Source organism: Salvelinus namaycush, chromosome 3, assembly GCF_016432855.1.
Source record: "Salvelinus namaycush isolate Seneca chromosome 3, SaNama_1.0, whole genome shotgun sequence".
NCBI classification, from domain to species: domain Eukaryota; kingdom Metazoa; phylum Chordata; class Actinopteri; order Salmoniformes; family Salmonidae; genus Salvelinus; species Salvelinus namaycush.
Window position 1 is genome coordinate 13,802,622 of NC_052309.1, and position 61,192 is coordinate 13,863,813.

The 61,192-nt window shown below is 42.2% G+C and overlaps 2 protein-coding genes across 3 annotated transcripts in view; one reads left to right on the forward strand and one right to left on the reverse strand.

Moving 5' to 3' along the window:
* Positions 1-376: 376 nt before the first annotated feature.
* Positions 377-41,511, reverse strand: LOC120044987 (beta-amyrin 28-monooxygenase-like). 2 transcript variants are annotated; one of them, XM_038989777.1, is made up of 11 exons: positions 40,990-41,511; positions 40,356-40,433; positions 39,950-40,034; positions 39,804-39,839; positions 38,141-38,280; positions 37,181-37,304; positions 36,902-37,046; positions 36,620-36,730; positions 23,829-23,956; positions 6,607-6,694; positions 377-857 (listed from the first exon to the last, which is right to left on the reverse strand). In XM_038989777.1, the coding sequence occupies exons 1-11, from the start codon at positions 41,177-41,179 to the stop codon at positions 693-695; spliced, it is 1,290 nt and encodes a 429-aa protein (XP_038845705.1). In that variant the 5' UTR covers positions 41,180-41,511; the 3' UTR covers positions 377-692. The 2 variants fall into 2 exon arrangements, with proteins under 2 accessions (XP_038845705.1, XP_038845706.1); XM_038989778.1 differs by having other exon boundaries at positions 715-876.
* Positions 41,512-53,026: 11,515 nt separating this feature from the next.
* The window catches only part of LOC120044809 (5-hydroxytryptamine receptor 4-like), a 16,046-nt gene continuing 7,880 nt past the window's right edge, over positions 53,027-61,192 (forward strand). The window contains exons 1-6 of the mRNA XM_038989480.1: positions 53,027-53,130; positions 55,385-55,531; positions 57,563-57,763; positions 59,090-59,243; positions 59,998-60,575; positions 60,661-60,679. Of these exons, the coding sequence (XP_038845408.1) occupies positions 53,027-53,130; positions 55,385-55,531; positions 57,563-57,763; positions 59,090-59,243; positions 59,998-60,575; positions 60,661-60,679 (1,203 nt within the window). The remainder of the gene's footprint in view (positions 53,131-55,384; positions 55,532-57,562; positions 57,764-59,089; positions 59,244-59,997; positions 60,576-60,660; positions 60,680-61,192) is intronic.

Here is a 61,192-nt window from a genome sequence, read left to right on the forward strand (position 1 = left end):
GACTTAAGGACAACAAAGTCAGGGTATTGGAGTGGCCATCACAAAGCCCTGACCTAAATCCTATATAAAATGTGTGGGCAGAACTGAAAAAGCGTGTGCGAGCAAGGAGGCCTACAAACCTGACTCAGTTACACCAGCTCTGTCAGGAGGAATGGGCCAAAATTCACCCAACTTATTATGGGAAGCTTGTGGAAGGCTACCCGAAATGATTCACCCAAGTTAAACAATTTAAAGGCAATGCTACCAAATACTAATTGAGTGTATGTAAACTTCTGACCCACTGCGAATGTGTGAAAAAAATAAAAGCTGAAATAAATCATTCTCTCTACTATTTTTCTGACATTTCACATTCTTAAAATAAAGTGGTGAAGGGAATTTTTACTAGGATTAAATGTCAGGAATTGTGAAAAACTGAGTTTAAATGTATTTGGCTAAGGTGTATGTAAACTTCCGACTTCAACTGTATGACACTGTCACTGTTTTCAGTCCTGTTCTGGACAATATACAGTATCAAGATGTGAACAGTGATCCATATCAACATTATCTTAAAAAATCAGTACAGGAAGATCGAGTGACGGGTAATAACTAAGACCTGCCCATACTGGTGTCCTTGAGAGACCATTAGGACCACTGCTACAGCGGGGCCTCTCCTCGTCCTATCCACCTGCCCCTCAGTGTCCATGCTTTGGTCTTTAGGGTGGACTATCAGGCAGGTCTGTGGCACTGCTCTCCAGCTCAGTGAAGCTCACCATCGGAGGGACAGTGGGCCGGGACACAGGCAACCATTTGTACTGGAGGTCCTGCGAGTAGGGGCTCAGGTCCCAATCATAGTGCTGGAGCAGGTACCCACACGCTGCCTGAAACACAAATGTCCTTCTGGTGGCAATAGAGATGTACCATAAGACACAACACAGTATGTCCCTTTAAAACACAACATATTAGGCTACATGTACAATAGAGATGTCTCTTTAAGACACAACACATTAGGCTACATGTACAATAGAGATGTCTCTAAGACACAACACATTAGGCTACATGTACAATAGAGATGTCTCTTTAAGACACAACACATTAGGCTACATGTACAATAGAGATGTCTCTTTAAGACACAACACATTAGGCTACATGTACAATAGAGATGTCTCTTTAAGACACAACACATTAGGCTACATGTACAATAGAGATGTCTCTAAGACACAACACATTAGGCTACATGTACAATAGAGATGTCTCTTTAAGACACAACACATTAGGCTACATGTACAATAGAGATGTCTCTTTAAGACACAACACATTAGGCTACATGTACAATAGAGATGTCTCTTTAAGACACAACACATTAGGCTACATGTACAATAGAGATGTCTCTTTAAGACACAACACATTAGGCTACATGTACAATAGAGATGTCTCTTTAAGACACAACACATTAGGCTACATGTACAATAGAGATGTCTCTTTAAGACACAACACATTAGGCTACATGTACAATAGAGATGTCTCTTTAAGACACAACACATTAGGCTACATGTACAATAGAGATGTCTCTTTAAGACACAACACATTAGGCTACATGTACAATAGAGATGTCTCTTTAAGACACAACACATTAGGCTACATGTACAATAGAGATGTCTCTTTAAGACACAACACATTAGGCTACATGTACAATAGAGATGTCTCTTTAAGACACAACACATTAGGCTACATGTACAATAGAGATGTCTCTAAGACACAACACATTAGGCTACATGTACAATAGAGATGTCTCTTTAAGACACAACACATTAGGCTACATGTACAATAGAGATGTCCCTTTAATACACAACACATTAGGCTACATGTACAATAGAGATGTCTCTTTAAGACACAACACATTAGGCTACATGTACAATAGAGATGTCTCTTTAAGACACAACACATTATGTCCCTTTAAGACAACACATTAGGCTACATGTACAATAGAGATGTCTCTTTAAGACACAACACATTAGGCTACATGTACAATAGAGATGTCTCTTTAAGACACAACACATTATGTCCCTTTAAGACAACACATTAGGCTACATGTACAATAGAGATGTCTCTTTAAGACACAACACATTAGGCTACATGTACAATAGAGATGTCTCTTTAAGACACAACACATTAGGCTACATGTACAATAGAGATGTCCCTTTAATACACAACACATTAGGCTACATGTACAATAGAGATGTCTCTTTAAGACACAACACATTAGGCTACATGTACAATAGAGATGTCCCTTTAAGACACAACACATTAGGCTACATGTACAATAGAGATGTCTCTTTAAGACACAACACATTAGGCTACATGTACAATAGAGATGTCCCTTTAAGACACAACACATTAGGCTACATGTACAATAGAGATGTCCCTTTAATACACAACACATTATGTCCCTTTAAGACAACACATTAGGCTACATGTACAATAGAGATGTCTCTTTAAGACACAACACATTAGGCTACATGTACAATAGAGATGTCTCTTTAAGACACAACACATTAGGCTACATGTACAATAGAGATGTCCCTTTAAGACACAACACATTAGGCTACATGTACAATAGAGATGTCTCTTTAAGACACAACACATTAGGCTACATGTACAATAGAGATGTCCCTTTAAGACACAACACATTAGGCTACATGTACAATAGAGATGTCCCTTTAATACACAACACATTATGTCCCTTTAAGACAACACATTAGGCTACATGTACAATAGAGATGTCTCTTTAAGACACAACACATTAGGCTACATGTACAATAGAGATGTCTCTTTAAGACACAACACATTAGGCTACATGTACAATAGAGATGTCTCTTTAAGACAACACATTAGGCTACATGAACAATCACTCTGGCCAATCTGGCTAATGAGCGCCAAATAACAGCACTGCTTGTGTCGTAGTGTCTTGTTCATCCACTGCAGAGTGGCCTTTTGGCAGGATCTCTGAAGTGACCAGTTTGATGCTAAGAGTACATGAGTGACAGATCGTCCTTGCCTCTCCTCTCTCTCCCGAGAGAGTGCCTTTGCCAGAGGCGGTAAGGGGAAATGGGTAGGGGGGAGGGGAGGGAAGGGAAGGGGGGAAGATGACTCACAGCTTCTGACCTACATCCCACTGCTCTCCAGAGTCTCCTCTCTGGTCTCTGGTCACACCCATCCCATGCACTAGCCTGGCCAAGACAGAGACAGCCAGCCACCTCTCTAGTGATTGTGCCTCAGTAATGACCACACTCCTCAGTTGGGATGGGCCAGGTAATAAATCACAAGGATAAGGACAGAGCATGTTCAGGACAGATTCCATCAGGCTATTATTCCAATGCATGTGATTTAAAAAGCTTAAAGAAATGTTGCTGCATGACACTAATTTAGTGTCACACTAACATGACACTAACCCCATGTATCTTCTTGTAATATATCCCTTCATGCTTAAAGGGAAATATATGATTGGCTTTACTTAGATATAATATATATCAACCCTTAGAGCATATCCATGACTCTCACATCTTGTCACCTCTCATACCACTCTTATACAGTAGTAGTGTTGTTGGTTTTGCTGTAGAGAGAACCCACTGGGCACAGACAGCAGTTCAAAACATGTCACCATCTCACTGGATTTAGATTAAAAGTTGGGTGAAAAAAATACAAAATTCACTTAGGTTGATGACCATTTGCAAATCCAATCAGTTTTCCACGTTGATTCAACGTCATCACATATCATTTTTTGTTGTTGAAATGACGTGGAAACGACGCTGATTCAACCCGCTTTGGCCCAGTGTGAAAACCCTGCTGATGTGTGTGTAGGTGTGGAGGCTGCCATGTGTAAAGGAGGATGACAAATGGACTGTCCCCTCAGGGGTGGCCTGGGTTTGGGGGACTGGCCACGCTGGATTTCACTAAGCCAAACAGTGATGCCTCATCTCTTCCATGACATGAAACCGCCCTGTCACCCCCCGCTCCTCAGAATGGGTATGTCTGGGTGCAATGTTACCGTCACTGCCCACTGCAGCTTGTTAGCAGCCTTGACATGACAAGACAGTATATCACTTCTTTATAATGCAATATCACCTAGGATTTGAACCTAAGCGTTGTGAATCTGTCTCAAGTACCACAATGGACACTTATAGGGCCTATACAGTATATACCATCAAAACCTGTTACTGGGTGTCTGTACACAACGGGGAGGAATTGCATTCTAGTCAACATATGAGAGTAATGTGTTATTACTTTTACAAAACATCAACATTGCTTTTATCGCTTGAGAATTTGACCTGAGCTAGGTAAAGTGGCTGTTTTGATACAACAGACTCAGTACAGCTCATCCTCTCAAACCACTCTGTCTGTTGCCATGGTAACTGTCTCAACGATATGCTTTCTGCTCTGGCTCTGTCATCAAATATCAGTTACTCAGAGAGACACAATATCTCATATATGAGTTTGAGACCAATACAGTATTTTCCCTATATACCTACCTCCACCATAATTAAGCAATGACACAATGGATTGCATTCCATTCCTACAAACAAAACACCTAAGCCAGCTAATCAGTTCTTATAGCAGCCATATGGCCGCCTTTGTCAGTCAGCACATCTGTATGCAGCGTAAGTATAGTTCAGCATCAACTCTCCCATGATAAGATGATCAGGGTTGAGTCATCCCTCACAACAGCCTTGTTCGTCCGCATGCACTAAATCATTGAACAGGAGAAGGGAGGGTGATTATTTTCTCCTAGGAAAAAAAAGATGTATGGAAGTTGATGACATCCGTAAGCACACACCAGCTCCTCCTGTTACAATGCTGTGTCTTTGGAGTCTGTAACTACTGCATAGTTCTGTACATCTGCAATTCCCAGGGTGAATGATGGGCTGGATGAAGTACTGTGGTGGTACCTACCGTCTATTTGACTGACAGTATCTGGTTTTATTGGATAAAAAGCAATAGAGAGTGAGTCATACTCCCTGCTGAGTGGATGGTAATCTCCCAGATCCTTGTCTATCAGTGGGCATTAGAGAGCTCAGTACAGACACTCAGTTCAGTACGTCAGAGGAAGCAGGCTGATCTGTGGCACTTCCAAATGGCACCTTATTCCCTATATAGTGCACTACTTTTGAGCAGAGCCCTATGGGCGTCACTACGGTGTCCCTATGGGCCCTGGTCAAAAGTAGAACGTTAAAAAGGGAATACGGTGCCATTTGGGACACAGCCAGGGTAGTAGGAACCCAGCCTCCCTCACCGCCCCGCAGAGGTCTGATATGATCTGTCGACCAGGCCAGGGTAGTAGGAACCCAGCCTCCCTCACCGCCCCGCAGAGGTCTGATATGATCTGTCAACCAGGCCAGGGTAGTAGGAACCCAGCCTCCCTCACGGCCCCGCAGAGGTCTGATATGATCTGTCGACCAGGCCAGGGTAGTAGGAACCCAGCCTCCCTCACAGCACCGCAGAGGTCTGATATGATCTGTCGACCAGGCCAGGGTAGTAGGAACCCAGCCTCCCTCATGCCCCACAGGGGTCTGATGTGATCTGTCGACCAGGCCAGGCCAGGCCAGGAGGACGTAGTGTGGTGTGTATGTGGGGGTTTAAGCAGCTGCTGTTGTTAAAACAATTGTTGCTGTGTTGGTTTTCAGAGTGTAATTACTGGACATCATGTGTCACCACCACCGGCCGACCCTGACTGCGAACAGCAAACATGGGACATCAATATCCCTGTCAACAGGGCCTGTCTCACATCTCTCTGTGCCATAGACAGATAAGCAGAGCGAGCTCTGGTGATCAGATGCAATGACTCCTGCCTCCTGCCCATCTAAGCCACCGCATATATACTACCAGTACACAACCATACCCACCACATTATCATAGACACCGGCAACAGGAAGTGGATCCCCTCCCACCTTACTGTCATTATGGCCGCAGCACACCTGTCCTCTTTCTCACCTGCCTCCCACTGAGTGTTCCGGGTCTGGACAGACAGTGCCTGTAACCCAAATGGCACCCTATTCTATTTGTAGTGCACTACTTTTGACCAGGGCCTCTGGTCAAAAGTAGAACACTATATAGGGAATAGGGTGCCATTTGGGAAGCACACAGACAGTCTCAGTCAGCGGTTGCTAGCCTGGTAATGACGCCACAGAGGGCCGTGCACAGCTGGCCTTTTCTTACAAGCAGCCAATAGAACATCCACAGCAACACTTACCACAGTAACAACATTACCCCTTTAGCCAAGAGGAATCCCTACTGAACATCCCTGTCCCTGTCTCCTGAGGGGTGCTTTACTTGCTGGAGAAACTGACTGTAGACTTCAGGCACTGCAGACAGACCATTCCTATCTAAATGGTCAGTAATGTAGGACTTTTTTTATAAAAAAATGTACATAGACCTTATAGTATTTAAATTTAAAGGACATTGGTAGTGTCATGTTAAATCCATTAAAAAAAAGATCAACGATAACTTTGGCGGGGAAAAATAAAATAAGAGTGATGAGAGGAGAGAAAAGTGATTAGAGTAGAAAGATTAGGGAGGAGAGGGAAGAGATGAGAGAGGAGAGGAAAGGAAAGGAAAGGAAAGGAGAGGAGTCACCTTGAGAAAGACGTTGTTCAGCTGGACTCCGATGCAGTTCCTGGGGCCGTTGCCTAGGCTGCAGAGAAGGTGCTCCTGTCCTGCGTTTCTAAGACAGACAACAAAGCACAGCATAACCAATCATTACATAACAGTCTTCTCTTCCCACTCGGTTTCATTTCTCTGTCCTCATATGACTAGAGCTGAGACCTCGGGGTGCTGTGGTTTGTAGCTGTCACGTCCTGCCACGGTGCAGAGATGTGGGGTGACGACCCTGGTGATTAAGTCAGCAGCATCAGGGAGCCAACAGAACAGACAATGCTATCACTACCTTTAGGACTATGCAAGTAGAGACTGCCTACCATGGAGTTCTATGTAAAGCAGTGCTATATATTCATATCATACACAACAATAATTTGTACCTATTCACAAATCCATATAATTGACATCATGTTATGTTGTCATAGTACAGTATATGTCCATATACAGGTGCAGGATATTAATTTGAGCCAGTTTGCTACAGCAAGAAAATAATCCTGCAGCAACAGGACATTTTAATTGTTATGTGGATTATAATTCATTTACAATTTTGTAGGGGTAGATACATTTTTTGCAAGGGAAAATTAAGTCTGAAATTACAAACTTCAGAAGCCTTTTTAAACCTCAAATACACTATACGTTTAAAATGTCCTGCATTGCAGGAAAGTTCTCCTCTAACAGGGTGATCAATTTAAGATCCTACATCTGTAGCAGTTGGACTGACAGCAGGAACTTACTTACTCGTCTCTGCACCACACACATTAACTAACATGTTTTTGATATAATTCTCTTTCTCCACTCGCATTACAGGAAGGAATTAAGTGGAGTGAGAGAGAGAAGAAACATATTGGCTTGCTCTGAGACAGGACTGTGGACTAATGCACTAAGTGGACAGAGATGAAGTGCAAGTTCTGAGTGGCTGGCTTCCAGAATCATGCAGAGCTGTGTTTCCGACCAGATCATCGGATCCTGCGGTCAGTTTCAACAATGTTATTCTAATGTGTGAAATGGTTTTCCATCCCCCTTGTTGTACTTCCTGGGAGTAATGCAACTGTGATAATGTAAAGCATTTTGAACAAACATACTTGCAACAGAGAGTAGGGAAATATATATAGTATGTTTATGTAAGTATTTTCTACACTCAACCTGACATAAAGGCACCCAATAAATAAGTGTTGCCTCCCCCTCTCTATCACTGTTTACCAGTGAGTATGCAGTCAGTCACTATGACGCAGGGAGGGGGTCCAACACTCTGCTATGAGTCACACCTGCAGATGACTGACATATCAATCACCTCAGGGGTCAAGCATATCACAGTATCCAGAAAGCAATATAGAAGAGGTTGAAAACAGCCCACACAAACAATAACAATGTATAAAACCGTCATTGTTCAATCAGAATGTCGGGCAGAATGACTACTGTTTAGAGTGTCTGACTCTTTAGAATTGTTCAAAATGTCTGCATGTTCAGTTACAGTAGAATGTCTGATTGTGTACATGCGTTTAGATCAGTATGTTTATCGTCGTTATTAAGGTCAGAGTAAAAAAGATGCTTCCGGAGGAGGACCTGCACACTGCATGTGGCGTACAGGCACATAATGTGATTCCTGCACCTGGTGATCAAGCCTCGTTACATAACGGTGACCAATGTTCAAAGCCACAGTAATATCAGACATGCACATTTCCTAAATTAAACAATGTCATGATTAATACATATCTGTAGCAGTGACCCGCTCTGTGACTCACTGTGTGCTCAGAGAGGAAGGGCAGCTTTTGAGTCCTCTGAGCTCAATGTTGAAATTGGTTTATTCATATGGTATATGGTGTCCCCATCTGAATAACTTGCTGATTACGATGACATGATGAATAAAAAAATAGATAAATGCACAATATTCTTTGTTAAACTATATATTGTCATTTCTAATCAAATCAAGTTGGTCACGTACATACACACACACACACATACATATATACATATATATATATATATATATATATATATATATATATATATATATATATATATATATATATATACATACATATACACAGTACCAGTCAAAAGTTTGGACATACCTACTCATTCAACGTTTTTTCTTTATTTGGACTATTTTTTACATTGTAGAATAATAGTGAAGACATCAAAACTATGAAATAATACATATGGAATCATGTAGTAACCAACAAAAGTGTTAAACAAATCAAAATATATTTTATATTTGAGATTCTTCAAAGTAGCCAACCTTTGCCTTGATGACAGCTTTGCACACTTTTGGCATTCTCTCAACCAGCTTCACCTGGTATATATAACAGTTTGTATAGACAGTATGGACAGTAAATTAATAGAAAAGGTGTATACAGCAGCAGTTATATAGGATTCTTGACTAGACTACTGTAAATACGAAGTGATAAAATATTATCTAACTAAATTCAAAAATCAAATCAAATCAAATCAAATCAAATTTGCCACATGTGCCGAATACAACAAGTGTAGACTTTACCATGAAATGCTTACTTACAAGCCCTTAACCAACAGCACAGTTCAAGACGAACTGCACTGTTGGGGTTCAGGGCAGGGTAATGGGCGGAGGCTGGCTAGTGGTGACTATTTAACAGTCTGATGGCCTTGTGATAGAATCTGTTTTTTAGTCTCTTGGTCCCAGCTTTGATGCACCTGTACTGTCTCCGCTTTCTTGATGGTAGCGGGGTGAACAGGCCGTGGCTCGAGTAGCTGAGGTCCTTGATGAGCTTCTTGGACTTCATGTGACAGCGGGTGCTGTAGATGTCCTGGAGGCTGTTGGGCTGACCGCACCACCTTCTGGAGAGCCCTGCGGTTGCAGGCGTTGCAATTGCCTTACCAGTTGGTGATACAGCCCGACAGGATGTGCTCAATGGTGCATCTGTAGAAGTTTGTGAGGGACTTAGGGACTAAACTGAATTTCTTCAGCCTCCTGAGGTTGAAGAGGCGCTGTTGCGCCACTTCACTGTTGTGTCGTCAGCAAATTTGATGATTGAGTTGAAGACGTACATGACCAAGCAGTCATCGGTGAACAGGGAGTACAGCAGTGGGCTGATTAAGCATCCTTGTGGGGCCCCCGTGTTGAGGATTAGCGTGGCGGGAGTGTTATTGCCTACCTTCACCACCTGGGGTTGGCCAGTCAGGAAGTCCAGGACCCAGTTGCACAGGGCGGGGTTCAGATCCAGGGCCCCGAGCTTAGTGATGAGCTTGGAGGGCAGTATTGTGTTGAACGTCATATCAAATGTTGTAAATATCATATTAAGAATACACAATGAATCACACCGCCCATGTATCTTATTTTTTGGGAAGTTTGATGCTTCTGATGTAACTCAATAGATTAAAGCAACATTGTAAAGAGCAATCATTTTCAAATACGAAATACATAATATTTTAAGATCATTTTTATTTCTATTTCCATGTGAAACGGTGGATGAGAGTACATAAGATTTCTCTCAAGCATGAAGGAAATTGCACTGACATTCGACATGAATCTGACATGAATGGGCTCATATTGAATGTCAAGGGTTTAGTGTTTTAGGGTTCCACACTTCTCTCTTCCTGCACAGCACACATTATCAATGACTAGCCAGGTGTGAATGAGCTGCAGCAGGACATCTCATTGTCATCCTTCTTCAGGCCAATGCATTGTCACACTTGGGCAAGTATCCCCACTCAGACTTGTCCAGTCTCTACATCCCTCTGTATGGAATCACAGCCAACATTTCCACAGCTGCAAGTTATATCTCTTTCCACAGGATTTAGTGGAAATGACCAGAAATTATAATTGATGACTCGAGTGAGATTTGAGCACACTGCCTGCCTGCTGAGATCAGGGTTGTGGTCCATGCATAACATCTCATAACAGGACTGGACAGTCATTAGTGCTGCTTAGACAGCTGATCCAGCCTTAGAGCTGACTGAAACCCAGCACACTGCTTTCTCCATCTGATGTCCACTGAGGAGACAGAGACAGTCAGAAGAGACAGGGACATTCAGAAGAGACAGGGACTAAGAGAGGAGAGAAGAAAAAGGGGAGAGACGAGAAAGCAGAATATAGAAAGAGGAGAAGAACCCAATGATGGGAAGAGAGCAATGGATACCATTAAAAAGAGGTGGGGCATTACTCTTCCTTCTGCATTAATTGAGCACGACGAGGCCAAGAAGAGGAGTGCGACAACAACCAGGACAAGAGGGAGGGAACCCCAGCCTGGATTAAAGGTGTAAAGGCAGGGCCGGCTCGAGGCATAAGCAACCTCAGCGGTTGCTTAGGGCCCCAGAAATCAGTCAAAAATCTAATCAAAATACATTTTATTGGTCACATGGTTAGCAGACGTTAATGCGAGTGTAGCGAAATGCTTGTGCTTCTAGTTCCGACAGTGCAGTAATATCTAACAAGTGATCTAACAAGTTCACACACGACTACCTTATACACATAAATGTAAAGGAATGAATAAGAATATGTACATAGAAATATATGGATGAGCCATGGCCGTGCAGCATAGGCAAGATGCAGTAGATGGTATAGAATACAGTATATACATATGAGTTGAGTAATGTAGGATATGTAGACATTATTAAAGTGGCGTTATTTAAAGTGATACCTTTATTAAATCCATTTATTAAATTGATTAAAGTGGCAAGAGATTTAAGTCTGTATGTTGGCAGCAGCCACTCGATGTTAGTGATGGCCTGATGGCTCTGATGGCCTTGAGATAGAAGCTGTTTTTCAGTCTCTCGGTCCCAGTTTGATGCACCTGTACTGACCTCGCCTTCTGGATGATAACGGGGTGAACAGGCAGTGGCTTGGGTGGTTGTTGTCCTTGATGATCTTTTTGGCCTTCCTGTGACATTGGGTGCTGTAGGTGTCCTGGAGGGCAGGTAGTTTGCCTCCGATGATGCTTTGTGCAGACCGCACTACCCTCTGGAGAGCCTTGCGGTTGTGGGAGAAGCAGTTGCCATACCAGGCGGTGATGGACCATTTCAGTTTGTCCGTGATGTGTACGCCGAGGAACTTAAAATTTTCCACCTTCTCCACTACTGTCCCGTCGATGTGGATGGGGGGATGCTCCCTCTGCTGTTTCCTGAAGTCCACGATCATCTCCTTTGTTTTGTTGACGTTGAGTAGGAGGTTATTTTCTTGACACCAGACTCCGAGGGCCCTCACCTCCTCCCTGTAGGCCGTCTCATCATAGTTGGTAATTAAGCCTACCACTGGAGTGTCGTCTGCAAACTTGATGATTGAGTTGGAGGCATGCATTGCCACGCAGTCATGGGTGAACAGGGAGTACAGGAGAGGGCTGAGAACGCACCCTTGTGGGGCCCCAGTGTTGAGGATCAGTGGGGTGGAGATTTTGTTTCCTACACCTGGGGGCGGCCCGTCAGAAAGTCCAGGACCCAGTTGCACAGAGCGTGGTCGAGACCCAGGGTCTCGAGCTTAATGACGAGTTTGTAGGGTACTATGGTGTTAAATGCTGAGCTGTAGTCAATGAACAGCGTTGGATAGACCTGAGCCCGGGCGTTTCCTCTGTTTAAGTTTCTGTCTATAGGCTGGGAGCAACAAAATGGAGTCATGGTCAGATTTGCCGAAGGGAGGGCGGGGGAGGGCTTTGTATGCATCGCGGAAGTTAGAGTAGCAATGGTCCAGAATGCTACCAGCTCGTGTCGCGCATTTGATATGCTGATAGAATTTAAGAAGCCTTGTTCTCAGATTAGCTTTGTTAAAACCCCCAGCTTCAATAAATGCAGCTCAGGATGTGTTGTTTCCAGTTTACATAGAGTCCAGTGAAGTTCTTTCAGGGCCGTCGAGGTATCTGCTTGGGGGGGGGGGGGGGGGGGGTATACACGGCTGTGACTCTTGGTAGCTTCTCTTGGTAGCTAATGCGGTAGGCATTTGATTGTAAGGAATTCTAGGTCAGGTGAACCAAAAGGACTTAAGTTCCTGTATGTTGTTATGATCACACCATGAGTCGTTAATCATAAGGCATACACCCCCGCCCTTCTTCTTACCAGAGAGTTGTTTGTTTGTCGGCGCGATGCGTGAAGAAACCAGGTGGCTGTACCGACTCTGACAACATATCCCGAGTGAGCCATGTTTCCATGAAACAGAGAATGTTAAAATCTCTGATGTCTCTCTGGAAGGCAACTCGTGCCCTAATTTCGTCCACCTTGTTGTCTAGAGATTGGACATCGTCGAGTAATATGCTTGGAAGCGGTGGATGGTGTGCTCGCCTTCTAAGTCTGACCAGTAGGCCGCTCCATCTGCCTCTCCTGCGGCGAACGCGTTGTTTTGGGTCGGCCTCTGGGATTAGATCCAATGTCCAGGGTGGAGGTCCGAACAAAGGATCCGCTTCGGGGAAGTTGTATTCCTGGTTGGAATGTTGGTCAGTTGACGTCGCTTTTATATCCAATAGTTCTTTCCGACTGTATGTAATAACACTTGAGATTTTCTGGGCTAACAATGTAAGAAATAATACATTAAAAAAATTAATTACTACTTAGTTTCCTAAGGACCTGAAGCGAGGCGACCATCTCTGTCGGCACCATCACATACATTTCGGGGTCTCAACTTATTGCTGAGAGTTACAATAGTTGAATACACAAGGTGCGAGCGCATCAGCAGTTTTCTCTTGTTTTGTCAGTCACTGACAGTCACTCAATTAACGTCAGCTAACAATTTTTAGATTGGTAACTTAGTCTAGCCAGTTATCTAAACTTGTAGTAATCATGGACAAATACTGACAGGGCACGCCTCTACCCAGACGCCAGGACCTTGGTAAGTTAGTCTAGCCAGTTATCATGGACGAATACCAACAGGGCACTCCTTTACCCAGGCGCCCTGACCTCCATGGGGCCCCCATTGATTATGTTAGTCACTCTCACTCATATATCATATTAACATGGCATAAGTCATTGCAAAATGTGTAGAATTGCAGGAAATTTGCTTTAAAACTGCAAATATTTCTCTACACCACATGGCAAAATAGGAAGAATTGCATGAAATGTTCTATCAAATGTTCTCTTCACCTATGGCAAAATGTGTAGAAGTGCAGAAAACTAACTTTAAAACGTACATTTTTCTCTCCGCAGTCAATAGGGGGGCCACTTAAACATTTTACCAGCTTGGTGGTGGTGGGGCAATCTTGCTTAGGGCCCACAAAAGGCTACAGACGTCCCTGTGTAAAGGGTTATTGTACTCTTTATGCTGATGAAAAACACTACAGTCTCAGAGGTTTTATGCAGATGAAGAGGGTCTAAGAAGGATGTTGGTCCTCAAAGAGCGAGCGGATTGATTTGAAGAGGCAGTTTATAAAGGAGAGGAGGAGAGGGTCTGACGGCCTCCCAAATGACGCACAAGTGCACTACTTTTGACCAGGCACGATATTCGGAATAGTGTGTCCTTTGGGACAGTCTCTGAAATATTCATCACGCAGAGCGAAACAGAAGCTTGGCTTGTGGCCAGCGTATTGACTGACTTGATCCTGTGTCTCTTCCCCAAATCTTAAGGGTATTACTTTCTAGGAAGGGAACCCAACTCAGGGGTCATTAGTCTGTGTGATGATGAGTCCCTGTGTCTCTGTGTCCTTCACCTCACCGCAGAAAGAGCAGCTGTAGAGAAGAGAGGAGCCTCATCCATCCCCCTTCTGTAGCTAAGGCAGGGGGGCAGAGGGATGCTCTGCTCTGACTCACTTCTGAATCATCCTCCTCCCCAGGGCTTCATACAAGAGAGAAGCATCCCTCTCTCTCAACTCACAAACACAAACTTGGACGCTAACACACACACAGAGACACACAGTTTTCACACAAACACACAAGTGCACACACACAGACACATACCAATGGACATTGCATGGATGCAAATGGATGTATCGATAAAGAGACATGCAATAAATATGAAGACTTCATTCATAAGGCTAATACAACATAAGAATGGAGGCACAGCCATATGCATAGGGGAATCCCCATTGGTACAGACACAGTCAGGTTACCAGTTGCCATGGCAACATGTATCTACTGCGTGTTGAGAGAGAGAGAGACACACTCACATTTGATATGGATATGGTACAAATCTGACATGATAAAGGAAAACAATTCACCGTTTTAAGATAATTTACAATAACCTATAGCCACTACAATACATTAATATTGATTGAAGGCAGATATCCCCTTCGGAGAGTGACGATTAAATATATTTAATTATATGAATAAATGACAGAAGCCTTATGTAGCCATTATCACATCCCATATCCATTAACCTCTGTTTCATCATAATTCGAGTGCACCTTGAGAAATGACATAATCACTATTATTGAGGGACTTAAGGGTGGAGTCTGGACCTAAAGCGCTACAATAACGATCAACAGGAGCATTAAAGCATTTAACCTACAAATCTAGCACAGTATGAATTTCAGTGGATTTTCCTTATTATGTGGAGTGAGCTGGTGTCACAGGAGGGCTCGTAAATCGAATTCATGACTTCATGACTCATTCAGAGAATAATAAAGCAGTGGGCTAAACCAGCAGGACCTGCCATCAGCCTCTCTCTTTACCTGGTTCTGATCAGGACCTCCTGCCTACTGAGAACTGCCAATGAGTAAGAGCCATACAAATAATTCATATCAGGGAGGAGTAGTGTTTTCTTCCTTTAAATGCATGGTAACAAGACTATTCATTTCCATTAATTATCTTGTGATGTGGGAGATTTTATAGACTATAGCTTAAATAACCTTTGGAATGGTGACAAGTTTATCCTTGTTTGTTTTTACTCCCTTACAATGGCGCCACAGTCAATGTGTATGTACTGAGCTATCAGTGAAACAGAAGCTGTCTTTGAGTATCTTAGTGAAATAAAAACCCAGACATACGTCTGAGACTAACCTAAACCACCTGATGTCTTGATGTGGCCTCCTTCAACAATGGCTGTAATGGATGTATCCAAATGTCTTCAGGCTGATATCTATTTTTTGGTCAGAGTTTCAGTTACACTGGGGCTGTCTGCTGAAGACAAACTAAGCTTACTGCCCTGCCCAACACACATACACACACACATGCACACAGCTGCACACAACATCTGTTGCACAGCTGCACTGAAACCACAGCAAAAGCAGCCAAAAGGACCATCCTGTCTCGTCCGAGGAGGGAATTATTATTATTATTATTATTTATTAAATGACAGAGTAGCAGACACAGCAGGTACCCTCCGTTACCAGAGATCAACATCCTGTCTAGATGGAGAGATGGAATCTATGGGGCTCTAATAATGCTGGATGTCTGGCAAAACAAGAATAGTCAAGTAAAAGTAAAACGAACACATAAATAGGTTGTTTATTAGCTTGCTTCTATTCTTGGAGAGGTGCTAGAGAGAGCAGTACTAAGCAGTTTCTGCATTGTTGATAACCCCCTCTCTCCCACACTGTCCTCCCTACAACTGTCACATCCCAGTCTGCCAGTCCTGATAATGGTGCCGTGCTACAGTGAAAAATGGGAACTAGATGGTCATTTTCCATTAATACAAATTATGTGACTTGCTTCAGCTCTTTGAAAGTATTTATGTGGCAGTGGATAGGATAGCCTGAACATGTGAAAGTTGGTTTGGTGTCTCTATCTTGAACGGTACAAGAGTTACTGTTGATGGGTTCAAAGTTGGTTTGGTGTCTCTATCTTGAACGGTACAAGAGTTACTGTTGATGGGTTCAAAGTTGGTTTGGTGTCTCTATCTTGAACGGTACAAGAGTTACTGTTGATGGGTTCAAAGTTGGTTTGGTGTCTCCAGCTTAAACAGTTCATTAGTTACTGTTGGTATTACTGGTATTTGGTATTACTTTGAATTATGGGTTAGATATTGTTGTAATAAACTACAGTTGTTGCATGTGAAAACTGAAAGAAGAAAGACATAGGACAAGAAAATGGGAATAAAATGTAGGATCATGTGGACGACACTCTTAGGAAAGCAAAGCAACTCTGAATCATTCATGCTGTGGGTTTCAGATAAATAGATGTGTGATTTACTTTTGTAAAACGTTCAGTGTAAATTAAGTTTAATTTGAATTGAATGATGATGTAATGATTGGAAAGTTTTAGGCTATTATTTGGGGAGAGAAATATAATGGTGCATCTAGTGATGACAGCGCTTTAAAATGATTTTTGTGGTAGTTGAAGAACTACTGATAGCTAGCTTTAGTCCTATCTAATAAATAAACTATTTAGGCTAACATCTAATGCACATTGACATGTAATGCACATTGCCATCTAATGCACATTCAAATGTCATAAATCAACACTGCAGAGCTCTCCCTGTCCTCTGCCGTGCCTTGATTGTATTACTGCTGATTATATCTGTAAATGTGCATGTACACCCTGGCCCATCTACTGTTGCTAGCCCAAATTCTGAATTGTGCTCTGATATCTGCTTCACTGATTTCTGCTCTCGTAAAAGCCCAGGTTTTCTGCACGTTAACACTAAAAGGTTATTACCTAAAAATGATAAATTGAAAGTGTGGGTTCACAGCTCCAATCCAGATGTGTTGGTCATTACTGAGATATGGTTAAGGAAGAGTGCTTTGAATACTGATGTTAACCTTTCTGGTTATAACCTTTTTCAGCAAAACAGATCTTTCAAAGGTGGGGGAGTGGTAATCTTTACCAAGGATCACCTTCAGTGCTCGGTTGTCTCCACCAAGTCTGTCCCCAAACAATTTGATTTGCTGTTTTTAAGCATTATACTTTCAAATAGCTCTTTGTTGACTGTTATCGTCCTCCATCAGCACCGACTTGTAACCTACCTGCCCTAAGCTCTCTCCTGGCCCCTTACACTAAGTCTGAATTTGTCCTGCTAGGTGACCTAAACTGGGACATGCTTAAACCACCTGACCAAGTCCTAAAGCAATGGGACTCCCTAAATCTTTCTCAGATTATTACCAATCTCACAAGGTATGACTCCAAACACCCGAAAAGGCTACTGTCCTCGATGTTATCCTCACAAATAATCCTGGTAGGTGTCAGTCTGGTGTTTTCTGTAATGACCTTAGTGATCACTGTTTTACAGCCTGTGTTCATAATGGCTGCTCAGTGAAACGACCTGTCCTGATTTGTCATAGATGCTTGCTAAAAAACTTCAATGAGCAAGCCTTCCTTCATGACCTGGCCTCTGTAATTGTTATAGAGTCAGCTTGATCCCCTCTGTTGAATACGCTTGGACCTTCTTTTTCTATATTTTCAATGGTATTGTTAACAAACACGCCCCCATAAAGAAAAAGAGAATTAAAAACAGGTTCAGCCCCAAGTCCGATCGTGATCTTGCAGAGTTAAGAACTGCATTTGGCGAAAGGCTCGGCACACACATACTCAGGCTGACTGGCTCTCGTTCAGGCAAATGATAAATAAGTGCACTCAGTCTATCCGGAAGGCCAAAGTTAGTTACTTTAAGGAGCAGTTGTCTCTTTGTGGGTCTAACCCCAAGAAGTTCTGGAAAACAGTTAAAGACCTGGAGAATAAACCCTCCTCCTCACAGCTGCTCATGTCCATTAATGTTGATGATGTGGTTGTTACTGACAAGAAGCACATGGCTGAGCTCTTTAAATCACCACTTCAATAAGTCAGGATTCCTATTTGACTCAGCCATGCTTCCTTGCCCGTCCAACATTTCCTCATCGGGGCGGCAGGGTAGCCTAGTGTTTAGAGCGTTGGACTAGTAACCGAAAGGTTGCAAGTTCAAATCCCCGAGCTGACAAGGTACAAATCTGTCGTTCTGCCCCTGAACAGGCAGTTAACCCACTGTTCCTAGGCCGTCATTGAAAATACACATTTTTTCTTAACTGACTTGCCTAGTTAAATAAAGGTAAAATTTTAAAATTTAAAAAATCTCCCACCCCTTCTAATGCGACTAGCCCTGATGCTCCTCCCTCTTTTTCCCCTGCCCCGCTACAATGTTTCTCCCTGCAGGCGGTCACTGAGTCCGAGGTGCTAAAGGAGCTCCTTAAACTTGACCCCAAAAAACATCTGGGTCAGATGGTTTAGACCCTTTCTTTAATGTTGCTGCCCCTATCATCGCCAAGCCTATCTCTGACCGTTTTAAGCTTGGAAGGCAGCCACCGTGAATCCTTTATTTAAAGGGGGAGATCAAGTTGATCCTAACTGTTATAGGCCTATTTCTATTTTGCCCTGTTTATCAAAAGTGTTGGAAAAACTTGTCAATAATCAACTGACTGGCTTTCTTCATGTCTATAGTATTCTCTCTGGTATGCAATCTGGTTAACGCTCGGGTTATGGATGTGTCACTGCAACCTTAAAGGTCCTCAATGATGTCACCATTGCCCTTGATTCTATGCAATGTTATGCTGCTATTTTTATTGACTTGGCCAAAGCTTTTGATACAGTATACCATTCCATACTTGTGGGACAGCTAAGGAGTATTGGTGTCATTGGCCTGGTTTGCTAACTACCTCTCTCAAAGAGTGCAGTGTATAAAGTCAGAACATCTGCTGTCTCAGCCATTGCCTCTCACCAAGGGAGTACCCCAAGGCTCGATCCTAGGCCCCACGCTCTTCTCAATTTACATCAACAACATAGCTCAGGCAGTAGGAAGCTCTCTCATCCATTTATATGCAGATGATACAGTCTTATACTCAGCTGGCCCCTCCCCAGATTTTGTGTTAAAATGCTCTACAACAAAGCTTTCTTAGTGGCGAACAAGCTTTCTCTGCCCTTAACCTCATTCTGAACACCTCCTAAACAAAGGTCATGTGGTTTGATAAGAATTATGACCCTCTCCCCACAGGTGTGATTACTACCTCTGAGGGTTTAGAGCTTGAGGTAGTCACCTCATACAAATACTTGGGAGTATGGCTATACGGTACACTGTCCTTCTCTCCGCACATATCAAAGCTGCAGGCTAAAGTTAAATCTACACTTGGCTTCCTCTATCGTAATCACTCCTCTTTCACCCCAGCTGCCAAACTAACCCTGATTCAGATGACCATTCTACCCAGGGTAGATTACGGAGACGTAATTTATAGATCGGCAGGTAAGGCTGCTCTCGAGCGGCTAGATGTTCTTTACCATTTTCCATCCGATTTGCCACCAATGCTCCTTATAGGACACATCTCTGCACTCTATACTCCTCTGTAAACTGGTCATTTCTGTATACCCGTCGCAAGACACACTGGTTGATGCTTATTTATAAAACCCTCTTAGGCCTCACTCCCCCCTATCTGAGATATCTACTGCAGCCCTCATCCTCCACATACAACATCCGTTCTGCCAGTCACATTCTGATAAAGGTCCCCAAAGCACACACATCCCTGGGTCGCTCCTCTTTTCAGTTTGCTGCAGCTAGCGACTTGAACGAGCTGCAACAAACACTCAAACTGGACAGTTTTATCTCAATCTCTTCATTCAAAGACTATATCATGGACAGTCTTACTGACAGGTGTGGCTGCTTTGTGTGATGTATTGTTGTCTCTACCTTCTTGCCCTTTGTGCTGTTGTCTGTGCCCAATAATGTTTGTGTCATGTTTTGTGCTGCTAACATGTGCTGCTGCCATGTTGTGTTGCTACCATGCTGTTGTCATGTTGTGTTGCTACCATGCTGTTGTCATGTTGTGTTGCTACCATGCTGTGTTGTCATGTGTTGCTGCCATGGTCTCTCTTCATATAGTGTTGTGTTGTCTCTCTTGTCGTTATGTGTGTTTTGTCCTATATTTTTATTTAATTTTTAATCCTAGTCCCCATCCCCGCAGGAGGCCTTTTGGTAGGCCGTCATTGTAAATAAGAATTTGTTCTTAACTGACTTGCCTAGTTAAACAAAGGTTGAATAACAAATAAATACAATAAAAAATGATAACTGAAAAGTACATTTCTGAATAAAATGTGGTGTGCTTGTTTTAAAATATGCATGGTTTTGAAACAAGTTATAGTTGTAGTAGTGTCTGCAGTACTAATGTTGGTGACTGGTTATAGTTGAAAAAGTAGGTAGTTGAAAAGATTAATTGAAGGATAGGATAGCCTGAACAAGTTGGTTTGGTGTCTCTAGATGTTCAAGAGTTACAATTATTGTTGGTGGGTATTATATGCTAATTTAGGCACATTTAAGTAGTTATAATTTATAGTGCAGACCAGAGCTAGACCAGAGCTAGTGCAGACCAGAGCTAGCTAGCTACGCCCAGGACCAGAGCTGGACCCGATCTAGTGCAGACCAGAGCAGTAGTTGTGGTCATTAGTTCTGATCAGTAGTTGTGTAGTGTTGGTCAGTAGTTGTGGTCAGTACATCTGTGGTTCAGTAGTTGTGTGGTTAGTAGTTGTGTGGTTGTGGTCAGTAGTGGTCAGTAGTTTTAGTAAGTAGTAGTTGTGGTCAGTAGTTGTGGTCAGTAGTGGTCAGTAGTTTTGGTAAGTAGTAGTTGTGGTCAGTAGTTGTGGACAGTAGTTGTGTGGTTGTGGTCAGTAGTTGATTGATTGATTGATTGATTGGTTATGCGGTTACTAAAACAGCTGTATCGTTAGATTGGTAATAGATATTTTTGTTTCCGACTTCAGATTTGAATAGCAAAGAAGGGCTACAAGATGTCATACCCTCTAACATTTTGTCTAAGTTGTTGGCAAAGTGGTCATAAGTTGCATTGTTGAATTTACAGTGAATGGAATGTACTACAGGCGAGGGAGATATGAGTCAATATAATAAAAAGAGCAACACTGAGCTTAAACTGCCTAGATGAGTGAGTCTCTAGACTAGTCTAACTCACATTTTCCATCCTGCTGCCATAGAGCATGATGCTCATGGATAATCACCAGAGCAGTGTGTCAAAACTCTCTCTTGCTGTTCACTTTCCTTACCGGCAGATGGGGCTTTATTTTCCCTGGGGGGGGTCGACCACTACCCATCCCCATCCCTCTCTCCTCTCACTGAGCACTGCTACCCCCCATCCCCTGCCATCCTCAGGCCTCTCTCCTCTCACTGAGCACTGCTACCCCCCATCCCCTGCCATCATCAGGCCTCTCTCCTCTCACTGAGCTCTGCTACCCCCCATGCCCTGCCATCCTCAGGCCTCTCTCCTCTCACTGAGCACTGCTACCCCCCATCCCCTGCCATCCTCAGGCCTCTCTCCTCTCACTGAGCACTGCTACCCCCCATCCCCTGCCATCCTCAGGCCTCTCTCCTCTCACTGAGCACTGCGACCCCACATCCCCTGCCATCCTCAGGCTTCTCTCCTCTCACTGAGCACTGCTACCCCACATCCCCTGCCATCCTCAGGCCTCTCTCCTCTCACTGAGCACTGCTACCCCCCATCCCCTGCCATCCTCAGGCCTCTCTCCTCTCACTGAGCTCTGCTACCCCCCCATCCCCTGCCATCCTCAGGCCTCTCTCCTCTCACTGAGCACTGCTACCCCCCATCCCCTGCCATCCTCAGGCCTCTCTCCTCTCACTGAGCACTGCTACCCCCCATCCCCTGCCATCCTCAGGCCTCTCTCCTCTCACTGAGCACTGCTACCCCCCATCCCATGCCATCCTCAGGCCTCTCTCACTGAGCACTGCTACCCCCAATCCCCTGCCATCCTCAGGCCTCTCTCCTCTCACTGAGCACTGCTACCTCCCATCCCCTGCCATCCTCAGGCCTCTCTCCTCTCACTGAGCACTGCTACCCCCCATCCCCTGCCATCCTCAGGCCTCTCTCCTCTCACTGAGCACTGCTACCCCCCATCCCCTGCCATCCTCAGGCCTCGCTCCTCTCACTGAGCTCTGCTACCCCCCCACCCCCCAGTAGTCTGAAGCCCCACCCTCAGCAGAGGCCGTCACAGCTGGTGAGACAGGAACAGGAAATGAACCACCACTCACTGTGAACTCATACACGGCGGACAAGCCAGGTCCCACCATGGAACATGCCCTGCAGCAGTGGGCAGCATATGTGTGCATCCAAATGACAATTAGGCCAGTTCGATTCACTGTCTCCACCTTTCTAACCGTCTTACTATTTTTCTCTCTCTCAGTGACCCCCCCTCATCATCAGAGCACCTACCCTGAACATTGTTTATTGATTCATCAGTCATGGTATGAATTTCACACATTGTTATAATGCGCTTATCAGACATTATCACAGTCTTACCACAGAATTTCACTAACACTATAACTGTATGACTCATTTTGTCTCTTGCCAGATCTTTGGGCGCTTAGCATTGACAGCCTTAGCAACAGTATCTCTGATACTCAGTTGTTCTCATGATCAGCCTCTCCCATAGAATAGAGATAAAGATACATTAATATCTATGGGATTTATCTATTTCTATGGTAAATCCTTCAGGACAATATGAGCTCACAATATAAAAGTTCCTCCTTTAGAACCACAGGCAACACCAGATGATAACTCCATTGAATAGATTAATCATCAGCATAATTAAAATGTTAATCTCGAGCTCATCATCCAATAATGGCAAAAATATAAAATCCTTATATTACATGGGCTATATTCTAAAGGTATTAGACAAAATAGAGTACATTTGTGGATATGTTATTGGAAATTTGAGAGTATGTGAGAGTTGTCCTGAGACCTTTATAATTGGCTGTTTTTCCAGCCTGGACTCCATGATGCACTCAGAGGACACACTCTCTAATGATTCAAGAGAACTCATGAACACTGGAGTAAAGAGTTCAACCTAATGTATACACACACAAACACACACAGAAAGCTTCAAAGCAAAAGAAAGCAAGTAAGTAAGAAAGAGAGGGAGGACGAGAGAATACATAACATGTTCTCAGCACAGAGGGTGTTATTTTTAAACCGGAGCCCAGGTGTCTGTGAAGTGAGCTGGAGAATGCAAGGGGTCACCCAGGTCACGGTAAAGGAAAGAGGGAGAATAATACTAAAATAAAACCCTGCAGAGAGAGAGAAAGCTGGTAGACAAAAAAAAGCTGAGAGAGAAAAAGAGAGAGAAGGAAAGAGAGAGAAAGAGACAATACTGAGAAAACTGCTTAACTCCAGCTGCAGCCTGGCTACCTGCATGGACAGAGGCACACACACAGAGACAGGACAAGGTCAGAACAAAACACTCCTTTTGTTTTGGTAAACTGTTTAACCCTGAGGCACAGCTGTGTGCTCAGACAGAAGATCTTAGTATAGGTGGAGGTTGGCCTGTTTGAGCAGAGAAGTGAACAATGCTACTGTAAAAGCAAAAAGAGAAGGGTTTCTGTGTAAAGTCCTCACCTTCCACTCCACCTCTCTGGCAGGAAGTCCTCTGGCTGGTGGAACACTTCCGGGTCGCGGTGGATGGCGTGGCTGATGTACATGGCAGCGTAACCCTTGGGAATGTGGAAGCCTCCCAGAGTAGTGTCCTTTGGAGTGAATAAAACAGTAGGAGACTGGTATTGAGTTGTGAGGGCAGTCATTTGACAATAACTCAACGTGGTATAAATACTATAGTACTTTAGTGTTTTTGCAGACTTGACTGTAGTATTCACTGTAGGGTTTTTGCAGACTTCTGCAAATTGAGATATGGGGGAGGGGAATGGTCAGGGTACAGTTGAAGTCGGAAGTTTACATACACCCTAGCCAAATACATTTAAACTCAGTTTTTAACAATTCCTGACATTTAATCTGAGTAAATATTCCTTGTTTTAGCTCAGTTAGGATCACCACTTTATTTTAAGAATGTGAAATGTCAGAATAATAGTAGAGAGAATGATTTATTTCAGATTTTATTTATTTCATCACATTCCCAGTGGGTCAGAAGTTTACATACACTCAATTAGTATTTGGTAGCATTACCTTTAAATTGTTTAACTTGGGTTAAACATTTCTGGTTGCCTTCCACAAGCTTCCCACAATAAGTTAGGTTAACATTGGCCCATTCCTCCTGACAGAGCTGGTGTAACTGAGTCAGGTTTGTGGGCCTCCTTGCTTGCACACGCTTTTTCAGTTCTGCCCACAAATTTTCTATAGGATTTAGGTCAGGGCTTTGTGATGGCCACTCCAATACCTTGACTTTGTTGTCCTTAAGCCATTTTGCCACAACTTTGGAAGTATGCTTGGGGTCATTGTCCATTTGGAAGACCCATTTGCGACCAAGCTTTAACTTCCTGACTGATGTCTTGAGATGTTGTTTCAATATATCCACATAATTTTCATCCCTCATGATGCCATCTATTTTGTGAAGTGCACCAGTCCCTCCTGCAGCAAAGCACCCCCACAACATGATGCTGCCACCCCTGTGCTTCACAGTTGGGATGGTGTTCTTCAGCTTGAAAGCCTCCCCTTTTTTCCTCCAAACATAATGATGGTTATTATTGCCAAACAGTCCTATTTTTGTTTCATCAGACCAGAGGACATTTCTCCAAAAAGTACGATCTTTGTCCCCATGTGCAGTTGCAAACCGTAGTCTGGCTTTTTATGGCGGTTTTGGAGCAGTGGCTTCTTCCTTGCTGAGCGGCCTTTCAGGTTATGTCGATATACTGTAGGACTCGTTTTACTGTGGATATAGATACTTTTGTACCTGTTTCCTCCAGCATCTTCACAAGGTCCTTTGCTGTTGTTCTGGGATTGATTTGCACTTTTCGCACCAAAGTACGTTCATCTCTAGGAGACAGAACGCGTCTCCTTCCTGAGCAGTATGACAGCTGCGTGGTCCCATGCTGTTTATACTTGCGTACTATTGTTTGTACAGATGAACGTGGTACCTTCAGGGGTTTAGAAATTGCTCCCAAGGATGAACCAGACTTGTGGAGGTCTACAATTTCTTTTCTGAGGTCTTGGCTGATTTTTTGGGATTTTCCCATGATGTCAAGCAAAGAGGCACTGAGTTTGAAGGTAGGCCTTGAAATATATCCACAGGTACACCTCCAATTGACTCAAATGATGTCAATTAGCCTATCAGAAGCTTCTAAAGCCATGACATAATTTTCCGGAATTTTCCAAGCTGTTTAAATGCTCAGTCAACTTAGTGTATTTAAACTTCTGACCCACTGCAATTGTGATACAGCGAAATATAAGTGAAATAATCTGTCTGTAAACAATTGTAGGAAAAATGACTTGTGTCATGCACAAAGTAAATGTCCTAACCGACTTGCCAAAACTATAGTTTGTTAACAAGACATTTGTGGAGTTGTTGGAAAAGTTTTATTGACTCCAACCTAAGTGTATGTAAACTTCCGACTTCAACTATATATGCAAATGAAATACTGTAGTGTTAACTATAGTACAAAAAGTGTAGTGTTTCTGCTGATTGTAGTGTTTTTGCGAACATTACACAGTGTTATTTTTGCGGATAATACTGTAGTATTTACCATAGCATTTTACAGTATACTACAACAGTCTATAATAAGTACTACACATGATCAAGGGATACTACAGTCTGTAGTATAGTATTCTACATTATAAACTGGGTAGTTAGAGCCCTGAATGCTGATTGGCTGACAGCCATATACCACGGGTATGACAAAACATTTATTTTTACTGCTCTAATTATGTTGATAACCAGTTTATAATAGCGGCACCTCGGGGGTGCGATGCGTCGTGCCTAAGAACAGCCCTTAGCCATGGTATATTGGCCATATACCACACCCCCTCATGGCGTATTGCTTAAGTATACTGCAGTTTACTACAGAATACGGAAGTATTTTTTCATGTGGGAATGATTGATTTTCCTAGAAATCCTAGAGTCACATACAGTGCTGCTATGAACATGGAAGAAACAACCTGAGGTTTGTAATTATAGAAACATACATTTTGTATATAATTAGTAATCACTATTTACTTACTGAATATTTTTAGACTGGCAAAAAAACGTAGAGAGAGAATCCAGAGGAATAATTAATTCTTCATCTGTTCTCTCCCCCTCTCGCTCTGTTTGTTAAGGCATTAACTCAATTAGAGGCAGTGGGGTGTTTGTTAAGGCATTAACTCAATTAGAGGCAGTGTCGTGTTTTTTAAGGCATTAACTCAATTAGAGGAACTGGGGTGTTTTCTTACGGCTGAGATCCCGTTAACGGGATCGATATGACAACAGCCAGTGAAAGTGCAGGGCGCCAAATTCAAACAACAGAAATCTCATAATTTAAATTCCTCAAACATACAAGTATTTTACACCATTTTAAAGATAAACTTGTCGTTAATCCCACCACAGTGTCCGATTTCAAAAAGGCTTTACGACGAAAGCACACCATCTGATTATGTTAGGTCAGTACCTAGTCACAGAAAAACACAGCCATTTTTCCAGCCAAAGAGAGTACCTAGTCACAAGAAGCAGAAATAGAGATAAAACTAAATCGCTAACCTTTGATGATCTTCATCAGATGACACTCATAGGACTTCATGTTACACAATACATGTATGGTTTGTTCGATAAAGTTCATATTTATATCCAAAAATCTTAGTTTACATTGGCGCGTTATGTTCAGTCATGTTTTGCCTCCAAAACATCCAGTGATTTTGCAGAGAGCCACATCAATTTACAGAAATACTCATAATAAACATTGATAAAAGATACAAGTGTTATACATGGAACTTTAGATAAACTTCTCCTTAATGCAACAGCAATGTCAGATTTAAAAAAAACTTTACGGAAAAAGAACACCATGCAATAATCTGAGTACGGTGCTCAGACACAAAAACAAGCCATACAGGTACCCGCCATGTTGTGGAGTCAACAGAAGTCAGAAATAGCATTATAAATATTCACTTACCTTTGATGATCTTCATGAGAATGCACTCCCAGGAATCCCAGTTCCACAATAAATGTTTGTTTTGTTCGATAAAGTCCATAATTTATGTCCAAATACCTCCTTTTTGTTCGCGCCTTCAGTTCACAAATCCAAATTCATGACGCGCAGGCCAGACGAAAAGTCAAAAAATTTCATTACAGTTCGTAAAAACATGTCAAACGATGTATAGAATCAATCTTTAGGATGTTTTTAACATAAATCTTCAATAATGTTTCAACCGGACAATTCCTTTGTCTTTAGAAATGCAATGGAACGCAGCTACCTCTCACGTGAGCGCGCCTGAATGAGCTCATGGCCTTCTGGCAGACCCCTTACTCAATCAGCTCTTATTCTCTCCTCCTTTACAGTAGAAGCCTGAAACAAGGTTCTAAAGACTGTTGACATGGAATGGAAGCCTTAGGAAGTGCAATCGGACCAAATTTCCACTGTATCTTGGATAGGCAAAGAGTTGAAAAACTATATACCTCAGATTTCCCACTTCCTGGTTGGATTTTTTCCTCAGGTTTTTGCGTGCCATATGAGTTCTGTTATACTCACAGACATCATTCAAACAGTTTTAGAAACTTCAGAGTGTTTTCTATCCAAATCTACTAATAATATGCATATCTTAGCTTCTGGGCCTGAGTAGCAGGCAGTTTACGCTGGGCACCTTATTCATCCAAGCTACTCAATACTGCCCCCCAGCCATAAGACGTTAAAACATTATCTCAATTAGAGGAACTGGGGTGTTTGTTAAAATATTAACTAAATTAGAAGCAGTGGGGTGTTTGTTAAGGCATTAACTCAATTAGAGGCAGTGGGGTGTTTGTTAAGGCATTAAGTCCATCACAGAGAAGCACTGAGGTGTCATTATTGAAAAGATGCTTCCTGTTTATCAAGGGGGAGAGACAGAGAGCCTCCTCTCAGAGCAGAGCAGAGATCACTCTCTCACACACACGGTTCACACTCACGCAGGCACGAGCACACACACAAACACACGCACACAGGCTCTGAAAAACACTGCTTAATGTGTCTCCACACTGCAGAGTGCTAGACAAAACACTTCTCGGAATACTGATCATTGTTTTTTTTAAAGGAACACTCATCATTGTACAGTAGCAGAGATTCTGGGGAAATAAGATTCTATGAAAACGATTTAAAAACTGGGAAAAGAGATATCACATATTTAGGATGTCTGTATTCATGATCCCTGGCTTTTAAAGAGGGCTGATTGAAGCTGAGGAGCTACAGTAATGTATCACAGGTCCCCAGTAGACTACAGCCCCTCATCAGGCCTGGTCCTTATTCCCAGTGACATGCACATCCTGCTATCAGGGAGCCAGGCAGGCAGTTGGCCAGATGAGGATGTTTTATGTATAACCCCATTAGCAGGCAGCATATGGGCCCACCTGGGCTGGGCTGGGGCTGGCTGGGGCTCTGGGTTCTGAGGGAAATAAATAACCACAACATGGGCAGAGATGGGTCTGGATTTCAAGAGTTGCTGTCTGGATCATCTCTGATCATAGGCTGGCACAAAGGGGATGCAGCGGCTGACGTGAAACATAAAGCCTTTCATGAGCTCCAGAATAAAGTGCGTGAGTCCAAGAGGGATTGTTGCAGAGGACTTTACAGGCAAAGTGTGATGATGTCTAAGAGTCCAGGGCTAAGTCAATGAACGCAGTGGCTTAGCTAGAGCAGGAAAGAAAGAGTCTAGAAGAGGCGATGGTCTGTCAGTGTTTCCTCATTATTTCTGACTGTCCAGAGTGGAAACTAGCTCAGCAACATCATCTCCAGTCAGTCCATTGTAGAGAACAGTGAGACTCACTGACCTCAGAGTTAATATTCCACCAGCAAGCAACAACAGGACATGCTCAAAATGCCGCTGCACACCCCCCCGTTCCACTTGAGAGGATTACTCACGTCTTTCCGAAAGCTCAGGAATCTTAATCCGCCACCTTAATGATGCCATGTAAGGCCTGGCGCCTATGATGACTGTTGAATAGCTAATCAATGGCTACCCGGATTATCTGTATGGACTATCTGCAGTGACTCTACCTGCACTGGCGATATGCACACTCACAGGTCTCTATCCACACACACACACATGCGCAAACACATACAGTGCCTACAGTGACATTTACAATCCCCAGTCCTTAACAATTACAAGCATACCCATAACATGATGCCCCAAACATAACACTTTGATTTCAGGACAACATTTTTTTTTGCAGTATTACTTTAGTGCATTGACGCAAACAGGATGCATGTTTTAGATTATTTGTACTCTGTACAGGCTTCCTTCTTTTCACTCTGTCAATTAGGTTAGTATTGTGGAGTAACTATAATCAAATCAAATTGTATTTGTCACATGCACCGAATACAACAGGTGTTGACCTTACCGTGAAATGCATACTTACAATCCCTTATCCAACAATGCAGTTCAAGAAATAGAGTTAAGAAAATATTTACTAAATAAACTAAAGTAAAAAATGTAATAAAAGTTACACAATAAAAAAACAATAACGAGGCTATATACAGGGGGTACCGGTACTGAGTCAATGTGCGGTGGTACAGGTGGGTCGAGGTAATTTGTACATGTAGGTTGGGGTAAAGTGACCATGCATAGATAAAAAACAGCAAGTAGCAGCAGTGCAAAAACAAAGGGCGAGGAAGGGGGGTGTCAATGTAAATAGTCTGGGTGGCCATTTGATTAATTGTTCAGCAGTCTTATGGCTTGGGGGTGAAGCTGTTAAGGATCCTTTTGGACCTAGATTTGGCACTCCGGTACCTATGACTTGGGTGACTGGAGTCTTTGACCATTTTTTGGGATTCCTCTGACACCGCCTAGTACATAGGTCCTGGATGGCAGGAAGCTTGGCCCCAGTGATGTACTTGGCCATTCGCACTACTTTCTGTAGCGCCTTACGGCCAGATGCCGAGCAGTTGCAATACCAGGCAGTGATGCAACCGGTCAGGATGCTTTCGATGGTGCAGCTGTAGAAACTTTTGAGAATCTGGGGGCCCATGACAAATCTTTTCAGTCTCCCGAGGGGGAAAAGGTGTTGTCGTGCCCTCTTCACAACTGTCTTGGTGAGATTGTGTGTAGTCCACAATCAGCTCCTTTGTCTTGCTCACATTGAGGGAGAGGTTGTTGTCCTGGCACCACCCTGCCAGGTCTCTGACCTACTCCCTATAGACTGTCTCATTGTTGCCGGTCGTCAGCAAACTTAATGATGGTGTTAGAGTCATGCTTGGCCATGCAGTCTTGGGTGAACAGGGAGTACAGGAGAGGACTAAGCTTGCACCCCTGAGGTGCCCCCGTGTTGAGGATCAGTGTGGCAGATGTGTTGTTGCCTACCCTTACCACCTGGGGGCGGCCCGTCAGGAAGTCCAGGATCCAGTTGCAGCGGGAGGTGTTTAGTCCCAGGGTCCTTAGCTTAGTGATGAGCTTTGTGGGCACTATGGTGTTGAATGCTGAGCTGTAGTCAATGAACAGCATTCTCACATAGGTGTTCCTTTTGTCCAGGTGGGAAAGGGCTGTGTGGAGTGCAATTGAGATTGCGTCATCTGTGGATCTGTGGATCTGTTGGGGCAGTAAGTAAATTGGAATGGTTCTTGGGTTTCCGGGATGATGGTGTTGATGTGAGCAATGACTAGCCTGTCAAAGCACTTCATGGCAACCGACGTGAGTGCTACGGGGCGGTAGTCATTTAGGCAGATTACCTTCGCTTTCTTGGGCACAGGGACTATGGTGGTCTGCTTGAAACATGTAGATATTACAGACTCGGTCAGGGAGAGGTTTAAAATGTCAGTGAAGACACTTGGCAGTTGGTGCGTGCACGCTCTGAGTACAGGTCCAGGTAATCCGTCTGGCCCCGCGGCCTTGTGAATGTTGATCTGTTTTAAAGATCTTGCTCACATCGGCTACGGAGAGCGTTTTCACACAGTCGTCTGGAACAGCTGGTGCTCTCATACATGCTTCAGTGTTGCTTGCCTCGAAGTGAGCATATAAGGCATTTAGCTCGTCTGGTAGGCTTGCGTCACTGGGCAGCTTGCGGCTGGGTTTCACTTTGTAGTCCGTAATAGTTTGCAAGCCCTGCCACATCCGGAGAGCGTCAGAGCCGGTGTAGTAGGGTTACATTTTAGTCCTGTATTGACGCTATGCCTGTTTGACGGTCCATCTGAGTGCACAGCGTGATTTCTTATAAGCTTCCGGATTTGTGTCCTGCTCCTTGAAAGCGGCAGCTCTAGCCTTAAGCTCGGTGCGGATGTTGCCTGTAATCCATGGCTTCTGGTTGGGATAAAGTCACTGTGGGGACGACGTTGTCGCTGCACTTATTGATGAAGCCGGTGACTGAGGTGGTATACTCCTCAATGCCACTGGATGAATCCCGGAACATATCCCAGTCTGTGCTAGCAAAACAGTCCGCTCCATCTGACCACTTACGTATTGAGTAAGTCACTGGTACTTCCTGCTTTAGTTTTTGCTTGTAAGCAGGAATCAGGAGGAGAGAATTATGGTCAGATTTGCCAAATGGAGGGCGAGGGAGAGCTTTGTATGTGTCTCTGTGTGTGGAGTAAAGCTGGTCTAGAGTTTTTTTCTCCTCTAGTTGCATATGTGACATGCTGGTAGAAATTAGGTAAAACAGTTATAAGTTTGGCTGCATTAAAGTCACCGGCCACTAGGAGCGCCGTTTCTGAATGAGCATTTTCTTGTTTGCTAATGGCCTTATACAGCTCGTTGAAGGTGGTCTTAGTGCCAGCATCGGTTTGTGGTAGTAAATAGACGGCTACGAAAAATATAGAATCACTTGGTAGATAGTGTGGTCTACAGCTTATCATGATTTACTCTACCACAGGCGAGCAATACCTCAAGACTTCCTCAATATTAGACATCACGAACCAGCTGTTATTGACAATTAGACACACACTCCCACCCCTCGTCTTACCAGACATAGCTGTTCTGTCCTGACGATGCGCGGAAAACCCAGCCAACTGTATATTATCTGTGTCGTCGTTCAGCCACGACTTGGTGAAACATAAGATATTACAGTTTTTAATGTCCCATTGGTAGGAGAGTCTCAAACGAAGATCATCCAGTATATTCTCCAGTGATTGCACATTGGCCAGTAGAGCGGATGGTGGAGGCGGGTTACCCACTCTGTATATGATGTATATGATTAGAATATCATGGTATGATTGTGGTAACGTACGGGAACTCAAGTCCTTTTGTTCTCCCAATCTGGAATACCTCACCACCAAATGCCAACCGCATTACCTCCCGAGATAATTTTCTTCGCTCATCATCACTGCCGTGTACATTCCCCCCAAGCAGACACCACGACGGCTCTCAAGGAACTACACTGGACTATGTGTAAACTGGAAACCGCATATCTTGAGGCCACATTTTTTTGTAGCTGGGGGACTTTAATAAAGGAAATCTGAGGAAAACGAAATTCTATCAACACATCTCCGGTGCTACACGTGCATCACAAACTCTTGATCTTTGCTACTCTCCCTTCCGGGACGGCTACAAGGTCCGCCCCCGCACCTATATTATTGACGAATACACTGACTCGGTGACTGGGTTCATCAGGAAGTGCACTGTGATGATTAGAACCAAAAATTGTGGATAGATGGCAGCATTTGCGCAAAACTGAAAGCGCAACCCACCGCATTTAACCATGACAAGGTGACTGGGAACATGGACGTGTACAAACAGACCAGCTTTGACCTCCGTAAGGCAATCAAAGAGGCAAAATAGACAGTACAGGGACAAAGTGGAGTTGCAATTCGACGTCAAGGACACCAGATAATTAAGGATTAAAAAGGGAAAGCCAGCCAGCCACCGACGCCTCTGTTGCCGACGTAAGTCATTTAAGCGTGTTAACTCTCGGAAAGCTGTCGGCCCAGACAGCATCCCAAGCCGCGTCCTCAGAGCATGTGCAGACCAGTTAGCTGGAGTGTTTATGGACATATTCAAGTCCATATCCCTGTTATGTTTGTGAGAGTCTCATCTTTCCATAGAGTGGTCATATTAGTTAGTAAGCCAAAACTTTCGGACACCACAGGGGTTTTTGTGAGAAGACCAATTTTCGGGATGTCTCCTGGTCTGACAAACAGCGCTCTAGCTCTGCCACTTTCCACCGCAGATGCTGAATGTAGACACAGTCGGATGCGGTGGGGTTGAGACACAGTCCGTGCAAAAAAATATTATGATGTAAATTTGATTGACACACGGGTGTGTCAATAGACAGTCATCACTAGCTGGCCTCCACCCAGTACCCTGCCCTGAACCTTAGTCACTGTTACTAGCTGTTCTTGCCTCAGCAGCCTCCTGTGATATGTACATATCTACCTCAATGACCACGTATCCTTGCACATAGATACAGTATGGTTATGGTACTCCTTGTATATAGCTTCATTCCTGTGTGTTTTATTTCTCATGTGTTTTTTAAATGTATCTCTGCATCATTGGGAAAGAGCATGTATGTAAGCATTTCACTACACCTGTGGATTTCCACGCATGTGAAAAATACAATTTGATTTGCCTGGCTGGCTTCATAGGTATGGGTTAAAGTACTCCCTCTTTCTCTAACGCTCTCTCTCTTACCCACTTCTGCTGGTCTGCCTCTCTTGCTTGGTGTTCTCTCTCTCTCTCTCCCAGGGGTGGACTGGGACAATAATTCGGCTTTGGCACTTTACCCACACCAGCCTGCATCACTGCGCGCACTTTCTCTCGGGCACATGGGGGGGAGAGGAGAGTGGGTAAAGTGCCAAAGCCCCAGCGAGGGAAAAGGCACAGGGCAGACGCTTTCATTACAGGAGTCATGAGGATAATGCACTTTACTATTTGACCAATTCATGGTTTAAGACACCCAAAAAATTGGAAGTTTTAAGTGAGCTGACAATGTAGAATGTGCTCTTTCTACATTTATTGGCACCTTTTCCGTTTTTTACGATCCATGATCTTGGCTGTCTAACTGATGACAGAGTCGGAGCAGGTCTCTTTGCTGATGCCGTGTTTGACTTTGAACATGAGTTTGCATAACCTCAGCTCAGCCTATCAGAAAACCAGGCCGGCACATCTTGGTAGGGGGGCCGACCATTACCCACTGATCAGCCAAAGGCTCATTATAGATTATTATAACTGTGAAATTGCACAAATATATATATAAAAAACATCTTAACAGGCCCATGGGCCGCGGCCATGTCCTGTTTTTTTAAATTGTTTTATTTCTAAAAATATATATTTTTGTGTGTGTCAATTTCGACCAGCCCACCGAACAAAAAAATGGTCCAGCCCCCTTCCCCTCTCTCTCTCTCTCTCTCGTTGTGGAGGAGCTGCTTTACCCCAGGTGAGGGGAGGGCATGACGAACCCCCCTCCACCCATGACGATCACCCTCCCTCCCTCACTCCCCTACGCTCCTCCAACACTGTAACATCAGTGTTTACTGCCTCAATCAATTACCCATCATAACCTGGGCGTGTGGGTATGCATTATTCATCCAACCGGCCGGGATAGAGGGAGGGAGAAAGGCAGGGAGGGAAGGAGGGGGAGCCGTGAGAGCACATGACAAGGAAAGCATCCCAAATGGCACCCTATTTTGTCACTACTAGGGCTCTGGTAAAAATAGGGTTCCATTGGCGCACACATGGCGCCTCCCCCCTCCTTCCACCTCCATCATGAATATGTAACACCCATTCACACACCTTTTTGTTACCACAGTGACGTTAACACTCACAGGCAAACAGGAGCCTGAAACATCCCAATCTACATGTGAGACTGTGGGCATAACCACAGTTCACTGACTACCATCGATGGAGTGGGAGGAGGGTGAGTCACAAAATGTTCCTTTCCGACAACCCCGGAGAAAATTAAATGTACAGTACAGAGTGTAGTGCAATGTTAATAAATTCACGACTAAAAATATTCTGATATGAACATTTGTGTTAGTGACTTTCTGTGTGTGTTGCTATGGCCCAAAGGCAGAAGAGGCCCAGCTGTACTTCCCTGTGGCTGCTAGGTCTACTAGGAGCTGGGCTCTGAGGCAAGACGACCAGAAACTCAGGGCTCCTCTCCTCCCCACCTCTCCCATCCTTCTTCTCCATCCCTCCCTCCTCCCCTATCCTTCTCTACATCCTTTCTCCCATCTCACTATCATCCTCTCCCTCTCCATCCTCCCTCTCTCCATCCTCCCCCTCCCCAACACTCTGTCACCCTGACAGTTCACTCTGCACAACAGATTCATATTCATGAACTATTTTGATTAAATATGCATCTATGGCCACCTGTTTGGGCCTGATTAATCTCAATACTTGTTTTTTCTGCTCCTAGTTGTGTCGACACCTCACTGGCTGGTTGAAGTCCAAAGTCACTTATTATTAACAACCTCTCCAGGCCAGGACTCACACAGGGAGATATCTCTACATCAGACCAATTGAAGAATTTTCCGAATAAAAAATAAAAGTTCAACGTACAAAGATTATGCTAACTATACTCACTCAGCGTTAAAAAAGGTGAAAAATAAATTACACAACATACTAGCTAGTAAACAATTTAAGCTATTGCAAATGCATGCTATTACTTTTTCCAATCATAAAGCAAACACAGCCCTTGGGTAAGAGGGTCAATCAATTTGAGCCCAATCAATTCCCCTCATGGGCTGTTGTTGTTGCGTGAAGAGGCATGAGGTCACACTATTCCAAGATGGACGTCATTAACTGGCCCATTTTCATTATAAAGCCAGCCAGTGAACAATGAAGAGATGACAATCACAGTAAGCCAATAATACACTGGCTGACAGCTCTATTACTAAAAACAACCATAATACAATATTCAATAGCTTATTTTTTGTCACACAATGCATTCATTTCTGCATCATAAACATTGACTTGGATGTAGGAAGCCTGTTTTGATTAATAGCCTTCCTGTTATCAGACATAGAATACAATGAAATGGGCATAAAAAACAGAGTCGATAGCTGTATACTCATGCTTGGGTATTTCAGAAAGATAATCATTCATAGAGGATATCAACTGGGGAACATGTGAACATACTTGTCATTCATCATTTTAAACAACTTAGAAAGAAGTTCATTGTCACTGCGTGCCGCAGGCAGATCACAGTTGGCTATCATAAGTCTAGGGAAATACATGATGTTCCCTTTACAAACAGACTTCTTTAGAGATCTATTTGTGGGCATGCTACTCCCCCTTGAGCTCAGATCATGAATGGACAGAGAGAGCTAAGATATCAGATCAAATGTTGTTGATAACAAGCAATGTAGTGGACTCACATGATTGGCTATTCGTCTTCCACCAATGAACGGAGGCCAAAGTCTCTGTACTTCCAGGAGGACGTAGTAAAGGTAATCAGGGTCTGCCCTCGCACGATTCCTAATTTCCTTCTGACAAAAAAATGAAGCGTTAGTGTTCATACAGGATTCCCGCAGTACTACACTGATCCAAAGCAAGGCATTTCCAAAAGCTGTGTAGTTGTTACTACAATGTAAGGTCAACATGATTTAAAGTGCGTTCCCGTGCTCTGAAGGTTTAGTAAGAGAACCGGGCCGTCTCACCTTGCCTGCTCCACTCAGAACCAGGGTGAAGGAGGTGAGTAAGGATGCCAGGGCTTTGGGGATCAGAGCAGAGATGAACAACAGCAGATGCTGGGAGGCACAACTGGCATCAGGGAGAGGTAGATCACGGAGATAACCTACAAACCTACAGAGCGATAGAGAGAGAAAGAGATAGTAAATGAGAAAGCATTAAGAGAAAGTGACAATGAAAGTGAGGAGAGAAGAATCACTTACATGTGACCACAACGTGTGTCTATGACAACATATTTATGGACTCACCCCTGTCTCTGACACTCCAGCTTGTCTTTAATTATGTCCATGAGCTTGTCTTTAGCCTCCAGCGCTGTGCAAAAGCCAGAGGACCACAGAGGAACCTTCACACGGACTGGAGTTGAGATGATCCCTGTAGGGGAAGGACAGGTCAAAGGTCACATTCTGACAAAATATATTTCTCTATCTCTATGTTTACATCAACCTGAAAAGGGGCCTATGTCTACCTATAGAAAAGCAACCACTACAGTTTGATTAGCCTAATATCCCCTTTTGAAAAGTATATTGGCTCACAATTACCACATTAACATGCTGTGTTAATGTAATAGTCATTGACACCTACTGGGTTTCACCGAGATGCCTGAGGCAGTGTTGTCAATGGAGGTGTTGAGATCTAATTACCACTGTAGCTCAGCTAATGCACAGATCTGTGTGTCTATTCCACTCCCTTTGAAAACAGGGCTCCTTGAATGCAGAGCAGTTTGTTTTGTCAGACATCTATCTGGCTATGCATATATTCACCACCCTCAGGGGGCAGGAAGTTCTTTGAAAGAAAGTGAGACTAAAGTGTTTCTTCAATTACTGGTATGCTGAAATTGTAGTTGTGATTGTTCATTGAGGCCCAGTGTGGGCGGCATGCCTCCCATTGTAAGAGGGGAAAACCTACAGGTGGCAGAGACTGATCTCACCGTGCCAGTGTAGGGTACCGAGCCTGTAATCTCACCGTGCCAGTGTAGGGTACCGAGCCTGTAATCTCACCGTGCCAGTGTAGGGTACCGAGCCTGTAATCTCACCGTGCCAGTGTGGGGTACAGAGCATGTAATCTCACTGTGCCAGTGTAGAGTACAGAGCATGTAATCTCACCGTGCCAGTGTGGGGTACCGAGCCTGTAATCTCACCGTGCCAGTGTGGGGTACCGAGCATGTAGTCTCACCATGCCAGTGTAGGGTACAGAGCATGTAATCTCACCATGCCAGTGTAGGGTACAGAGTGCTGTAATGTCCTGGAAAAGCTCTGGTGTCTCATCTGGGTTCACATTCAGGAACAGCCCCAACACCAGTTCTGTTCCCAGTCGTTTAAACAGAGGGTACACCGACACGGGCTCCCCACTACACAAGAAGTGGTAATCAGAGAAGTGAACAGAACATACATGGAAATACAGTGCCTTCAGAAAGTATTCACACCCCTTGACTTTTTCCACATTTTGTTGTGTTACAGCCTGAATTTAAAATAGATTTAATTGAGATTTTGTGACACTGGCCTACACACAATACCCCATGGACTCTGTGTGTAATAATAGTGTTTAACATGATTTTTGAATGACTACCTCATCTCTGTAACCCACACACACACACAATTATCTATAAAAGGTCCCTCAGTCCAGCAGTGCATTTCAAACAGAGATTCAATGACTAAGATCAGGGAGGTTTTCCAATGCTTGCAAAGAAGGGCACCTATTGGTAGATAGGTAAAAAAAACCAGACATTGAATATCCCTTTGAGCATGGTGAAGTTATTAATTACACTTTGAATGGTGTATCAGTACACCCAGTCATAGCCACGGGAAATAAGGGTGCTGCATCACCCCCTGATAAATCATAATTAAAAAATTATAAATATAAAAATTAAAAATAAGGAAACATTTCAACACAACACATCACTGAGTACCATGCGTCATATTTTCAATGAGTGGAGGCTGGTGGGAAGAGTTATAGGAGGACGAGGTAATTGTAATGGCTGGAATGGAATAAATTGAAAGGTATCAAACACATCAAACATATGGAAACCACGTTTGACTCCGTCCCATTAATTTCATTCCAGCCATTACAATGACCCCGTCTTCCTATAGCTCCTCACACCAGCCCCCACTGTTTTCAATCATGGTGGTGGCTGCATCATGTTATGGGTATGCTTGTCATTGGCAAGGACTATGGATTTTTTGGAGTGGATAAAAAGAAATGGAATAGACCTAAGCATAGGCAAAATCCTACAGGATAACCTAGTTCAGTCTGCTTTCCAGCAGACACTGGGAGACAAATTCACCTTTCAGCATGACAATAACATAAAACACAAGGCCAAATATACACTGGAATTGCTTACCAAGATGACATGAAATGTTCCTGAGTGGCTTAGTTACAGTTTTGACTTAAATCGGCTTGAAAATCTATGGCAAGACTTGAAAATGGAGGTCTAGCAATGATCAACAACCAATTTGACAGAACTTGAAGAATTTTGTGCAAATATTGCACAATCAGGGTGTGAAAAGTTCTTAGAGACTCACCCAGAAAGAATCACAGCTGTAATAGCTGCCAAAGGTGATTCTAACATGTCTTGACTCAAGGGTGTGAATGAGAAATGTCTGTATTAATTTTAAATAAATGTGCAAAAATTTCTAAAAACATGTTTTCACTTTGTCATTATGGGGTATTGTGTGTAAATACTGTAGGAGAGAATTCTTTTTTTTTCATTTTGAAATCAGGCTGTAACACAACAAAATGTGGAATAAGTCAAGGGTTATGAATACTTTCTGAAAGCAGTGTAGGTCATACATTTCTGGTATGGTCCTGCTAGTGTATGTTGAGTAAGACAGAAGTGTATGAAGGAATGTGAGTCGAGGTTTCAAGGGTTCTTACGTTGCAGAAAGGTCCTTCAAGCACCGTTCAGAAACACTGTGCAGGAAAGAAAAACAGAGAAACAAGCATTGTTATCCTTAATGAAGGTATATTTATAATGACATTTGGTCACCCTGTCATACTCAATAAATGAAACTAGTCTTTACCTGTTAATGAGGTCAGAGCCTGAGGACAGACACTTTCCTGTGAAAAGGTTGGTGAGAGACAGACGCAGCAAGCAGGCTTCCTCGCCTGGATGAACCATACAGAATACAAAAGATAACATTATGGAGTTGCTCATAATAAAGCAGAAATAAAGAAAAAATTTACAATGACTCCATCTATTGGTCTAAATAATGAATATTCTGTTTGTATGTTTTTCAACTTCTGATAAATTAATAAAACAAGCAAATAGTGTGAAGGCCTAAAGCAGCTTTACCCTGTGAACATGTACAATCAAATATGTTTTTGTAAAGGCCAGAGGAGGTGTAGGCTCTCTAATACAAGCCCTATATCCTTATAAGCAAATTGCATGCAAGTTGCACCCTATGGACCTTTGGGACATGAACTCACCATTAGCAGTCACTATGTTGTCTCCATACATGTTGTGCATTACATCAGTGGGGTCTTTCAGGAACACAGATGACTTCTCTGAAATACAGTCATGATCACATAAGTTGCAATGTCCTCTTTCAATTGGGAAACACACAATTCTCACCAATACACCCTAGGGAAAGTCACAGGTCCATCTCATGAATGGTCAGTTACCAAGCCCTGTCTAATCAATGGACAAATATTATATATTTTTAAATGTATTTTTAATTTAACCAGGCAAATCAGTTAAGAACAAATTATTATTTAAAATGACGGCTGACACCGGCCAAACCCTGACGCCGTCAGTGCACTGATTGTGCACTGCCCTATGGGACTCCCAATCACGGCCGGTTGTGATACAGCCTGGATTCGAACCAGGGTGACGCCCCTCGCACTTAGACCGCTGCGCCACTCGGGAGCCCATTATTGATGTAATCATATCACTTCCTACTAATGCGTTAAAAATTGAAATTGACCCTAAACTGATATGTAGACTGAAAAGCAAAAACTATGAATGTATAAGAATGTTGGCCTATTAGTCAAAACTTGTTACCGTTGAACTGATTAGGTTATTGTGACACACACGCACATACACACGAATAAGTGGCTATACCGCAAAGTAATTCCTTCATCCCTTCCACCGAACAGACGAAGGAAGTTGGTTTGTTCAGAAGTCTTGATTGAAATATCCGTGTCCCATGCTTTTCAATACGCTGTTCACAAAAAGCCACTGGATCTCGGTAAAACTCCAAAGATTTGTCGCCCAACACAGAGACCCCCGCAGTGCCCACTAGTTTCGACATGATTTAAAATGAGTTTACTGCTGGGGTTAGCTCAGTGGTAAATTAACCACACAGTTGTTGGATTAGACAGCAGATGGTCCAAAAAAACGCTTATTCTGCATCTATTCTGCATATACTATTGATCCATTCTGCAACAAGGTTGACGATAAACATGGCTAATGTTTAACTAACTATGCCATGAAAACAAAATCCGAAAAACCCCCACAGGATTAACGTTACGAAATGTGTTTAGTTTTTTCTAAAAACTGGCATATTGTATTACACAGAACTATCACATTACTGCTATCCCATCGTGATATCTCGATGGCAACTGAAAGTATTCAGCAAAATGCTTCCTGGATGGACTTCAGTTAGTCCCACCCCCACCACTTCATCAGGAGTGCCTGCAGTTCGAGCCTCCTGTAGCAGATTGGCACGCATTTGTCTTCTTCTTCGATGAGGTTTAACGGCGGTTGGCATCCAATGAATGTTGCAATACCGCCACCTACTAGACTGGAGTATAAATCCCTCATCCTTTGATAGATATATTTATTTATTTAAATAAACAAATACACTACCATCTAACACTACACTCACAAAAAAGAAACAAGAAAAGAAAATAACACCCTATTCCATTATTTAAATATATTTAACCCTACCTCAGGCCAACAGTCTGAAAGGATGGGACACCACCACTTAACACACCCTGTAACTCTTTTGACGTCAAGTCTCGCACACCCAAATACCTCTCTGCAGTTGCCACCACAACCTCAATTTTCTGCGACTTACGTTCCCTCCCTGAACTAAATGCTAAAAATCCAATCGTACTGAAACATATATCACTTGTTGGTTTATTCTCACACCACTCCTCTCTGGATCCCTCCCCCATGACCCATTTTCCTCTACTTTCTTCACTGCCTCAGCATATGACAACTTCTGCCCTACTCTAAACCTGGAAACCCCAATCGGCCTCTCTAGCACGGGACATTTCTGATCCCCAGCCCCATTGGCACCCCTACAATTAACACATACCACTACTTTCCCCAGTGCTACACATTCCTTTGTCTCATGCCTTTCTGCACTTCTCACACCTAGGAACCTCCCTCCTACACACTGCTGCCACATGTCCATAAGCTTGACCCTTGCCTTTTGGCTGATCCATTCATCAACCGATTCCACAGTTCCCAACTCTGTTTTGAACCACCCTGAAACCACAATTCACATCTCTTACCCCCATTCATTTAACGTGTAACAACTTAACGTATTCAGCACAAAAGCTTGTACAGGATAACTTATATATCCTAACATCACTTTGTCGGGCAAAGACTCAACATCAAAACTCAAAAGAACAGACTCTTCTGTTTCACCACTCACACCACCCTATCTGCGTCGCACCAAACGACGAGCATCACAAATACCTGGAATCTTCCCCTTCAGTTGGTCAACGTTCCCATTTACAGCTACTCCAGTAATCATTCCTTTCAATGGTGCCCTTTTCTTGAGAGCAAAACAATTCACATCTCTTCCCCTCATTCATTTAACATGGAGCACCTGCTCCCTCTGACCAGCAGAAACACAAACAATTATCACAAGACCACTTCTGGCTACCCTCACCGATTCCACAGCACCCAACTTGCACCAAGGGTCAGGATAAACAGAGTTGGGTGCTGTGGAATTGGTGAGGGTAACCAGAAGTGGTCTTGTGATAATTGTTTGTGTTTCTACTGGTCAGAGGGAGCAGGCGCTCCGCGTTAAATGAATGGGGGTAAGAGATGTGAATTGTGGTTTCAGGGTGGTTCAAAACAGAGTTGGGAACTGTGGAATCGGTTGATGAATGGATCAGCCAAAAGGCAAGGGTCCACCTTTTCCAAAAACGTCACTCCTACTGTCACAGAATCATCTTCATCCTGACCCTTGGTGCAAGCCTCGGGCTCCGAGAACTTCACCACATCTGCCACCTCCGATACTTCGCCCTCATTCACTTCCATTTCTCCTCCTGTCTTCAGCTCACTCTGCTTACAGTTTTTACCATTCTTGTTTAAACAAACCATCTCCCTTTTGCCTACCCTTTTTAACCGACTCAAGCTCACCCTCTTCCTCCCTCTCTCTCTTAGACCTTCTCTGCCTCTCTTTTTCCCTCCATTCCTCCTCCGTATTACAAGTATACGTCTCCTTATGATAATACTGCACTTCTCCTGACATGATTATTGTTCTTGCCTTCTCAAGTGATGCCATTTAATCAGCTGTCACAATATCTGTACAATCAGCACAAAAACAATCTAAATAAAGGCACACGTTTGTTGTAAGCAAGATTCATTGTGTATTGTTCCAAAATAATCCTCTTTCGCTATGTCTTGGATTAATACTGTTTGAACATCTACTTTGTTTTCATCTGACATTTTATTTGAAGCTGCAGACCAATGCAGATTCTGAGGCAAGTAGAATGTCAGTGTTGACCATCAAAGTACCAGTTGTCCTGCCAAACAAAAAATGAAACAAAGTGTTTATCTAGCATTTGACACAATAAAAGGTGATACAGACAGAGCCATTGATATGGAGATATGTGGTCTGGTGTCTCTCTATTTGAACCCCACGGGGGCGTCATAGTCAACCCCTTCTTTCATCTGGGAGAAGCGGGCTTTGAAAGGGGATTTCCCATCTATAGCCCAACTCGACAATTTAGTTCGTTTGCAAACTGTGATCGCTGCTCAATCATCTGTTCTCCTGCACATCGCCTTGCGCACCATGGTATCTCATTTACCCGCACCTATGGCAGTCAATGGTCATTGCTTGATGTGTTTAATCTGTGACAAAATACCAATGGAATATGAGAGTCCATAGCAACACAGGGCTGTTCGAACCCGTAAAGCGAGGCGTCGAGCCCACAGGTGAGGAAAACTTTAAAATCAAGTTCGGAACCTCTCAGCAGCGTTGTGGTTTGTTTTTAAGTTATTCAGACATTGAAAATGAATGGGTTACGTCGAAAATAATATAGCTAGTCTGGGGATATTCTGCATGGGCGATAGAGATTTGTGTAACACAATTACGTACGAGAATTTAGCAAATTGACTGGTATACCCGACTATGATTAACGGACGCATTAACCCGAATTATTTTATAGACATACACAGCCCCCATACAAACCCTGAATTGTGCAGTGGTGTAAAGTGCTTAAGTAAAAATACTATAAAGTACTACTTAGGTAGTTTTTTGGGGTTATCTGTACTTTACTATTTATATTTTTGACAACTTTTACTTTTACTTCACTACATTCCTATAGAAAATAATGTACTTTTTACTCCATACATTTTCCCTGACACCCAGAAGTATCCGTTACATTTTGAATGCTTAGCAGGACAGAAAATTGTCCAGTTCGCACACTTCTCAATAGAACATGACTGGTCCTTACTGCCTCTGATATGGCGGACTCACTTAACACAAATGCTTTGTTTTTAAATTATGTCTGAGTGTTGGAGTGTGACCTTGGCTATCCGTAAATTAAAAAACAACTAGAAAATTGTGCAATCTGGTTTGCTTAATATAAAGAATTTTAAATTATTAGTACTTTTACTTTTGATACTTGAATATATTTTTGCAATTACATTTACTTTTGATACTTAAGTATATTTTAAACCAAATACTTTTAGACTTTTACTCAAGTAGTATTTTAATGGGTGACTTTCAATTTCAGTTGAGTCATTTTCTATTAAGGTATCTTTACTTTTACACAAGTATGAAAATCGAGTACTTTTTCCACCACTGTACTTGTATATGCTAATGATTTATTTTTTATTACTAATTAATGCATGTTATAATCGAGATAGCACTTATCTAGCAATTATTATTATGTGTTCATGGTTATGATAGGGTAGCTAATTTGATTATGAACAGAGTAGTGTTGGGGAGTAGTGAAATCAGTGGTGGAAAAGGTACCCAATTTTCATACTTGAGTACAAGTAAAGATACCTTAATAGAACATGACTCAAGTAAAAGTGAACGTCTCCCAGTAAAATACTACTTGAGTAAAAGTCTAAAAGTACCTGGTTTTGGTTTTTAAAGTATCTTTAGTTAAGTAAACGTATATTTTTCTTAAGGGTAGCTTTAGTGTAGATTAACTTCTTCCAGTCTAAAGTAATTGGTAGCTTGGTAAACTATATTTTCAGAGTAACTTCCCCAAAACTGGAACAGAGCTGTATCATATTAAATTTGCTCTTTTTGTGCATATGTTTGTCCATTCTAGTGCACTATTTTAACCCAGTTTTCATACTTAACTGGCAAAGAACAGTTTATTGTCCATAGTTTAAAATTACAGTTGATTGCTTGATGGTGATATGACATTGGCAAATCTAAGTGCTTGTAGGCTATATCAAAATAATAGTAGGCTTATAAATTGTAATGATATTAATAGAAGTCTTTCAGAACCAAAGAGCACTTTTGAATCTAAATAATGTTTTTCGAAATGAATATTCCATTAACATCAGATATGAATTCTTCCTTCCTTGTTACTTCATCACCCTTTAGAAACAGTAGCCTATCACACACTGGGTTGGTTTATAGTCTAACACCTTGTTGGGTTTTATAGTGTAACACCTTGTGGATTTCATTAGAGCAGAGATCAGGTTGGCTGTCCACAGTTCAACTAACACCCCTGTTCTAAATGGAGGTAAAAAGAGAGGAGAAAGTACAGAACACCCATTTAACAGCACAGAGTACACACGCTCTCTCTATCACACACACATTTTTTGGGGACATTTTAGTCATTTAGCAGACACTCTTATCCAGAGTGACTTACAGAAACAATTAGGCTTAAGTGCCTTGCTCAAGGGCAGATCGACCGAATTTTCACCTTGTAAGCTCAAGGATTCAAACCATCGACCTTTCGGTTACTTTGCCCTGGCCCAACACTCTAAGCGCTAGGCTACCTGCCACCCCTACACACGCATGCACGTGCACGTGCACACACACCCCTTTCACTGCTCTCTCTGGGGTCAGATTATCATCTCCTGCCCCTTTGAAATATATTACCAAAACAGAGGTCAGCTGCTACCAGGTCCACAGTTTGTTTAGGAGAGCTCCAGTGATTATGTAACGTTACCCTCCAGGAGGAATGCTTATCCTGTAGCCAATCCTGTTTCATTTCATTTCATTCATTTCCAAGGCATCATGTATAGCCTTGCTGAAATACCTTCAAGAGGATGTTTGCCTGTGTAGGAACAGTTTTCTGATTAGGAACTTTGCTCTTTCTCTTAATTAAGGCACCAGCAGACATAATCAGGACGATAGTAACTAGGCTATAGATATAGCGCTGTGCCTTCCAGGTGGCTGCACATAGTGTTATGAGTCTCTGTCTCTGCTAGTGCTCCAGTGTAGCCTACCACACCCATAGGATTCTGCTACGACTTTATTTTTGTTTCCTTCTGTTTCAGGTTGCTTTGACTTCCAAGCTCCACTTTTGACAAAGTGAAATTCTCCTATCTCCCTTACAGGAAAAACCACATGATTTAACAAGTGGAAAATCACATGATTTCATGTGAAATTTCACATGTGAAATCACGTGAAAACTTGTTTTTGGAACACTTGACATAGCTTTAGTCACAGTCAATAGCCCAAGCATCTAGAAATCATTGATATTGACAGTGCTGCCATATGGTGCATTGAGAGAATGGAGATTCAGTCAGTTCCCACCAAATAAAGGGAAAACCACATCCACAGCAACCTGATGGTAGCAAATAGCTGTTTTATTCCATGGTGCCTGATGTGTCTGTGTTCATTCTCTGTTTACCCCCATCACAGGCTGTCACAACTCCTCTGAGTGTCCCTGCATGGTCAATTACTCCTTCAGAGATCATTACAGTCATCTAAGTAGCTCAATTCATGAAATATATTTCTTTGCACGGAACGAATGTCCGGGTTTGCGTCTTGTCCATGTTGTTGGTGTGCTTCGCGTGTGAAATTGTCTCCCTGAGCACATGGAAAAGTTAAAGTCATCTTTATAATGTTGTTTACAGAGAAATTGAGAGCCTTTGAAATGCTCGCCATTATTTGAAAAGATGACACCATAGTGTTACTGTAGAGAAGTACAATTAGTCAGCCATTCGAGGAACAGTCCCAAAACATACATAGAACGTATGGTACATAGAACACACTGTCCAACCTACTGTTACAGTTACTATCAACCCACTGTTACAGTTACTATCAACCTACTGTTACAGTTACTATCAACCTACTGTTACAGTTACTATCAACCTACTGTTACAGTTACTATCAACCTACTGTTACAGTTACTATCAACCTACTGTTACAGTTACTATCAACCCACTGTTACAGTTACTATCAACCTACTGTTACAGTTAATATCAACCTACTGTTACAGTTACTATCAACCTACTGTTATAGTTACTATCAACCCACTGTTACAGTTACTATCAACCCACTGTTACAGTTACTATCAACCTACTGTTACAGTTACTATCAACCTACTGTTACAGTTACTATCAACCTACTGTTACAGTTACTATCAACCCACTGTTACAGTTACTATCAACCTACTGTTACAGTTACTATCAACCCACTGTTACAGTTACTATCAACCTACTGTTACAGTTACTATCAACCTACTGTTACAGTTACTATCAACTTACTGTTACAGTTACCATCAACCTACTGTTACAGTTACTATCAACCCACTGTTACAGTTACCATCAACTTACTGTTACAGTTACTATCAACCCACTGTTACAGTTACTATCAACCTACTATTACAGTTACTATCAACCTACTGTTACAGTTACCATCAAGCTACTGTTACAGTTACTATCAACCTACTGTTACAGTTACTATCAACCCAATATCAACCCAATGTTACAGTTACTATCAACCTACTGTTACAGTTACTATCAACCTACTGTTACAGTTACTATCAACCTACTGTCACAGTTACTATAAACCTACTGTTACAGTTACTATCAACCCACTGTTACAGTTACTATCAACCTACTGTTACAGTTACTATCAACCCACTGTTACAGTTACTATCAACCTACTGTTACAGTTACTATCAACCTACTGTTACAGTTACTATCAACTTACTGTTACAGTTACTATCAACCTACTGTTACAGTTACCATCAACCTACTGTTACAGTTACTATCAACCTACTGTTACAGTTACTATCAACCCACTGTTACAGTTACTATCAACCTACTGTTACAGTTACTATCAACCTACTGTTACAGTTACTATCAACCCACTGTTACAGTTACTATCAACCTACTGTTACAGTTACCATCAACCTACTGTTACAGTTACTATCAACCTACTGTTACAGTTACTATCAACCTACTGTTACAGTTACTATCAACCCACTGTTACAGTTACTATCAACCTACTGTTACAGTTACTATCAACCTACTGTTACAGTTACTATCAACCTACTGTTACAGTTACTATCAACCTACTGTTACAGTTACTATCAACCCACTGTTACAGTTACCATCAACCTACTGTTACAGTTACTATCAACCTACTGTTACAGTTACTATCAACCCAATATCTACCCAATGTTACAGTTACTATCAACCTACTGTTGCAGTTACTATCAACCTACTGTTACAGTTACTATCAACCTACTGTCACAGTTACTATCAACCTACTGTTACAGTTACTATCAACCCACTGTTACAGTTACTATCAACCTACTGTTACAGTTACTATCAACCCACTGTTACAGTTACTATCAACCTACTGTTACAGTTACTATCAACCTACTGTTACAGTTACTATCAACCTACTGTTACAGTTACTATCAACCTACTGTTACAGTTACTATCAACCTACTGTTACAGTTACTATCAACCCACTGTTACAGTTACTATCAACCTACTGTTACAGTTAATATCAACCTACTGTTACAGTTACTATCAACCTACTGTTATAGTTACTATCAACCCACTGTTACAGTTACTATCAACCCACTGTTACAGTTACTATCAACCTACTGTTACAGTTACTATCAACCTACTGTTACAGTTACTATCAACCTACTGTTACAGTTACTATCAACCCACTGTTACAGTTACTATCAACCTACTGTTACAGTTACTATCAACCCACTGTTACAGTTACTATCAACCTACTGTTACAGTTACTATCAACCTACTGTTACAGTTACTATCAACTTACTGTTACAGTTACCATCAACCTACTGTTACAGTTACTATCAACCCACTGTTACAGTTACCATCAACTTACTGTTACAGTTACTATCAACCCACTGTTACAGTTACTATCAACCTACTATTACAGTTACTATCAACCTACTGTTACAGTTACCATCAAGCTACTGTTACAGTTACTATCAACCTACTGTTACAGTTACTATCAACCCAATATCAACCCAATGTTACAGTTACTATCAACCTACTGTTACAGTTACTATCAACCTACTGTTACAGTTACTATCAACCTACTGTCACAGTTACTATAAACCTACTGTTACAGTTACTATCAACCCACTGTTACAGTTACTATCAACCTACTGTTACAGTTACTATCAACCCACTGTTACAGTTACTATCAACCTACTGTTACAGTTACTATCAACCTACTGTTACAGTTACTATCAACCTACTGTTACAGTTACCATCAACCTACTGTTACAGTTACCATCAACCCACTGTCACAGTTACTATCAACCTACTGTTACAGTTACTATCAACCTACTGTTACAGTTACCATCAACCTACTGTTACAGTTACTATCAACCCACTGTTACAGTTACTATCAACCCACTGTTACAGTTAATATCAACCTACTGTTACAGTTACTATCAACCTACTGTTACAGTTACTATCAACTTACTGTCACAGTTACTATCAACCTACTGTTACAGTTACTATCAACCTACTGTTACAGTTACTATCAACCCACTGTTACAGTTACTATCAACCTACTGTTACAGTTACTATCAACCTACTGTTACAGTTACTATCAATCTACTGTTACAGTTACTATCAATCTACTGTTACAGTTACTATCAACCTACTGTTACAGTTACTATCAACCTACTGTTACAGTTACTATCAACCTACTGTTACAGTTACTATCAACCCACTGTTACAGTTACTATCAACCCACTGTTACAGTTACTATCAACCTACTGTTACAGTTACTATCAACCCACTGTTACAGTTACTATCAACCCACTGTTACAGTTACTATCAACCTACTGTTACAGTTAATATCGACCCAATGTTACAGTTACTATCAACCTACTGTTGCAGTTACTATCAACCTACTGTTACAGTTACTATCAACCTACTGTCACAGTTACTATCAACCTACTGTTACAGTTACTATCAACCTACTGTTACAGTTACTATCAACCTACTGTTACAGTTACTATCAACCTACTGTTACAGTTACTATCAACCTACTGTTACAGTTACTATCAACCCACTGTTACAGTTACTATCAACCTACTGTTACAGTTAATATCAACCTACTGTTACAGTTACTATCAACCTACTGTTACAGTTACTATCAACCCACTGTTACAGTTACTATCAACCCACTGTTACAGTTACTATCAACCTACTGTTACAGTTACTATCAACCTACTGTTACAGTTACTATCAACCTATTGTCACAGTTACTATCAACCTACTGTTACAGTTACTATCAACCCACTGTTACAGTTACTATCAACCTACTGTTACTGTTACTATCAACCCACTGTTACAGTTACTATCAACCTACTGTTACAGTTACTATCAACCTACTGTTACAGTTACTATCAACCTACTGTTACAGTTACCATCAACCTACTGTTACAGTTACTATCAACCCACTGTTACAGTTACTATCAACCCACTGTTACAGTTACTATCAACCTACTGTTACAGTTACTATCAACCTACTGTTACAGTTACCATCAACCTACTGTTACAGTTACTATCAACCTACTGTTACAGTTACTATCAACCCAATATCAACCCAATGTTACAGTTACTATTAACCTACTGTTACAGTTACTATCAACCCACTGTTACAGTTACTATCAACCTACTGTTACAGTTACAATCAACCTACTGTTACAGTTACTATCAACCTACTGTTACAGTTACCATCAACCTACTGTTACAGTTACCATCAACCCACTGTTACAGTTACTATCAACCCACTGTTACAGTTACCATCAACCTACTGTTACAGTTACTATCAACCTACTGTTACAGTTACTATCAACCTACTGTTACAGTTACCATCAACCTACTGTTACAGTTACTATCAACCCACTGTTACAGTTACTATTAACCCACTGTTACAGTTACTATCAACCTACTGTTGCAGTTACTATCAACCTACTGTTACAGTTACTATCAGTCTACTGTTACAGTTACTATCAACCTACTGTTACAGTTACTATCAACCTACTGTTACATTTACTATCAACCCACTGTTACAGTTACTATCAACCCACTGTTACAGTTACTATCAACCTACTGTTACAGTTACTATCAACCCACTGTTACAGCTACTATCAACCTACTGTTACAGTTACTATCAACCCACTGTTACAGTTACTATCAACTTACTGTTGCAGTTACTATCAGTCTACTGTTACAGTTACTATCAACCCACTGTTACAGTTACTATCAGTCCACTGTTACAGTTACTATCAACCTACTGTTACAGTTACTATCAGTCTACTGTTACAGTTACTATCAACCTACTGTTGCAGTTACTATCAATCCACTGTTACAGTTACTATCAGTCTACTGTTACAGTTACTATCAATCCACTGTTACAGTTACTATCAGTCTACTGTTACAGTTACTATCAACCCACTGTTACAGCTACTATCAACCTACTGTTGCAGTTACTATCAACCTAATGTTACAGTTACTATCAACCCACTGTTACAGTTACTATCAACCTACTGTTACAGTTACTATCAACCCACTGTTACAGTTACTATCAATCTATTGTTACAGTTACTTACTCTTATTGTAATAAACTACTGTGGTTGAGATTATAGCATAGCTACATTATATATTCTATAATTTAAAATAAAATAAATGAAACAAATTGTGGCATGTGGTCAGTGGAGGTGCATCAAAAATGAATCAGTTTGCCTGTTGAAGAGCCACACGGTAAAGACAGCTAGTGTGGGAAGGTGTCAGATCTGATTATGCGAGCAGAATTTGTCAGAACTGTTTGTTATTCCTCCACTAATGTTATGTAATGTACTGTACTGTTATTCAATTAATCTGTTTTAGTCCTTCTCAATAACTCTGAATTGTGATGGTGGCAGGTGTTTAACATATCAGGGATCTCTGATTTAGTTATTTTGATTCTCTAGGAGCTCATATATATCAGTTCTTGAACAAACTTTGCAAGTATGCTTTTTCTAAAATTCCCTTCAATTTCTCTTCAGGCTTGTCTGTCTGAGTTAAACTCGGCTCCTTGGCTGAATTTGTTGGGACAAAAGTATGCCCTGAACACACTGGAAAGTGAAATGCCCAGATTTGGAATCCTTTATTTTTATTCTGGGACCACGGATGAAAATGAACAAAAGGCAACAAGTGTTATTTTCATGTATTTTAGCAGTAAACTATTTCATTTTAATTTATCCATTACCAGTTGAACTACACTGAGTGTACTAAACATTAAGAACACCTGCTCTTTCCATGACATAGACTGACCAGGTGAATCCAGGTGAAAGCTATGATCCCTTATTGAACTCATTATTCGGAAGGTGTTCCTAATGTTTGGTATACTCAGTGTATATTACACTTTTCAAAGACTAGCAACGTGCTTTTCAATAAAATGTCTGTTAGTGTTTTCTGGAATGTATTGGTTGTGGATATGATAGGAGGAACCTCACCCATTGAGCAACGAGAGCACTACAGTGGTGTCATGGAGGAGTCCAAGCCACCAGTGGCCAGATTTGACCCTCCTTCTCCTCGCATGTAAATCCACAGCATGCCAGACCTCTTAAAGCAAGATTTGTGCAATTATGTGTGAAGTTGTTTTGGAGTATCTACTTGCAAATTATTTATATGGTGGCACTGGTAAATGAATTGGGATTCATTCAAGGCTTTTACAGTAAGTTTTATTTGTATTCATGGCATGATCATCTGCAAATATCTTGGTTCTTGTAATTGCAAGGATGGCAGTTATTTCACAGGATTGCAGTGCTTTGGATACATTCTGCTTGACATTCCTGTTCTAAACTATTGTAGTGCATTGCTGAGGACCTGACTCCGACAAGCTATTCATTTCAATGGCTTCAGACTGTTTTTATGCTCGAACATGACTGTTTCTTTGCCTCAAAGCCTTGGAATGAGAAGTTAATATACTTCTCTGAAGTATTTGATCACAAAAGAAAAGCCTTACATGAATAAAATTCCCAGAGAGAGTGTTTAGAGGACTCAATGTGAGCATTGTGAAATAGACTGTGATGCCATCGCCAAGTCAAGTGTTTATGTTCCTGGAATGCGTCTTCTCTTTGTAAGATGTGTACTTCATGTTCCATTTTAGGATTAAGGATAACTAGATCTCAAACTGTGATTTGTGAAGACAGTGTCAAATTATTGTATATTTATTTACCTACATTTTTTTTATACAACTCTTGGAATGCTATAGAATGACAGTCATTCCAATGTTATTACATGTTTATAAATGTAACTTGTGAGGATATAATTGCTCTGGAATGGTCCATCATTCCATCAGAAGCTGTCAGACTGTCATCCCACTCTGAGGCTGCAAAATTCATGGAGAACTGAAGCCTGGCAGATTATGGAGAAATCCAATATGGGAGGCATGCCTTTGTTTTGAAGAGCTGTGCTTAAGAGTGTGATCTCCATTGGAATGAGGAGTCTTCTAGAATGGTATACACCTCAGTCCTCTCATGTATTTACCCACTTGGATCTCAGCATACTCCCACCTCACTCTCACTCTCCGCATGTATTTATCCAGCAGGGGCTCCAGGCAGAGCACTCCTGTGTGATTTGGACCCACTGCTCCCTCTCCGGAGGCTGAGGTGTGATTTGGCCACAGAGGACTCCATGTTAATAATAATGTGCCAAAACTCTTCTCCCTTCCTCATGTTGTGTAAGGAAATCTTCCTGTTCAACTCAACTCCCTGTCTAACACATGACACATTTATGATCGGAAAATCTAGGGAAATACTGGGTCAAAGAAAATAGTGCCATTGTCTGAACTTTCTCTGCTCTCTTTTACGCCAATGTCATACAGATATGGCAAATATTGTCTCATTCCACTGGCTGTGTGGGTTGTGTTTGTTCTGTAAGGTGTGTGTGTGGGTGCACAGTACGCACGTGTGCTTGTGTGTCTGTGTGTGCTGTCATGCCCCTAAGCTTTGTGTGGAGGGGAGATTTGTGGGTCATAAGCACGCTGTGCAGATACATGCAACCACTGCCCTCTATTTGCTCTGTCACTATTGTTTTGTTAAAGTCTGAGGGATCCAGACCCTGGATTCAAGCCCTTCTCAGACTGTACTGGTTATCTATTGTAGCTGTCCTATCTCAAGTCTGCTTCAAGGAAGTTTACTTGTGGTAAGAAAACCGTTGGCCAAACGTTGACCATAGACAGGGATTATCAACTATGTTGACATAGGGACCATGATACTGTAACATGAGGTAAACCTCACACACTTTAGATATGGTGGGTTATGACAGGAACTTTATAACTGTTTGCTATAAGACAACACCACTTTCCTGGACTTCTGAGTTAATAATATTCACGACTGATAAAGAAGTCCTCTAAACAGCCATTGTTACATGCGTACGAGACAGGTTTAGAGTGGGTAACATTACCATCATACAGGATTAGAGCTGTAGACTTTAATAATTCACAGTGTTAGTATTGGAGCTGTGATGAATGGGCCTGGTTGTGTTTGTCCTCAGGGCCACAGCATTTTGTGTGGAGGACTCTCCTCTAGCGAACTCCATGCAGATGAACAGTGATGGCCACAGAATCACACCCACCTGAACAGTAAGAACACGCAGTGGAACATGTGATGATCAACGTTAAACATCTAAAGGCCACTCAGAAAATTATATTTTTTTTAATGAAAGGTCTTCATTTATACATGTTATGATTGAGTTGTGCTTGTATCTAATGCATTACTGTATTCATTAGTCACATTTGAAATGATGTGATGATGATGAACTCAATAACCATCATTGTTTGATTGTGTAGTTCAGTCGAGGAAGTGGCAAACACGGAGCAAGTGCTGAACTCGCTGGAGAGGATCATTCTCACCATCTTCCTCACCATCATCATCATCATGACTGTTCTGGGGAACCTGCTGGTGATGGTGGCGCTCTGCAAGGACAGACAGCTACGGTAAGCACACTTCCTGTTTACATGTAAGTCCCATTCTTTCAAATAAAAGTGGTCAGAGGAAAACATGTGGTTTTTACCACAGAAGCTAGGTTTCCATCCAATTGACAATAGATTTTCATGCAAATATTCTAAAATCAGGATAAAAACATATGCGCATTTTCCCACTAGAGATGTGTTTCCATTTGTATCTTATTGCAGATACATTTTATTTTTTATTTTATTTAACTAGGCAAGTCAGTTAAGAACAAATTCTTATTTACAATGACTGCCTACCCCGGTCGAACCTTAACCCGGACGACGCTGTGCCAATTGTGCGCCATTCCCAATCATGGCCGGTTGTGATACAGCCCAGGATTGAACCAGGGTCTCTAGTGATGCTTCTAGCACTGAGATGCAGTGCCTTAGACCGCTGCGCCACTCGGGAGCCCAAAAAGGCTGTGCGTGATGATGTAGTGCACATAAAAATACTGTTAAATTCCCATGTACCGGATAAAAACTACAAGTTAAATGGCATTTTCAACTTTACTGATGGTTTTCTCATGAAAAATGTTGCTTTATATAGTGAGTGTGCCCACTCTGGGTTTGGCACGTGTGCTCTAGCCAACAGCGCACAGGGTACAGATTGAATGCTGTTGGCTAGAGCGCACGTATAGTTTACATGCTGAGATTATTATCAAGCTCATCACGTGCACTTTCACCACCCTGTGAAGTTCATCATCATTTATTTAATCTTAATGCGTTTAAGCCAATTGTGTTGTGACAGGGTAGGGGTGGTATACAGAAGATATCCCTATTTGGTAAAAGACCAAGTCCATATTATGGCAAGAACAACTCAAATAAGCAAAGGGAAACGACAGTCCATCATTACTTTAGAGGACATGAAAGTCAGTCAATACGGAAAATTTCAAGACCTTTCTTCAAGTGCAGTCGCAAAAACCATCAAGTGTTATGATGAAACTGTCTCTCATGAAGACTGCCACAGGAACGGAAGACCCAGAGTTACTTTTGCTGCAGGGGATAAGTTCATTAGAGTTACCAGCCCCAGATATCGTCAATTAACTGCACCTCAGATTGCAGCCCAAATAAATGCTTCACAGAGTTCAAGTAAGAAACACATCTTAACATCAACTGTTCAGAGGAGACTGCGTGAATCAGGCCGTCATGGGTGAATTGCTGCAAATAAACCATTATTAAAGGACACCAATAAGAAGAAGAGACTTGCTTGGGCCAAGAAATACGAGCAATGACCCAAAAACACACATACAGGCTGTGTAAGGGCTATTTGACCAAGAAGGAGAGTGATGGAGTGCTGCATCAGATAACCTGGCCTCCACAATCACCCGACCTCAACCCAATTGAGATGGTTTGGGATGAGTTGGACAGCAGAGTGAAGGAAAAGCAGCCAACAAGTGCTCAGCATATGTGGGAACTTCTTCAAGACTGTTGGAAAAGCATTCCAGGTGACTACCTCATGAAGCTGGTTGAGAGAATGCCAAGCGTGTGCAAAGCTGTCAAAGGGGGGCTACTTTGAAGAATCTAAAATAAAAAATATGTTTTGATTTGTTTAACACTCTTTGGTTACTACATGATTCCATATGTGTTATTTCATAGTTTTGATGTCTTCACTATTATTCTACAATGTAGAAAATAGTAAAAATAAACCCTTGAATGATTAGGTGTGTCCAAACTTTTGACTGGTACTGTATATGAAATGATGTACCAAAAAATTATTGATCAGAATTCAATTGAAGTAGGATGTGTGATGGACAGACTGATGAACAGGCCACTTCCTAGCTATTTGGCGACAAACTAAGTAGCTGTTTTTACATCCGGCACTGGCATCCTTTCTGTCATGTTTTATGTTTAGCGATATGGTATTAAAGGGTAATTCGAGAGAAAAAAGGTTTGTTCTGTCTTGTGCAGATCAGTTGACAATTCTAACAGATAACAAAAATATAATTATCTTTGCATTCAACTCATGTGCCTTTCTGGAAATAAATCTAAATGTTTTTGTCCCTCGTCTCACTCTAGGAAAAAGAAGACCAATTACTTCATAGTGTCTTTGGCGTTTGCAGACCTCCTGGTTGCTGTGGTTGTCATGCCGTTTGCAGCCATTGAGTTGACCACAAGTCAGTGGCGGTACGGGGAGATATTCTGTCTGGTTCGGACCTCACTGGACGTGCTGCTGACCACTGCATCTATCCTACACCTGTGCTGCATAGCACTGGACAGGTGAGCAATGAACATAGTGAAAAACATCCCTTTACTCATGTAAACATTTGTAAATATGTCAGCCAGCTATTGCAAACTTTTTCCACGCACCTATCCAATTCACCTTGATGCATCCGTTCAGCCTAATAGCCCTACGCCTCTGTTAGCACCCAGCTGTATTAGAATTAGCATGTGTCTTGGATGGCCCTCTAGCACCTCTTTGTTGTTGTTCTTTGTCCATAGCATATGGCAGCCTGTCATGGCTGACAGATGAGCAGTTATGTTGTCTTGTCCTGCACCATACAGTGAAAAGCCACTGTAGTGAGTCACCTGCTAGCTCAGCCCCTCGCTCCAAACACAAAAATGATTTCTGCTTCTCCACAGGACCAATCATTCTTTTAGCTTCCCTGGGTGGAAATATGAGACATGAGTCATGACAAGAGGCCTGATTGGTCGTTAGAATTATAGTTATCTTTTTTAATGTAGCGTATGAAGTGATGAGTCACTGCTTGTCTTTCTTATCCACCTACACTGAGTGTACAAAACATTAGGAACACCTGCTCTTTCCATGACATAAACTGACCAGGTGAATCCAGGTGAAAGCTATGATCCCTTATTGATGTCACTTATTAAATCCACTTCAATCAGCGTAGATGAAGGGGAGGAGACAGGTAATTATTTTAAATTTGTAAGCCTTGAGACAATTGAGACATGGATTGTGTATGTGTGCCATTCAGAGGGTGAATGGGCAAGACAAAAGATTTAAGTACCTTTGAACAGGATATGGTAGTAGGTGCAAGCCGCACCGGATTGAGTGTGTCAAGAACCGCAACGCTTTTCACGCTCAGCAGCTTCTCGTGTGTATCAAAAATTATCCACCACCCATAGGACATCCAGCAAACTTGACACATCTGTGGAAGCGTTGGAGTCAACATGGGCCAGCATCCCTGTGGAACACTTTCGACACCTTGTAGAGTCCATGCCCTGACGAATTGAGACTGTTCTGAGGACAAAAGTGGGTGCAACTCAATATTTGGAAGGTGTTCCTAATATTTTGGACACTATACAAAGGGCTAAAGCCACCATACATGGTGAATTCAATAGAGGATGTCAACTTTGTTTATTATTTGGTTATGCAAGTCATGAGATTATTTTAAAGAATACGGAATTAGGAATGAGTCACCATTGGCAATATTTTGGTATGTACATATTAGGTAGATATTTGTGGCCTGTAGATAGAATTCAGAAAAACACCATCAATAGATTGTTTTTTTTACCTCAGTTGAATCTATGATGTTATGGATGTTGTTAGAATGTTGTTATAATGTTGTTATATTCTATTGATAGGTACTACGCAATCTGCTGCCAACCGCTGGTGTACAGGAATAAAATGACGCCCTTGAGAGTGGCCCTGATGCTGGGAGGATGCTGGGTCATCCCCTCCTTCATCTCCTTCCTTCCCATCATGCAAAGTTGGCACGCCATCGGCATAGAGGACATTGTAAGTCTATAAGCAGCTGTGTTCTTCCTGTCTGTCTGATGGTTCTACTACAGACAGTGGCTTGCTCTTTAGTCTTATTCATTACATCTAAATCCTTTTTATACTAAATCATTTTGTTGATCCTTGAAAATGTGAACAGGACACATGTTCAGTGAAGGACACATGGTTAAACCAACAAGCATAACATATTTCAAATTCATTGGATGGCGATGTAGTAGTCAGTTCAAGCATCATGCTCTTTGGGGAGAGCAAACTTACACAAGCCATTTTCTAGTTCTAAAAACAGCACTATGACTCATTGTTTCATCTTTGACACCTGAAAAAACTTCCCTCTGTCAAACTGATGTTTGTTTACAAATGTCAAATTACCCATATAAGTGCCTTCTTAGTGCACTCAATAATCGTAAGACTAAAGCCACTAATACCATTTACATAGACAGACATAAACACCAGGCATACAGCCTCTTGCTCTGAGACCTAAACACCGGAGTCAGTGCTGAGCACAATCCACAGCTACCAGTTTATGAACACAAATAATACGTCTACCTGTTCGAAGTTTGTTGTAAGAGAGTCAGGAAATGGACATTAGGCAGTCAGTTGTTGCACTCTCTCTATTTATATACTGTTGGTTGAATGAGAAACATGTGTGTAACTATTGCATATGTGGATGTGGATACTACAGAACGTGCATGCCTCTTCCTGTATGTGGATCGGCTTGTTAACGGATTGTTCTCTCTCTGCACGCTGCCTTCAGATAGAGCAGAGGAAGTTTAGCGGCAACAGCAACGAGACCAACTGTGTATTCGTGGTGAACCGTCCGTATGCTCTCATCTGCTCCACCGTGGCCTTCTACGTTCCTCTGAGCCTCATGGTCCTGGCCTACCAGCGCATCTACGTCACCGCCATGGGCCACGTGCGGCAGATTGGCACGCTGCAGCGGGCAGGCTCCGCCCCCTACTCGGCGCCCCCCCAGCACTACCTCAGCTCCGAGCAGCAGGGCTCCAGTCGCATGCGCATAGAGACCAAGGCTGCCAAGACCCTGGCTGTCATCATGGGCTGCTTCTGTCTCTGCTGGGCCCCCTTCTTCATCACCAACGTGGTGGACCCCTTCATCCACTACAGTGTGCCCTGGCAGATGTGGACCGCCTGGCTGTGGCTTGGCTATATTAACTCTGGCCTTAACCCATTTCTCTACGCCTTCCTGAACCGGGCCTTCAGACGGGCCTTCCTCATGATACTGTGTTGTGGTAATGAGAGATACGTACGCCAGGGGAGCTATGGCCCCACCAGACACTACTCTGGATCTGTCAACGGGACCTCCATCGCGCTCAGGTAAGGAACTGATACTGGACCCCCCACCCATGTCCTCCCTTTTATCAACTAGCCCTGAATTAAGATCATTCTCTCTCAGGTACAGGTGCATCATCTTCTCTCAGGTAGGTGGGTTATGTGGAATATCTGTTGTCTAATCATACTTAAAATACATTTTTAAGACATTGACAAAAACGTTTGGGGTTTGGAGGGAAAATCTGGTTATTCTCCAACTCCCATCAGGGTAATCAAATAATTAATATTTAGATCAGATTTCGAGATGTTGGATATTAAATGTGTTGAATGTCTGTGTGTTATTTTAACATTTTTCTTAGTTATCCGTGGTTCAGCGCTGTTATGAGGTGTTTTTATTGTCAGAAGCTCAGTGTAGCTGGTGCATGAAGTCAGGCGCAGGAGAGAAAAATGAGTGAGCAACGTACTTTACTCAAACTATAAAGGCACAAGGTAAACAAATACACTTGACCAATAACCAACGGTAATAATTACGCACGGGTGAACACAGCACCCGTCGAAAAACCAGCCATCATAACCAAACTGAACATAGAATTATCATGCACAACAAACATGGGGGAAACAGAGGGTTAAATACAAGAACATGTAATTGGATAATGAAAACC

Excerpts from the sequence above, each read along its gene's own strand:
- LOC120044987 (XM_038989777.1), bottom strand. The coding sequence starts at position 41,179 with ATGTCGAAACTAGTGGGCACTGCGGGGGTCTCTGTGTTGGGCGACAAA. Across the intron at positions 40,035-40,355 it reads CAACATAGTGACTGCTAATG|GCGAGGAAGCCTGCTTGCTG; the intron begins GTGAGTTCATGT and ends TGGTTCATCCAG. Across the intron at positions 36,731-36,901 it reads TTCTGAGTGGAGCAGGCAAG|AAGGAAATTAGGAATCGTGC; the intron begins GTGAGACGGCCC and ends TTTTTTTGTCAG.